The 72,089-nt window shown below is 37.4% G+C and overlaps 3 protein-coding genes across 4 annotated transcripts in view; 2 read left to right on the top strand and 1 right to left on the bottom strand.

The window, feature by feature from the left end:
- The window catches only part of LOC140149876 (clavesin-2-like), a 12,926-nt gene extending 8,546 nt beyond the window's left edge, over window positions 1–4,380 (top strand). Inside the window, exon 5 of the mRNA XM_072171900.1 lies at window positions 3,069–4,380. Coding sequence (XP_072028001.1) covers window positions 3,069–3,431 — 363 coding nt within the window. The 3' untranslated portion in view covers window positions 3,432–4,380. The remainder of the gene's footprint in view (window positions 1–3,068) is intronic.
- Window positions 4,381–18,891: 14,511 nt separating this feature from the next.
- On the bottom strand, window positions 18,892–27,134 carry LOC140150265 (uncharacterized). Its single transcript, XM_072172270.1, has 2 exons — window positions 26,809–27,134; window positions 18,892–26,381 (listed from the first exon to the last, which is right to left on the bottom strand). Exons 1-2 carry the CDS (start codon window positions 27,132–27,134, stop codon window positions 21,245–21,247), a joined length of 5,463 nt encoding a protein of 1,820 aa, XP_072028371.1. The 3' UTR covers window positions 18,892–21,244.
- An 11,538-nt stretch (window positions 27,135–38,672) lies between these two features.
- LOC140151073 (uncharacterized) lies at window positions 38,673–63,937 on the top strand. Of its 2 annotated transcripts, XM_072173273.1 has the most exons (15): window positions 38,673–38,856; window positions 47,760–48,544; window positions 48,867–48,983; window positions 50,631–50,700; window positions 51,188–51,310; window positions 52,433–52,486; window positions 53,531–53,595; window positions 54,030–54,126; window positions 54,561–54,662; window positions 55,642–55,790; window positions 56,533–56,645; window positions 56,679–56,736; window positions 58,492–58,654; window positions 61,558–61,688; window positions 62,689–63,937. In XM_072173273.1, the coding sequence occupies exons 1-15, from the start codon at window positions 38,781–38,783 to the stop codon at window positions 62,758–62,760; spliced, it is 2,175 nt and encodes a 724-aa protein (XP_072029374.1). In that variant the 5' UTR covers window positions 38,673–38,780; the 3' UTR covers window positions 62,761–63,937. The 2 variants fall into 2 exon arrangements, with proteins under 2 accessions (XP_072029374.1, XP_072029373.1); XM_072173272.1 differs by having other exon boundaries at window positions 56,533–56,736.
- The last annotated feature ends 8,152 nt before the right edge of the window (window positions 63,938–72,089 follow it).

Below are 72,089 nucleotides of genomic sequence, written 5' to 3'. Positions count from 1 at the left end.
GCACACTAGCACTCTAGGAAATGCATCATTTGATTTCCAGGGGGCATGAGATTTTTTTCGCCTGACCCCCCAAAAACCCAAAATTTCCGCCTGGCCCAAATGCCCTCCCCTGAGAATCAAATGGTGTATCCCTTATACCCTGTTTAAGAACGAAATAATTACGTGCATTTTAATATACGTGTAAAATATATTATGTACATGTAGATGTAATGTTTAAAACATGTTTTGGTGTTTAATTATATCCAGTGGGCGAAATGAGCTCGTCGGTTTAACGTCTTATGATACCGGTAGCTGCATATGAAAGTTTGTACAGGGTGTCCCAAAAAAAAGAGGCCCCTCATTGCGCCCTCTTTTTCTCCTATTTCAGAAAGGTTGATCAAGTATATGTTGGAATGTAAAGAAGCCTTTACCCGTTAGCTTTAATAAACCGAAACAATAATTTCAATCGGCTCATAACTTTTGAAGATATGCCCTTTTAAAGAAATGTATCCGTTTTTCACTCTGTCCACGGAGGAGGTTTGACTACTTCAAAGATTGAAAAGTGCATATACCATGCATGAATATAAAACATTCCTCGATGATAACTTTATGAAATAACTTTATTTTAGGGAATGGGCTTTACCGGTGGGCTTATGGGTTATGGATTTTGTTAAGTGTCATTAATTTGGGCGAAATTGATGTGGGATGGGACTTCTTTGGCTATACTTATGTTTTTCTCGGTTATTTTATGCCTTTTTGTTTTATTATGTTTCTTACTTTCTTGTTTCTTTTTATTGACAACATAAGTCATTTCTCTTTTTGGAATAAAAGGTAGCCCTGAAAAGGGCTGTTTAGTTTGTCTTTGGTTCTTTTGAAGTGAGTTTACTGTGCTGCTCTGCCCTCTACACTGTAAATTGGCCAGAACACATGGAACGCGTTCATTAATGTAACGGTTTTTTAACACATGACACGTGTTCAACTTATTTAGAGAACACTAGTGTTAATGTAGAGAACACAGGTGTTATTACCTCAGAACACTAGTGTAACGTGTTCTAATCCTTTAAACACTGGTGTTCAAAATTACTATCTATGAACACCTCGGACACATGAAAGAAATGTAACGGTTTTTTAACACATGACACGTGTTCAAACATTGATTTTCAGAATGCTGGTGTTCAACCTTTATTTATACATTTTCAAAATCTCATTACTCGACAATAAACAAATGCATGGTAGTATAAACAAAATATTGGCGGTGTTCAGAAGAATTCCGATGAAATCCGAGAGTTTTCACCTAAGGCAAGCCCAAGGTTCGAACCCTCGCCGATCGTATCTCCCGGCTGACAGCGCAACGCCTTAACTGCTCGGCCATCTCGCCTTTGTGTCTCTCCGATGCTTGTTCATCGCTGTCAACAGATATACGGACTCCCAATGTTGCCCTGAATTTCATTCTTCCCTAAATCCTTCGAATTTACTCTCACTATCATCCCATTTAGCTCCATTTGTCTTGAAAAAGACAGTTTGGATTAGCGTTTTCCCCGGCGTTTCCACGTTACATCGCCATTGTTGTTGTAGTCACTTATATCCCTCCTTCAAAGGAGCACCATGTATTTCTCGCTGACACGTCGCAGCTCTCCAACGCCTCTATCTGCTTATCCACATCGGTATCATTACCTCATGCGTTCCATTTTTGAACACCAGTATTCAATATAATCATTCAGAACACTTGTGACACGTCTGATCAATACTTTGTGTTCTACATTATACTAAAAGAACACTAATGTGCTAGGCTTATCATATTTTCAAAAACACTAGTGTTCTAAAGAGATAATTATGAACACCCCGGACGCGTCTGTGAAGCGTCATGTGTTCGGGAGAATTTACAGTGTACCTGGTTGCCTCCTTGACGAATGCAGGTTTCAGCCCTAGTCCTCATTGCACCAATTGCGTTGCGTACCAACCTTGTGCGCCGGATACTTGCGAATATTGCAGTAATACGTTTGCAAAGATCTTGGATTGAAGAAATCAAATGGTGTGAGGTATGGTGATCTTGCAGGCCACTCCACAGCATGACCCATCCCAACCACTCTGTTTGCTATCCGTGGACAGAGTGAAAAACGGGTACTTGTCTTTAAAAGGGCATATCTTCAAAGGTTGTGAGCCGATTGAAATAATTGTTTTGGTTTATTAAAGCTAACAATTAAAGGTGTCTTTACATACCAAAATATATTTGATGAACTTTTCAGAAATAGGCGAAAAGGAGGGCGCAATGAGGGGCCTCTTTTTTTGGGGACACCCTGTATAAAAGCCATAATGTACGATCTTATAATATGAAATTGGTTAATTTTTTTCAAACCTGATTTTTTTGCATATTTGTAATGTCTGCACATGTCCCAACTTGCACCTAAATGAAATCGGCCAAATTTGTTGTCTTTGTAGGTCAACAGAGCAAAGTTCGACATTATTATCAAAATTTAAAAATTATGATAATATGTCCTCCCATAGAACTGCATGTTAAATGGCCAAAATAACCAGTGGGGTTTCTTTCAATTTACCATGTCATTTCAACTTAAAATGGACAGCAACCCTTCCCGGTAGTTATTACTAATATTATTTCAACATTTTGAATAAAGAATAACAAAATTAAAATTTGACGGAAATCGTACATTAAGGCTATACATGTATGTTATAAATAACGTTATAACAACGTTGCTAATATCAGAAACGTTGTGGTAACATAATATTATGACGTTATAGACGTCAATTTAACGATTTAAAAACTTTGCGATACAACCATCAGACAACCAAAGTACTTCGTTGTTGTGATGTCAATCGCCAAATTACAACCAATTGCCCAATACAGTGTTAACCTTTAGGAGTATCGGGCACTTGCCCTAACTGGCCCAACCTGGCCTGCTTCAAAACTACCTTCCATCGATTATACCGGCATTATTCATTATAATGCAGCCAGATTCAAAATATTCAAAACTTAAATAATTAACTCAGTGCCCAAACTGTTTCGAAAGGAATTCCATCCCACAAGAACATGAACAAAGCTTATAAATCTGTGTCACATTTTATTTTAATAGATGCTAATGCACGGTTCAAACTTCGAGAGTCTAAAATGCTACATTCCTCTTTCCATCCTTCCCACTGAATGGGGCGGTGAAGCAGGTCCGTACGACATCGACAACACAGCCTGGAAGAAGGAATTTCTATCCATCGATCATGAATTCAGTCCTATCACAGATGATGCTATAGTCAAGAAAAAGAAGAAGAAGAAGCTCGGACTAAAGAGAGCAACAAAAGGAACAGTGAAGAGAATAGCGAAGATTGCGGGGAAGAAATCTGGAGCGAGGAAAGTTTACGAAGCGGATAAAGCCAAAGAAGAAGAGAAATCCCGCAAACAATCTAAAACTGGGATGAAAACCTCCAAATCAAGTTTCTTTTAGCGAATGAAATCTACCCAAGGCTAAAAAACATGTTTGTTTCTTTTTTTAGTTACTGAATACTCTATTTCCGGGGATTCACCAAAAAGAAGTGTGCAGTGGGGAAGGGTGTGCGACGGGTGAAGGGTGGATCCAGGTTTTTGAAAGGGGCAAATGTGACTCTATTGGCTATTCTAAGGGTCAAAATCACCTAAAAATGTCCAAATTTGTTTTCTGTTTTTTTAGAGGAGGGGCGCCCCTCCCCCTATGCATCTGGGCGGGGAGAGTTTCATGGTTTCATTAGTGTTCAGAAATACTGGGGCGGACGCATTTTATGCATGTAGGGCCTATAATTATAATTTTTTCTAGGCACGGTTTCCCAAACAACAAAAATGCCCGATAAACTACTCCGGGATCCGATACAAGGACAAAATGCGTGCGCCCTACTAAAAGCAAACTTTTTTCTACCTTTAAAGCTCTTTGATAGGATGAGGCAGAAAAGAATATCTACAATGGCCGACAATCGGCACTTTCTAGATGTCTTTCTATCATAGGTTTGGTTTGGTTTGACGTAAATCCTCCTTTTTGAGGAGCACGAATCTAATTCAGTTTGTCAAATGTAAGGCAGTTCAGTCAAGAGGGCATCTGTCTCCCCGTGAGATGTCCCCCTATGGGATGCTGACTACCCTGATGAAGTTTTTTGGCCTTTTTTAAAATACTTTTTAGCCCATTTTCGTAACATTTTATCCCTCCTGAAAGTTGCCTAGGCTTTGCCCTCCCTCGAAAAAAGTCCTGGCTATGCCGAGTCAAAGATGGCATAAAAATAGTAGTAAAAAGGCCACAATTAAATTAGATAATCACAAAGCAACTGATAAGCACAAAGCAACTGAGCATATTTCAGCTTATTTTTTTACACCAGTCAGACATTATACTAATGTCACTTTTATTATCTTTATTATAAACAGGGGTGTAATTTTAGGAAAAGGAGGAACGATTGGTCGAGAAAACAGTTCATTTTCAGGCGAAATCAGAAAATAAATATACTGAGACCCGTTTTACCAAATACATTCCAACTGGGACAATTTTAGTTGATTACATTACAGTGCGTATCAAAATAAAGTAAATAGTTTGAAAAGTGCCACTGATTAAAAAGTATGAGGTATTCGGTCAAAATGCTCCAGTAATCCATTTAACAGCTGAATCAACATCTTGTCCTCCCACAACTGTATATCACTGACGTGTGATCATCAAAAGACTCTGTGGCCAGTTTTGTGAACCGAGTCGAGTACAAATAGTAGTCCAGTTGCAAAATGTATGGCTTTCATAATTATGTCGTGCAGGTTTTGTGATTAAGACTTGGAACAAAGTTATAACTCTGCTGAAGGCCTTGAATTACCAGAAAAACTTTGGTGGCAAAAATGCACCTTGATCCAACAAGAGTTATGGCCCTTCAAGGTCATACAGGGTAAATGTTCAAAGTTGACCGGATTTTGTTCAAAACCACATCAAAATATTCATCTGGTCAAAGCGATTCAGAAAAAGTATAGTTAAGTCTATCTGCGATGTATGGTTCTCGAGCTATAAGCAATGTCAAAGGTTGCATTAAATGCTCCATAGGGGTCAAAACCTTTAAAAAAATGCGATTTTAACCAAATGGTCTCATTATACTAATGTCACTTTTATTATCTTTATTATAAACAGGGGTGTAATTTTAGGAAAAGGAGGAACGATTGGTCGAGAAAACAGTTCATTTTCAGGCGAAATCAGAAAATAAATATACTGAGACCCGTTTTTACCAAATACATTCCAACTGGGACAATTTTAGTTGATTACATTACAGTGCGTATCAAAATAAAGTAAATAGTTTGAAAAGTGCCACTGATTAAAAAGTATGAGGTATTCGGTCAAAATGCTCCAGTAATCCATTTAACAGCTGAATCAACATCTTGTCCTCCCACAACTGTATATCACTGACGTGTGATCATCAAAAGACTCTGTGGCCAGTTTTGTGAACCGAGTCGAGTACAAAATAGTAGTCCAGTTGCAAAATGTATGGCTTTCATAATTATGTCGTGCAGGTTTTGTGATTAAGACTTGGAACAAAGTTATAACTCTGCTGAAGGCCTTGAATTACCAGAAAAACTTTGGTGGCAAAAATGCACCTTGATCCAACAAGAGTTATGGCCCCTTCAAGGTCATACAGGGGTAAATGTTCAAAGTTGACCGGATTTTGTTCAAAACCACATCAAAATATTCATCTGGTCAAAGCGATTCAGAAAAAGTATAGTTAAGTCTATCTGCGATGTATGGTTCTCGAGCTATAAGCAATGTCAAAGGTTGCATTAAATGCTCCATAGGGGTCAAAACCTTTAAAAAAATGCGATTTTAACCAAATGGTCTCATATTGTTCGTCTTGCCAAAGCAATTCAATTTAAGAATAGTTTGAATCATCTAGGATGTATCGTTACAAAGGTAACATCGCCAAATAAGTCATGGTCAATACGATTCAATGGGTATTTTGGTCAAATATTGTTCAAACCATACAAGTATATTCCTCTGGTATTAATGATTCAGAAAGAGTATAGATTGGCCTATTTGCGATGTATAGTTCTCGAGTTATAATCAAAAAGGTCAAAGGTCATACTCCGGTTAGTTATGTAACGAGACATCCTAGATGGTGCAAAATATACTTTATTTTAATTTGTATCAAAAATCATACAATTAGAGATCATTTCTATGAAAATCGGTGCGTTTTTAAGGTTTTGACCCCCGTGGAGCCCAAAATGCGACCTTTGACCCTTTTGTTTATAACTCGAGAACCAGGCATCTCACAGATAGGTCAAACTATACATTTTGAATCGTTATGATCAGAGCAATATATTTGACCCCTGTATGACCTTAAACCTTTTCTGAGCAAGGTGCATTTAGTCTCTTCCTCTTCTTTGAGGTCAGATTGTGATATTAAAACTGATTTTGAACCTTAATCACAAAAATTGCACAGGATTTCGCTTGTTTCTTCACTAAAATGCAGTTGCAAGAACTAGGCCATTTAAGATTTCAGCATGCTTGGTGGGCACAAGATTGGTGCTCTTCCACACAGGAGAACTGTGATGGAACACCTAGCAGAATTGTTTGGCAATATGTTTGATTGCTTTGAATCGCCAAGTGGAATGCCCCTAATCTCAATCCTAATCCTAAATTAATTACTTCTTGTGGGGCAATTTGAAATCAAAGGTTTTCACAAGTCCTCCCGCAGAGTCGCAGACCTTGATGAACTCCAAGACGCTTACGTTCAAGTGGACATCCTCAGACGCTCCTGCAGGACATGCCTCTCATTACACGTGGTGTGAATGCCTTGTTGAGGAGAGCTGAAATCTGCATACAGAAGATATGTAGCCATGCACAGGTGGCCATGTGGAAGACTAAGACTGTCTGCTGGAAATAAACAAGTGAAACATGTTGTTTCGATTTTTTGACTTTGCGTAACTGCATTTTTACTCGGCTCACAAAAATGGTCACAGAGTCCTTATTATTGGTCACACGCCAGTGATTTTACAGTTGTGGGAGGACAAGATGTTGATTCAGCTATGAACTAGAGCAAGTTGCTGTCCTATCATCTCAGACCAACTGAAAATGCGCCTGAATATACACCAGGCACAAAAAGAAACTCGTCACTTATAGTCATCCTTGCTGTTCACCAACCTGATAATTTTGGATTATTCTGAAATATACATTTTGTTAATTGGACTTTGCTTTCTCATTTAACACCATGTCACCTGACGAGTTTCTTTTTGTGCCTGGTATATATACAGACGCTGATTTTTTTATTTTTTTTTTGTATTTGTTCAGGCATAGTGAAACATGCGACGACTTGGGCTGACAATATAATTATCTTTATATCCAAAGTACCAAATAAAGAACAGCAATACGTTTAACTATTTTTTCCGAGCCGCCGTGATTAATCGACGCTCTTGCACTTTCAATTCTCTCTATAGACGTAATATCATGCTAACTGTTTGTATTACAACTGTTGATCTTTGGACTGTTTTGACAGTAAGTACCCATGTATTTGTTTTAACCAGAGTTTACAATTCACAGCACAAATTGTATAATTTAAGGGCCATTGGGTACTTTGTCCATATGAAACTATTGTAAAGAAAGAAATAAAACAGCAGTGCTGAAAAGATGACTCGCCATTCAATTGCATAGTGTGTCGTCTTAAAGGGGATCCGAGAGATTGTGAAAAAACAATCAAATGAGAAAGCATTTGCCTTATTTTGATTGATTGAATTCGAGTCTACAAATGTAGTACTGAGCAAATTATGTAGTACTGAGCAGTAATTATAGACATCAAATATGTAATATTGTATAGCTTTGTATTAGGAAGGAGAACTGCTCAGGAAAAATTGTCAGGATATTCCCCGATTTGGGGACTTTTCACCCAAAAGTCAGGGTGAAAAATCCCCAAATTGGGGAAACCCTGACTATTTCAGATTTTTATCTAGGAAAATACTGAGAGTGCCTTGAACATGACTAAACCATGTCAGAACAACTTTGATGCAACCTGTCAGGTCATGCTATTTTTATATCAAGACCTCACAACAAGTAATGCACCTGTTATAAATACGCCTATAATTTCAGAATTATTAACCATATTCACAATATTTTTGTAGAAAGGAGGATGGTGTATTTACGCACATTTTGATACACCATTTGTCCAATGTCATTCAATATTAACAACACATTAGTGCCTTTAAAGAAAAAAAAAATACCAGAATTTAATACGGTGCAATTTACAGCGATCAAATGCGATGCAATATGCAACTCAAATCCAATCATTATACAAATCAGTGCAAATTCAGTTTTTTTCCTTTACAAACACCCGTGTTGTTAAAATTTAACAATATTGGACACATGAGGTTTCAAAATGTGCGTAAATAAACCATTCTGTCTGTATTAAAATATTGTGAATACAATTAATAATTTTGAACCTGCGTTACTTTTTGTGAAGTCTTAAAATAGTTCCCAAGTATAATCAGCCTATTACACACATCAATCAATACACATAATGTAATAATCATTCCACATTTGGTATCCAATCTGGAATACACAAGAAATTTATTTGATACATTGCTTAGAAAATACAGACACAAAATAAATGAAATTGCATGAATAAAGCCACATAATTCACATAGTATGGTGGAAATTGAAATTGTCTATAATATACACAATAGAGTCAATACACACATTAATTTCAAGGGATTTTGACTGTACAAAATTAATCAGTTGAAGGTTGAATAGAAATGAATACATAATACATTTGATACAATTAATTCCATAAAACATTTGATATTCAACATATTAGCATGATAATTATATTATACCTATACGCTGGCGAAGTTACGTAATAATCGGATTAACTACCATCGAAACAATTTTTGAATATACCGCGCTGCACTGATACGTTCACGCGGTACCTCTGCATTGAACCATATCATGCTGATCACTTGCACCTGTAAGATTAGTATCTATGAAAAGACCAGTATTGTATTCAATCTATGATTGCAGACATACACAGGTGATTAGTCCAACCTGCTTGTAGTGCAGCGCGATATGTTCAAAATTGTTTTGACCAATTGCTATGGTAGTTAATCCGATTAACTACGTTACTTCGCTAGCGTATAGGTTACTTGGTAATAAATGCGTTTCATACACTCCTAGATAGTGAGAACCAATCAGTGCAAACGTTAGTAAAATATGAAGCGTGCATAAATGTTGTACAATTGCACAGGCACGCACTCTGCGTAGTACGCGCAGTGCTTTAGGACACATTCATTTTTCTTGCGGGTTGATGCATTTATATTTGCTTACATTTTCCAACATTTTTAGTGATAATTTTGTTATAAAAATAGTTACATCACAGGATTTTTTCTCATGTATGAAATAGGTTAATAAATGCATATCACTTGTTGGGAGTGAAATTGCACAAAATAATGCATATGTTCAGGGCTCATGCATTAGACGAATCAACATAATTTCTTGAGAAAAATTAAATGAATTGATTTTTGATATTTTTATAACAAAATTGTCACTAAAAATGTTGGAAAATACAAGGAACTATAAAGGCATCAACCTGCAAGAAAAATTAACGCGTCTAAAAGCACTGTGCGTAGTGCGCACCCATGTATTATACAAAATCAATGCATGATTTATATAATTTTCCAATGTTCGCTCTGATTGGTTCTCATTATTTAACACCAGATGTTGTCCCATACAAAATATACTGAATGGTTCACATCATAATGGTAAGTCCTTTACTTTAATAATGGGGTATTTAAAAAAAAATGCACACACCCATATAAAGGGTTAAGCAGTGGCATATTGGGGTTAGTTGGGCTAAGAGAAAAAAATAATTCCATTTGGGCATTTTTTTCACCCAATAGGAAAATAAAGGTTATCTGTGTTCTGTAAGCTGCATATCCTATCAGCAACTGCTATACCTTGTTTAGGACTTTCAAAAGTACCTGCATGTGCAAACATAACTGTTTCAAAATAGCCTGCCAAAGTCATGCAGGTAACTCAAAAAGGTTGTGCATTGAATTGTTTTGAATGAGAAATACTACGGGAACCAGCGCCTTTTGTTAGAAGTCACACATGAGTCAAGTGGATAACCTCTATTGCATGCAGATATTTTCAATTCACAGGACAGTTCTGATCAGTCTACAATGTATGTTAGATGGAGCTGGCCAGTCTGATAAGAGCTATCTGGAGGGGCACTCTGCACCCATTCCCATCTGGTACACTACTGTGGTTAATTATTTGTGGAATGGGGTAACTAGAATTACAAGCTTACTTTCCTCCATGGGCTAGTACAGTTGAAATCCATTCACCCCTTATGGAAGATATGACCATCAAATCAAATGCAACAAAAATTAGCCTTGACGTAACTTCTATCATTGAAAACATTTTAACCTTTAGTACTTGTTACAGCAAGATTAGAAATGATACATATTATATATCGTCGTTGTGCAGGAAAAACTTCCTATGTGTTTGTGGCCCCTAACATGTTTAGAACAAAACTGCCAACCAGTTACATAGGAGGATTTGCTTTAAGCATGTTCACGGGCCAATGACACATATGAGGTTTTTCCTGCCCAACAACGATATGACGAATCAAAACCTTCATCCGTACTGACTTGACTCTAGTGGCGCCTTGCAAAGTTGCATAATGCGTGACTGACGCATGCTTAAAAGTGAAAATAAGGACTTTTTTAACGTGTGTCGTAACAAAAAAACAATTTTTGCCATTAAGTTTAACAAAGTATACAAACAACTTTTTCATCTAACTCACAACATTAAACTTTTCACTGAAATAATATTGATTTCCAGTCTTTGTTATCCATAATAATTACTGTTTCTTCCATACTGTTATGTGGAAACCAACACTATAAACTGATTCTTCAAAAAAAATAAAGTACAAAAAAATACAGATCTCGCATATCCCATGCATATCAATAAAGAATATATTATTAGTACCACATGAAAGTAAACTTTAAAGTCATAATTAGTACATGTACAAGGAAATATTGGTACTGACTATATGCAGTTTAAAATGTCTTACTAGTGTTTTGTGTATGCAAATCTTTTTACATGTTAAAGTAACAAAAATATTTTTCACTCTTTAAATGAAATTATTGGTCCCCCCCCCCCAAGTGAAAGATCCCAGATTATTACATGTACAGGAGGTATGGAAATGATTGGTACCAATCGGTTTCCAGTGATAGGGCTATTCCAGTTGATATCTACAGTATAAAACCCCTATGGAAGACATGACTTTAGACACAAGGAGTGTGAAACTCAAATGGGGTTTACCTGAATGGATGACTCCATTTGAAATCTACACCTGTGTGGGAGATTAAGATCATGTCTTCCATTGTGGGTGTATGGATTTCAACTGGAATAGCTCATGGACATGACTGTCACATCCAAATGCAGCATATGATCCACTTAAGGGCAGTGCAATGGGAGAGAACATGGACCTTTTCGGGCATCATTATTTCTTAATTATGTGTCCAAAGTATATAAAACTATACATTTTTGGAAAGGAAATGAGTCAAGGAATCCCATGGTGACGTCAGATTTTTGAAAAAATCTCGAGTTTTTGAAAAAATCACAAAAAATCACTTTTTTACCCCAATATTTTTGTGACAACTTAAAAAAAAATCCGTTCAAAGTATAAAAAAATCAGTTAGCTTTTCATGAAGAAGAGACATGAACTTAGGGAAGGTTTTTTTTATTTTTATGAAATTTGTCTCTTTTTTCGAAATATTGAGAAAAACATGTTAAAAAAGCAATTTTGTCACTCTATTAAGCTCAAAATTGCACATAATGGTGTATATTTTGTTTTAAACAAATGTTTTGAAAAAATAAGAAAACCTTCCCTAGACTTTGATGTACTCTAAACGATAGTGAAAAAAGTTTACCTTTTACTTGCATATTTTTCGAGTTATCTTGTCACAAAAATCGTGCAATATTGTCAAAAGTGAACTCTGAGAAATCGACGTTTTAGTAAAGAAATATCAAAATTATGCACAAAACGTTTTTATATTTTAAAACGGTAAGACTTTCGCGTTTGTAAAAGCTGTATCGGGTGCATGGTCTAAATATGTATCTTTTTGCACCAATGAATCTATAATGTCTGCTTTTAGTGCGCCAAAATTCAAAATAATTTAAAAAATCTAAGTGGCATTTTGACTGCAAATTTTTGTTTTGTTTACACCATATTTGCTGGCATTAACAACATACCGAATCGCCTTGCCTCGTTGGACATACGCAGCAGAGTTGCGCCACACACAAGAACGCGAATCGCTCAGCGTAATCACAATATTTCGCATTCACGCATTTCTGACTCATTATTTCCCGCCAATTTACTGAGCTGTCTTGAGCCATGTGACTTTTTAGGGTTGAAAAGAGTGAAATAAACTCCAAGCAAAAATACGACTAAATATTAGCAAGTTGTATGTTATCAGTTTCAAGTGAAAGAATACATCTTAGTGTTGATAAATATCGAAATCTCAAATTCGAGCGTGGATGAATGTGTCTTCCATTACTCTGGCCTTAATTCATTAGCTCTCTCCATGTGGGTGTCGACTGCAGACAACAAGTTTCAAATTTTCTTTAAATATTCAAATATTTCAGAATTGTACATTTTCATGAACATATTTGGAATCAGCATGCAAAATGCATTAAAATGAGTGCAAACAAGCCTAGTATTAGGTCAGTGGTTCCTGAGATAGCTCTTATCTCAAAACTTTTTATGTTGAAGAATATAGCTAGTACACAAAACATTAATTACAAATTCTGATTATTTCAAGAGGATCAATGTTGCATTTGGAAGAAGTCTTTTCAATAAACCTGTCAAACTATTGGGTATACCTCATTTGATACAACATTCTCAGATTTTATCAGTGCAATATCTGCTGTCTGCACTGATGAGCGTCTTCTGTAAGCCATTTCACTGGTTATATGAATGGCTTTTACATGTAGTAATGGGCTATTTCCAGTTGAACTCCATACATCCCCTAAGGAAGACATGACCTATCACACCAGGGTTGTATATTTCAAATGGAATCTCCCATTCAGGTAACCCCCATTTGAAATTCATACTAAGGGTATATGGATTTCAAACTAGCAGAGCCCAATCTCTGGTGTCCCAAATAAAACATGCCAAAATTTGCAAATTTGGTTTGGGAAAGAAAAGCGATCCATAACTTCCTTTATGTTAGACTGTAAAGGTCCGTTCATACTACGCCGCAATTGCGATGTGATGCGTTGCCGCACTGCATCGTACCACAGAATACTGCATTGTGGTATCGCAATAAAGTTACATACATTTTAACTTGCAAATGCAACAGGCTGCGTTGGGTTGCGGCAAAAAGTAATCGATATATCGGCAACATACTGCACCACAAAGCAATTGCGGCGTAGTATGAACGTACCTTAACACTTATTTTCTTTACACTGATTTTCTTTTGTCAATTGTTTCTACATCTACATATAAATCTCTTGGTAAAAATGTCAATTTCCACCTTGGAAAAAGACAAAATATATATTACTAGTGGATGGCATAGTAGATAAGGCATTAAAAAATTATGTTTGTTTGCCGTAACCAGATCACCCATCTTAAAACAGCTTGCTGATCCACATGGGTTTTGTGTGTCCAATTTTTGGGGATATTCAAATTTGGTGTTAATTGCACTCATTCTCTTCATAGAAATGTCAAATAACATCACTTACTATAATATTTTGCAGTAAACCTTTGATGAGAATGTATTTTAAGCGTACATCACGTATTTACTGTGCTGAAACACACTTTTCTGATTGGCTGCTGATGCAATCTGGTGCTGCCGAGAGGAAATTTATGAATGCACTTTGCGTCATAGGTGCTGTTTAATTAGCTCTGACTTTGTGATTTTGCAACATGATGGTAGTACGATCTCGTCAAAGGTTTACTGCAAAATATTAAAGTCCTGAGTAATTTCATGAGCCTTACAAAAAACCTAGCCGTCTAACCTTCACAATATTTTTCCAGTTCGACAAACAAACAATATTTTTTGTGCCTAAGCAAAATTTTCACAATCATGATTAATGAATTCCAATTAAAATGAGACTATCGCAATCAGTAGCATCAATTTGACAAAAACACTGTCATGTCAAACGGTCACACACACAAGTGATCAAAATTTAGATGTGTATTAAGGTTGAATGATTGATCCAGAGCTTAACAAATCATTAAAACATATCAAAGTGTTAGAAACGACAATACAGATAGGACTATTCCAAGCACTATGCACTTTGATCCACATCAATCTCCAGCATGGCAGATCTAGATTGTGTACACAGTGATGCATGCTTGTGTAAAAGGACACCAGCAAAGGTCAACAATAGACACTATTTTCTAAAGCAGCTATGAACAATATTCCATTTGGCAGCAATTGATTTCCTTGTGGATTTAACATATAAATGGAGAATGCGCAGCACACACCAAGGTAAATATGGTTCAAATATCATGCCTTGACAAAAGTTGTGTTCACACGGTCGGACATAAGTGACTTAATGTCCGATCGTGTGAACACGACTTATGTCTTGAGTACAGCTATTATTACAAAAGATTCCAATTGACTTAAGGACAAGTTTTGAGAGCATTGTTCCACCAGCACTGTCCAAAATAGAATCTCTTCCATCCTAATAGCATAATTAAAAACCTGTGAATATCCTGCAATGTGCAAGATCACTTGAATAATGATCTGTGATCCCATGTGTGGTGGTCAGCATACAGCCCACATTGCATCTGTTGTCAAAATAACAACAACATATGTGTGAAAGAACAAAGATCTCACTTTCTGTTCTTCTAGTGGCATAAGAAAAAACAGCGTTTTCTTTTCAAACTTGTGTATTTGTTAGTCAAAGCAATATTATTCTTAAACATGGTGTTTGCGGAAGTACACAGAAACCAAGAAATATGCACTGCAGCGTTGCACGATGAGGGTACCATAAATACTCATTATGGGTGCAGGGGCTGATTTCACCAACAGTTGTGATGCACCAGAGATCCCTCCGGGGGGGCACTTCAATATGAAATGGATATAGGTGTAGGGCTGGCACTTTCGCAGTAAGGGGCATTCGGTGAGAACAAAATTTAAAAAATATGGGGTCATTGGGTGAGAACATGTCCTTTTTTGCAAATGGATCCTTTGGGTGAGCGCCGAAACAGCGCCACAGAAACCTCGAAAATTGAATTTCTAGTTCTAAATGGCTTCAAATTTCTTTGTTTTTTCAAAAAAAGTAACAAAATCAGTGATAAATGAAATTTGCTGTACAAATTGAGAAATAAGGGTCTTCGGGTGACAGAGCATGTGTTAAAGTAAAAAAATATGGGGTCTTTGGGTGACAGCGGCGCTGAAAAGGGGTCTTAACAGCCCTACATACGCGTCACCTCCAAAGTGGGAGTACCCCGGAGATCCCTTAACTCATCGTAGCTTTTTTAGATTATGGAAGAATTATGATGGATTAAAGGACTTGTGACGTCTCATGACTATTGGTGAGATCATCCCCAGTACCGGTACCATATTCAACCTGATAACTCTTCTTAAAAGTGCTTTCTTTCAGCGCACTTATTGGGTCAAAAATCAAAAGTAACTAACAGGAAAATGATTTAAGCATTGAGCTGCAATGGGTTATAAATGTAACTTAAATCACAGGAATCCCATCTGGGCATAACTGAGTTGCAATGGCTGTAAGATTTACTGTTAAAGTTCATAGTTCTTTATCCTGAAATGCATGGTTCACATGGATATTCACAAAGACATTCATAATACAAAGGGAAAATAACACTAAGCACTCCTTAAAATGAAGCACCTGTATGATTAGGTTGAATATGGTACACTGCGAGCACCAGACTGGTAAACAGTGAGCAGCTTCACTTCATTAAATTATATTCAGTCATTTAATATCAGGGCATAATAAAGTCAGTATCAAATCTCATTTTGCTACACAATCTAGCCAAATTGACATGCAACTACGGACTAGAAATTCCAACACTACATTATGCCCTGTTGAATGGATCATCTAAGAATGGAAGTGCAAGCTGTACATTTACAATGGCATACAACTACATAACAAGATTCTTATTGCTGCTGCCCCAGAGGTATACTGCTGCCCAGCCTCCAGAGTATCTGTATGGGTACTGTACACATCGGAATCGTATGTAAAGTACACATACTGGTACTGATCGGTACTGTACTGGTACTCTACAGCAGCCACAAAGTAGCCCTAGAGGCAGCAGTGTGCCTCTGGGCCAGCATCAATAGGAATCTGGTAGTGTATAATACATAGGCCTAACTGATACATATGTCTTACTTGATCTCATTAATCAATTTCAAACAAGTCATATAGATGAGTTGACTTCTGACGTTAATGCCTGGCAGTATGCGCACGCATCATAACAATTTCCATTGTTTTTTGCCTGGCAGTATGCGCGCGCATGATATTTTGTTCAGGGCTCGTGTTTCTCCCGCCACATCACAATAAGACTATTGAACAGTGTAGTGGTTGCATGGGATTCACTCAAACATAAAGATATACCAGTCCCTTGCCTTTGTTGATAAACATTGAGGTCAACTCATCTTTATAAATGTAAACATATTGGGTCACACACACAAGGTAAGTTAGGTAACTAATGAAGAAGGTGGACTATACCGCACATTTCTACAATTAATATTCACTTAAATTAATTAGCTAATTGAACAATAATTGATAGTACAATAACAGGTGCATAGTACATATGATATCAACTGCAATTCAAGTCAACCCAGCACCACCTAAAATACAAATTAATCATTACAGAATTTATATCACACATTGCAAAATAACATAATTTATAAATCTTCCCTTCATGGGTACAGGAAAATCATAATCTTTTTACAGATTTGATTGAATTGTAATTTACAGTACTTTTCTATAATCAGAGCAATACGTTTGACAGCTGCATACTCTACACATGAAGTACTTTAAGGATATATATATCTAACCTTTGTTCACCCAGAGATGCCACTCAGTTTCACTCAAGAAACTGGTGAGAAAAAACTGAAAAAGAATGTAAATGTGGGCCAAAAAAACCCAAAACGGGCTGAAATAAAAGAAAATGCGGGAATTTGGATTCATAAAAAACCTGAATTCAGGCTAAAACCTGAAAAGTGACATCTCTGTTCACCTTTAGCTTGATCATGTGTATGCCCCCAAATTGTTTGTAACATGGCCCCATTTCATGAATGCCCCATCACTTGCAATCCATTTTAAAAGCTTTTGTTTTCAATCATTCCCCCATGCAGTTTCATGGCCCACAAATTAAGCTGGAACTCCATGATCTATCATTCTGAATAGCTATCAGGGCACAAATTTGACACTAGCCTGTTGGCAATTTGAGTTGATAATACCTCAGGCAAGTTGTAACTTGCCCGAATGTCTAGTTGTATAATTTAGTGAAGAACAGATCAAATCAGTAGTTTCTGAATCGGCCCGAATTTAAGCTTATCGGATCGGAATCTGTAAAAATATATCATTTGCCTATTAATTATTTTTATTCAACAGCCGTATTGATGCTTCAAAATGTACAACAAATATAAGCTGCTAAAAAATATTGCAATTCTAAAATTTGTAGGCCTATATTTTTGCCAAAATTAAACCATTCCAGAAGAAAACATACTTCATTTGGTGTACTAATTTTGACTTCTTGTTTGGACAGTTCCTACCACAGAATAGGTATGTGATTACAACATAGCAAATTGAGCAATAGGAACATTGAGTGAAGTTCTCAAGAACATTAGTGGTGTACACTTCTAGTCACCAGTTTGGTTGTGACATCTGTACTTTTACATGGGTTGTGCAGCAAGTGTGTCGACAAACCACCCTTGTACATGTTTATACAGGATTAGGTTAACGATCACAATTCAATTTTGTAACCACTGAAAATATGCACACATACATCATGATACATGTACCACTACCAAACTCATGGTGAAACCAAGTATAATTCAACACCAAATTAAAAAGACTAGTTTGCATCTGATGTCAGGGCAAAGGTGCAGAATGATTGGTTGCTGACCTGCGCAGTACGGCATTTTTATTTGATTGACAGGACGTCATACGCAAAGTAGTCTTTTTAATTTGGTCACAGATTATAGAGGTTTCAGGTCAAATCTGCACCAAACATATAATTCTGATCACTCCATGCCTTAAGTTTTCCATGAAATACCAATTTGTAAGAAGTAAACCATCATGATCTGATGCAATGTTGTGTGGCATCATGCCATCATCTGATCCACTCCGGCATAAGCCAGCAATTTTGAATTAGAAATATTGACAAAAATAATGACCTCATGACACATTTGATTTTCTCAGGAACCATGAAGCCAACAATATCAATATCATGTACCGGTCTGGTATGTAATAATTCAATATCCATAATTGCCCACATTGGTCCGAGTAGATCAGATAGTGTCACATGTAAATTACATGCATGGTTCCACAATCAGGTAAAGAGGAAACAAAAGCTACACCATTTAACATGCAAGTATATACCATAAAAATAATTCTTTACCCACACCCTTCACATATAATGGAAGGGACCCCCAAGCAGAATTTGTTGTTCATCAAATTCATTATGGTTGATTTCACTTTAAAGGAAGTCTCCGGCAATCACAACATTATGCCTTATAAGAAAAATATAAGCACAAATCACATGGTTTTATTTTTATACAAACTCATAGTGACCAAAACGAATAAAAACATCAGTGTCTCAACACGCGATATTCAAAACTCCCAGGCGCCGAAATTGTCGAGTGCAATGACGTCCCAGTAATACAATGAAGGCTGACGACAATTGAGCACAAATAACCATTACGTCATTGCACTTAGACAATATTCGTTTTTATGATCAATACAATTTTGTTTTAAATAAAACCATATGATTCGTGCTTGATAATTATTTTCCTAACATTTTTGGCATAATGTTATGATTGCCGGAGACTCCCTTTAAGTAAATGGGCGATTCCAGTTGAAATCCACATACCCCCAATGGAAGACATGAACTTAATCTCCCACACAGAGTGTAGATTTCAAATGGCGTCACCCATTCAGGTAACCCCATTTGAAATTCACACTCCTTGACTGTGTGAAAGATTAAAGAAGTGTCTTCAATAGGGGGTGTATGGATTTCAACTGGAATAGTACACTGTTATATAATCAGACATAACATAAAAATATTGGCAAATTCTTTAACCACACCTTTAACATATAATGGAAGGATCAATACTACCTCAAAGCTGTCCAGACACCATGAAACGAATGATCATTTAGAGAATAAAGGTATTGTTTTTAGCCGCTGGAGTCAAAGTGCATCTATCGTCTCATATAACACGGACGACATCATTGATTTACGCCAAAAATAATAATGTTGCGTGATATGAGACGATAGATGCACGACAGCGGCTAAAAACAATACCTTTACTCTCATTCTTAAACACTTCAATTCAAATAAATATATTAATCATAAGTATACCAAATTTTAATCAAATTAAATCCTACATTTTTCAAGGAATTACCCAGGGCTTAGAATCAATTCAGTCCTGTTGTTGCTACATGCACCTCCGATTGGTTCAAATAGCGCGTATGAGTATCGCGTTGACATGCACACGCTTAAGTGTGTGATATCGTGTCATATCATACGGTAAGAACCAATAAGATTGCAAGAACATTCTCAAGTGTTTAAGAATATAAAATATTAATATAATGAGACCTGTTCTCACAAAATGAGCGGAAAGTTGGCAGGGAAGAAAAGGACATGGTTTATTGAACATGCCAGAAAATAATACAAAATAAAATATTGCCTTTTGAACACCAAAACGAAAGAGCAACCCAGTTGTTATATATCACTTTCAACTTATGATCCAGAGATTATAAATCTGAACACAACTCAAAAATAAAAATGTGCAACCATCCTTTCATTTTGTGGAAACAGGTCTCATATGAACATTATTGGTAAATATGTACATAGCGTACGGTACCTATTGATATACTGTTTCATTGTCAATAACAATAATTGGACAGCTTTATTTCATTTACTATTTTTACACAAGTTGTACCAAAATGACTGGTACCCATCAGTTTCCTGTGATTATGGACAAGACTGTCGTATCAAAATGCAACAGAAGATCCACATAATTTGTACATTTACATGCAGATTGATAAAACAATACATTGATGTCATATGAAGAGGACCTGATGTTGCATTTGGAAGAGACATGCTTTTCAACAGGCTATATATTCCAGTAGAAATCCATACCCCTTTTAAGGAATCTTCTACACAGTTGGTATAGATTTCAAGTGGAGTCATACACATTCAGGTAATCCCAGTTGAAATGCACACTCCCTGTGTGGGAGATTAAGGCTATCTTCCATAAGGGGGTTATTAATTTCAACTGGAATAGCCAAAACAGTATAACTGATGGGTACTAATAATTGACTTGTGAATTTGGTGGGTTTTCTGTATAGTTTTGTATCCATAAATTCTCAAATAAAGAAGACTGTTGTTTCAAAAATTACTCACGCCTTTATCAGAAAGGATTTGCTGTACGGTGGACCATTTATATCAGATAGCATCAAATAGATTTAAACCAATGTGAACAAATCTGATTCACTAAGAGCATGCTGAAAGTGGTCAAAATATTGATACTTCCCAAACATGAACAGATTTTTGTCTTGAATGAATTATCATACCCGGATACTGAACAATTTCAATTTTATACACTAGTCTGGAATTGAGACTTGCTCCCACAAAACCCGGACAAAGTCGTAAAAGGTTTTATTTGAGATACAGTCCAGTAAACATATAACAAAGATCAATAGAAAACAAAGGAATTTTCAAGGACAAAAATATTGAGTAATCATAAATAAATTTGGACATATCTCTAAATCAGAATTTCTTGACTTTATCCAGGTTTCGTGGGTACAGGTCTTCATTGATGTTTTACAATAACCGTATCACACTCTTATTACACAGGAAGGTGAACCAGCCAGATCAGCCCACATTCACACAACTTAACCCCATGAGAACTACCTGCCGATTGGCCAAAAAGAAGTTTTCATTATCAATTGGACCAATCAGCAACATTGTTAGAATAATTTCACCACGCAAAAAAAATTGGGAGTCAATTATTTACAAAGCTCCATGTAACTGACCAATCAGAGGCATTGTTAGATTGGCAGGTAGTGCTCGGGGGTTAAAAGAATGATGCACCAAAATGATCCCTAAGTTGACGTGGAAGCTCTGAATAGTCTTTGAGAAACAAGCACTTCCTCTCATGCGTAATTAGCTTCTCAATATTATAGCAATACTCATTGCAGTACCTACATCTAAAGGAATGTCGCTTCATTTGCATTGACGCTTGTTGCTGATGGAGGGATTTCTTCTTCAACTGTAGACTCTTCAATTGTAAGGCACTTTTCTTTGGTGTGGAAGGTGACGTCTTCTTTGGAGAACTCGTAGGAGTGGACTTTGCCGATCCCCCTTGCTTGTGTTTTGATGACCGGCGCTTGAAATCAAGTGAACGCGGTTTGCGCTGTTCTTTTCTGCCCTTGCGCTTGGCAGCACCTTTCACAACTAAGGGAGATTTTGCTGGTGAAGAAGTGTTGCTTTTTGCCGGAGAGGAAGCAGCAGAGGTAGGTTTATGTTGGGTTGATCTGAGTGAAGGCGTTGGGGAATTTATATTCGCTGGTGTGAACTCAAACTCCAAATCCATGGCTAGTCTTTTCAATGTACGCGAGTTACTCTGACTCGGATTTGGAGATCCTGGGACAGATGATGGAGTGGACGGTGTTTTTGCACCTTGTGAAGATCTCTGCGCTTTTCTTGGCCTAACACATTTTGACTTATGCCGTTCCCACATAAACAACCTTTCAAAGACTTTACCACACTTTTTACATTCGTAAACAGGCTGTTTTGGTGTGGTGTGCATGATTTCTTCATATTTCTCTTCTAGAGAGCGACATTCCATTTCATGTTCCACCCATACATTTTCATCAAGAAAACTTTGACGACAGTACCGACAGTTGTAACCTGTATCCACCTCCTGGCCCCCTTTAACCTGTTCAATTCGTATCTTCCTCTGCTGGCATAAACGCCAGTGCTGTTCAAATCGCTGCCGTGATTTACAATCTTTGATGCAGAAGTGACAACGATACTTTTTGCCATCTTTTAAACTTTCCTTGACCACTTCAGGATGTTTGTCCAAATATTCAAACTGTTTTAGAATTTCAAGGCACTTTACTTCATGCGTTTTTAATCGATACGACTTTTGAACACGGAAGCGACAGTATTGACAAGTGGTGACAAGAGAGGACCTACTGCATCTCTTGCTAGATAGCCTAGGTGTAATGTGATCTTCTTCACCACTAGATTCACCATCTCTTGCACTGAGTTTTCTTTTTTGTGAATTACCTTTTTTCTGTTCGTCATTGTTTCCTTCTGAATTTTCTTGAAGAACGATAGCTTTCCTTTTTCGTCCTCTCTTTTTCAACTGTTCAGTATGCTTTGCAACAGAATTTGGAAGCTTTGCAACAGAATTTGGAAGACTTTGCACAAAATTCGATTGGTTTGCTGTTCCAGATTTAGTTCTGCTTTCTACGGAATCAACATCGCCATTTCCAATCATTGTATCCTTTCTCTTCTTTTTACTTGGCTTTTCAGCACATACCTTTTTATGGGATTTTAAATATTCGGCTTCAAAAGTAACATTGCAATAACGACATGCCTTCACCTTTACTACCTTCGGTCTACCTCTACCTCTCTTCATATTATTTCTTGATTTCAAACTTGACACCCCTGTACCCTTGGGTCTTCCTCTTTTCTTTACCACATTATCGGTGGATACCTCCGATTTGGCTCCATTATCCGTTTCACTCGCTGTCACATCCGATTTTTCTTCATTATCTATTCCATTTACTAATGCATTATTTAGTGATGAGCTCTCTGTTCTATTCTCATCCATTCCATCTCCCACGTCATAATCTACATTCTTCCGCATAATCACAACCTCGCTGTCAGTCGAATTATCAGTTCCTACAGAATCTTTATCAAAATTTTCTAGAAATTGAGTCTCTTTCTGAATTATACCCACAATATCATCCCTGGATTTTATGTTGCTTGTACTGCACATTTCTTCATCCTCGCTGCTCAATTCTTCATAATTCTCACAAAGTTCTTTCAGACTCTGCAGCACTTCGGTTTCTCTGAATTGCTCCATGTAGTTATCAGCATCTCCAGCAACCCCAACTGCATCTGTGTGCGAGTCTGCCTGAACATCTGTGGTCATATTGGAAGTTATTAAGCTGCTACTTTTATTGATGTCAGTTGGATGGTCTTTGGTATTATTGTTATTTTGAATCTTATTTAAAGTATCACTGCTATGATCATCAACATCTTTCTTAGAGGATGGTGTTTCATCTCCGTCATTTAAATCATTGCCGTCTTCATCCTCATCCTCCACCTCCTCGCCAGTTTCCTCATCATTGGTATCCTCACATTCATCTTTGTCATTATTATCATCATCTTCTTCATTATTGTTTCCACCACTCCCTTGGTTATCACAGTCGCCATTAGTTTCATTACAGTCTCCGCCGCTTCCTCCACCATTATTATCTCCATTCGAATCTTCATCGTTACCATTAGTCTCATCACAATCTCCATTCTCAGTGTTGTATACGGTAGTCTCGTCGCAGTCTGCACTAGCTTCATTATACTCTACTTTAACGACATCATTACTAGTCTCCCCGCAGTTTGTGCCACCTTCCTCACAATTCTCCTCTTCACCTTCACTATCTGCTTCATCATCATCGTCGTCATCATCATCATCGTCATCACTTTCGACTTCCGCCTTCACCACCGTCTTGATTCCACATGCACACTTGCAACTCTCATCTATTCTTGAAGCACATGTACTTGTACAGCAACTTTCCACCTGTGAAGAATCATCTTCTGCATCCAAATCATTATCAGTAGTCTGTTCGCTACTACTGAGCTGTAATTCATGCCGTAACTTGTCATCCATCGTCAACCCTTTTGCAATTGAGGTGATATACTGCATGACTTTCGATTCGACAATCGGTTGCATCTCGTTCTTGCATGCTAAACACTCTTCACACTCGTCATCGCTGTCATGTTTATCACTAACATGTTCAGCCCTACAGGCAAGGCATTCTTCCCCAAGACATTCGTCCCCGAGGCATTCTTCCCCTTCAATGTGAGATGACGGATCCTGATCACCATAATCTATAAGAACCTCTGTAGGTACATCAAAATTATCGTAACTTGCATTTGGAACGTTTACTATCTCATGTGGCATCATGTCTCTGGCTCCACGACTAGTTCTCTTATCCTTGGATTTTAGCAACACACCATCTCGTCTCATTCTCTCTAAACCTGACATGTCATCACTCCCACTAGTACTGGTCTCATCAATTGGTTCCTCTTTCTCGTCTTCTTCCGATGAGGCTTCTGCCACTGACATGTCAAATTCATCACATGTACCATCACTTCCTTTGTTTTCATTCTCCTCATCTGCACTTGCATCTTGATCAACAGTTTCATCAACAACATGATCTTGATCTACTAACTCATCAACATTATCTCGATCCGAATCATCAACAATACGATCTTGATCTAACGACTCATCAACAAGATTTCGATCTGACTCATCAAAAACATGATCTTGATCTACCGACTCATCAACATGATCTTGATCTGACTCATGATCTTGACCTGACTCATCAACATGATCTTGTTCTACTGAGTCATCAACATGATCTTGATCTTGCGACTCAACATGATCGCGATCTACTGACTCATCAACATGATCTTGATCTACTGACTCATCAACATGATCTTGATCTACTGACTCATCAACACGATCTTGGTCTACTGACTCATCAACACGATCTTGATCTATTGACTCATCAACACGATCTTGATCTATTGACTCATCAACACGATCTTGATCTACTGACTCATCAACACGATCTTGATCTACTGACTCATCAACACGATCTTGATCTACTGACTCATCAACATTATCACCTTCATCTACTGACACATCAACATTACCTTGATCTACAGACTCTTTGGCAACATTATCTTCATCCGTTTCCGTCTCTTCTTCCACAGGGGCAGTTACAACTGATGTATTACAATCTACACCAGTGACACCCTCATCCTGTTTTCCTTCACCTTCACTGGCATCTGCAGCTGACCTTTCCAACATGTGTAGTCCTTCAGACACAATGTTTGAATTTTGCATATTTTGGTCCCTATCTGTGGCACTCTCCTTTGCTTCTTCACAAGCAGTATTTGTGGCTGGCGACAACTGATCAGAAGTCTTTAGGTTATCACCTGCAACACTCTCTTTGTTATTTTCCTCTGCGACACCCTTGCCATTTTTAGTTGTAGCATCCTCAGTGGTTTTGGCAACATGCTCTTTGGCAACTCTGTCTTTGGCTATTGGACTATTACTGTTTTGAATACCACCACGTATCTGTTCTGCACCACCAGCACTCTCCTCAGTCTTATCATGTTCTTTCTGTACGTGTTTCTCAAGCCTATCTTCCCGGAAGAAACTCTCCTCACACTTGCTACATTTGAATTTCTTCAGGTTATGCACTTCCATGTGTTTCTTCAACTTCACTTTTGAAGTGAACGATTCCTTGCAATATTCGCAATTGAAAGGTGGTTCCCCATCATGCTTCTGCATGTGGAATTTCAAGGAACTCTGTTGCAAGAAGGACTTTTCACACTTATCGCATTTAAATGGTTTCGGTGGTGACGAATGCGTTTTTTCATGATTATTCCGTGCATCACCGCGTGCGAAATGCTTATCACAATGTTGACATTTGTAAGGTTTTTCGCCAGAGTGCGTTCTTTCGTGCTTCTTCAAATCATTACTTTTGTAGAACTTCCTGTCGCACGACTGGCACGCGAAAGGCTTATTCCCGGAATGCCTTGCTTGGTGAATTTTAAACAACGATTCGTCAGCGAAACTCTTGCCACATGTCTGACATGTATGCGTATACTCTTGTTTCCCACAAAATTCCACATGTCGTTGAAGAAAACCACTGGATGAGAATGTTTTGCTGCAATTTTTACATTTCTTTGGCCTGGCGGATTTATCCGTATTTTTGGAACATCGGCGTTCATGTGCTTGCACCCTGTCGGCCCTGTGGCAGTTTTTGCCGCAGTAGGAGCATGGGTAGGGTTTTCGTTCTCTTGGTAGCTCTTTCAGAAAAACTTTGCTTTCTATACGAACATCCTCTTCATAATAAGCATCGCCGTGTACCTTTTCGATTTGTGTCTTCGTAGATGTGAAGCATTAACAAAAGCTTGTTGACAGGCAAAGCACACACGTGCTGGTATTTTGAGCTTTTTATCTTGGAGTTGATCGACTATCTCATGAAATAGTTTGGTCTGTTTCTGACATCGCTGCTGGTGCTGTTCTAGACGAATTTTACGATCAAATTTCCTAAATAGAAATAATGAAAAAGAAAACAATAAAATTAGTAACCGTCATGCAGATATCTTAATATTCTGTTGGAAGCTTCACTTGTTAATAATAACAAAAGTATCAAATCTGTTCAATAATTACAAGAACTTACATACAGGTACATTAAAAACTGGATGTTTAAACAGTTGTGAGTTGACAAAGTCTGTAAGAGGTGCTTAAGATTGTTTGCTTGTCCTCCACCAACCGACCCTAATCTACATGTATTTAACTGACATGGACATTTTAGTCCAACTTACTTTCTCTTACAAAACTGGCACAGTAACCATTTGCTGCTCAAACCACTAATATCAAGCTCCTTCTTAATTGTCACTCCTGGCGGCAATTTGCTCCGAAAAATATCTCTAGAGACGGCTTTTTTCCCTGGAGTTGGACTGCTTTTAGTTCTCTTTGCAGCATTTTTCTTTTTGGTGCTAGAATCTGTATTAGGACTTATGCTACTTCTTCTCTTCTTTGGCGTTGGTGATGATCCACTACTGGAGTCCTTGGATGGCGACCAATCTGAATCCGATTCAGAGTCACAGTGGAATCTTTTTGAGCCATGGCTTTGATGGCGTAACAACATATCTGTAAAACAAGAAAGTTCTAATTAACATCAATTTAGACCTTGAATTAAGGTGTACTTTATAGCTGCTACGAATACACAATTGTGTTATTTGCAGCGCAATTTGCGTATTTTGGCTCCAGATGTGTTTTTTGAAAAAAAAAAAAAAAAATTGTTGTTTTTATGTTTTTTGAGATTTTTCAATTTTCTCAGATTTGGAGAATCCCTTGACCTAGAGCAAAGTACTGCAATCATTTGTTGTGGCTGATTAAAAAAAACAATTTGGAAAAAAATTACCAACAAATTACAATTTTGTATTTGTAACATGTGTGTTCACTTCCAAATTCTATTTAGGATATGGACTTGTGTACAAAATAAATGCATCTTCAATAAAATATACAGTGAACAATACTGAACACAAGTTACAAATCTACCCTTTTCCGATACAAAATTGTAGTTTTTTTAAAACCTTTTTCCCAAATTTTTTGATGATTGCAGCACTTGGCGTTACGTCCATGGGCTGTTCAAATCCGCAAAAAATAATAATACTAATAATATCCCAAAAAAAGATTTTGTTTTTTTTGGCCAGATATCACAGACTTTTGCATTTTTGGAAAATCCAAAATCGAGGTGTGTTTTTTGACCTCCAAAATCGTGTATTCCTAGCAGCCTTACTGTACTTGTATAGGGATGCGCCAATCGAAACTGATCTGGCCGATTTAAAGCAGCCAATTTCAGTCAGATCGGTTCTGAATTGGGATCAGGGAAAATCCTTTCATTTGCTGATCTAAAGAACCGATTAATTACATTTTGTATCTTCATGCAAAATCCGTATCTAGGCTTGAAATTTCAAGACAGCAATTGGGTAGCACTTTATATTTAACCTGAAATGCTGAATACTTCGAGGTGTTTCACCACAGCATTATTGTTTCATATTTTACCACAAAAGTTTATTACTTCAAGGTGTTTGTCAGAGACAAGTGGTTTGTTTTAACTATTTGCCATCAGTCGCAGTTGATGATCGCCGATTATACAGAGTGCCCTTAGTAATTTATCGAGGAGTTATCTTTGGTTTAGAACTGATCAGGATCGGTATCCGATTGGGCGATTTAGAAAACAAACTGACTGGTGATCGGCCGATTCAGATAAAGGGGGATCTGTGCATCCCTACTGACATATTGCAACTTTCAAAGTGGGGATCAAATTTTTAAAAGATAAGCATTCTATTGCAAAGTTTCAAATGACATTGTACCTGAACTTCAAAAGGGTGACATTTTGTGACACATACGTATGAAAAATTATTTCAAGACCTGCATCACTTGATAAATAATAAAATTGCTATTTCATGAAAATGTACTTAATCCGTCAAAACCATTTTGCAGTTCAACAGGAAAGAATGTTGTTTACATCCACTGAACTTGATGAAGCTTATTTTTGCTCACCTGAGAGCTTTGGAATGTATCACTATTCCTTGTTTACTCAGTTGATGGACTGGTGAATAAACTTTTTTAAATTTAAAATTCTATATCTTTGGGATGATTTAATGACAAAACTCTAAATAAATAACAACAACAGTTCAAAAATCAGGCAATTGTGAAGGGTGCCATTTTTGTCCCCAAAACTGGTTCATTTTGTCATCTTAGAGATTGTCCAACCCAAGGGATTACATGTATAATTGTATACATGTAGACCTACTTGGTAGAAATCTGGACTACATTTTCACTTTTCACAGAGGGCCAATGGGCCATGTAGTCAAATCATGCAACTAAACTATAGTCTGTATTAGGCCTGCACAAATAAGTCGCCAATAGTCGAGGTCACAACTATTTGATGATAGACGCGACTACGACTAATGATTGCCAATTGGCGACTATTCCCGAAAGTTCAACAAGCAACAAAATTGAAGTAAAGACAGGTTCTAAGTGCTAAAAATTCTAAATTGTCTAAGAACTTCTACCGCCTTGAAAATCTTTGTTAAAGTTAGTTATAACTAGGCCCCGGCAAAAAACACAATTTTTAAAGGCAAAAAACGAGATCAATAACAATACAAATCATTGATTTTCCACAAATTTGCTTCAAAAACTGAGATTTCCCAGGAAAATCGCCGTCCCCCCTCCCCCAAAGAAATTTTTTTGGACATAGAGGGCAGCATTTTATTTTTTTTTATGTACACAAACATGGCCGCACGATCAACTATCGAAAAGGCGGGAAAATGTAAACAGGAATTCAATTATTTCCACCTCCAGGTGTTGTTTACATCATAAATCCTTTCTCAGTTTAATAAATTTGACAATAAACTACCACAAGTACAATTTAGAATTTGATTACCTTGTAATGACATTTTAGAGACCAATTTAGCACTGAAACTACACACTGGTGAGTGCATTTAAGCTTACTTGATGACATGAATTGTGAACACGACATGGAACTCAATGATTTTCGGAAGTTTTTACCACATTAAACAGCTTGTTTTGTTGCTTGTAAAAGCAAGATAATGATTAAATAGTGAGAATTGCGGCGAGAAAAGCGGGATTGCGTTTTTTGCAGGGGCTTAAATAACTTTACCTACACGTATTACTCCATCCTGTGTATAGTGTATACATGTATGTCATGTAGTGCTTTTGCTTAATACAAACAGCTTCATTGTGGTGAATCAATTGTTCCAATGGGGGGGGGGGGCGAGTTGGCGCAGCGGTAGTTCCCTCGCCTTGCACCACTGAGGTCCCGGGTTCAAGCCCCGGCGAGGCCCAATGACTCATGTGCACTTGGTTTATCCCGATTCCATGCTCGCTCTCGCAGGTTTTCTCCGGGATCTCCGGTTTCCTCCTGTATCGCAAAAACCGGTGATTAGTTGTGTGGTTATCAAAAACTTCCTTCACCCAGTGGAATTTGGGGAGCTGCACAGATAATTGGTGGATGTTACAATCTAAATGCGGATAGGTGTGCGCCGTTCGGCAGCAACTGGCCTAGTTGATGCGATCTGATTGTGATGATTCACCACTGCAGCGAAATTACAGCGCTTTGAGTCCTCTAAGATCTGGAGAAAGGCGCTTTATAAATCCAAAATTTATTTATTTTTATTATAATGTGCTGATTGTACCAGTGATGTTGCCATTTGCATTCATATGTTTTTGGTTAATGAAGAACCCTCATTTGTTATTTTAGTGGGACATTGTATTCAAGTAGTTTTAAAGTATGAAGCTTTGAAAGAGGAAATGGGGGGGGGTAATCTCGCTTTCAGTCTTTTGTATCTAAAATTGTCAAATGCACGCTTATTGATTGCATTTGGTTGTGTGACCTATTTTGATCACTTGATCAGATCATAAAGAAAACTTGACTTGCAATACATTTTACCATTCTTAAAATCAGTATCTGCATTTTGGTGTCCCTATTATATAGTGAGCCTTGATTTTCCACTATTCTGGGAGCAAATAGCATATTTTGAACCCGTTGCAGCTTGGAAATATTTGGATTATCACCAGTGTTTTAAGTGGTAATTCAGGCGTCCTGACGGCCAAAACTGCTATCCGATGACCAGAAATTCACTGCAGGTTATCCGTCAGACGCCCATACTTTTTTCACCATATAAGTATCTGAAACGATGTCCTCTGATTCCTCATCAAAATGTGTTGAAAATGCAATATATCCCAATTTTCCCCAATCAGTTTTTCATAAAATCGCCAACTAATTGAAATAGTAATTGTTCGATATAAACCAATTTAATAAGCTTTCACACCGCCGCATCCCCACAGACCTACATGTACAATGTAGTTTTATTATATTAGTGTGCTGATTCCGTACTTGTACTGAGACTGTGTCTTCATGATTGTGTTATTATTTGTTGACCTTTGGCCTGTGAGAAGGGAAGTTCCCTGGAACTGCCAATGATCCACATCCACCAATTCCAATGAACATTGCTTTCATGCAAAATATGCTTGTTTGGAATTTGGAACTTCGCCTTTGAGATTGTGACAGGCTGACAACAAAAAACTTTGGGGTCGTGACATGCTGACATCAAAAACGCCTTAAAAGGTGACGCACGTCGTGCCTAAGATAGCAATTCCGCAACTTTGCACATCAAGTTACACACTTTAAACTTGGATTTTTGAAAAATCGCACTAACTGGACAATGCTGGATGAATAAAAAGCGAAATATGAATTAGCCTATGTCGGATCATGTCGCTCTGTTCAGCAATCTCCGAATTCAGCGCTTATCCCCGACTGGAAGCGAGCGGGAGGGGACCTGAAACATGTTTATTTTATAATTTTACTTGGCCTTTTGCACTTTGTAAGCATGAGAGGCAAACCTCAGTTACACATAATTTGCTAGTCAGCCAAAATGGCCTAAACCGGGGCCCAAACACAATATATTTACATAGAAATTTAAAAGAATAGCTTGCTCAAGGAAACTCAACATAAATATGTTGTCTTTTGTAACGAAATTTCCTGTGCTAAATTAACCGTGCACACAATGCACCGCCTGGCATTGCCGTCAATCGGCAGACCGTCATAGCGCCCTCATTTTGGCTGTGAGATTGCATGAGTTTGTTGACACTTCTAAGAAATCTGACCTCAGATAGCATCGTGCATCAGCAAAGCTCTGGCGGGCCTGTGGCCCTTGTGTTCTTGTATACCGCTGAACTTAGTACCTGGAGGATTGTGCGGTTAAAACATGTGATATTTTTGCTGCGTGATCACAATTCCACTCACAATCGAGGGAATCATAAACAATCATGGGGGTGACGTGATTTTGGGATGATTATTTCACTGATTTTGACTGATCTGTACATATTACGGAGGATGATTGGTATTGGTAGGCCCCGGCAAAAAACGCAATCTTTTGAAGTAAAAACAAAATCCAAAATAGTGAAAAGCGAAAAATGGCACGAGAAGCTTTCAAAACGCCCGAAAATGCAAAAAAAATTTTTAAAAATTTAAAAAAAACCCACAAATTTGCTGCCCTCTATTGATCTGAACAATGTTTAGATGTAAATAAACCTGCCGACTGCATGCCGGCCGGTATCGAAGAAAAAAGTGACAAAAAGTTGACCTTGAATTATGTTTTATAGTCAAAATAGTCCAGTAATTCAATAAATATAATGATATTTGGCCTAAACTTGAACTCATTTGAAATGAAATGTCAGTTTTTATTGAGTAATGCATAGCTTTTTCACTCAACCATGTGCTTGCAATGCTGTTGAATTCTGCAGTTTGGCGAAGTTGGAACTGCATTTTAATGGAATTCGGTGAACATTTATGGCATAAAGCAACATTTTTATAGTAAGTGCACTGCTTGGAAACTTTTTTTAAAAGCGAGATAGTTGGTTAATAGCGAGAATCACGGAATGAAAAGCGAGATCTTGTTTTTTGCCGGGCCTTAATGATTGGTAATATAACCTGCAGCTATGATTAATACAAGGACTGCTGCTGCAAATGTGATTCGACGATAATTGAATACCTGGTGATTTACGGAGATTTTCTATGCAGAACATGCAGTGCCTGTTGAGTTGTTTTAACATTGGAAACCTGATGGAGCTTTATGCAAGGAGATTTATACCGAGGAGCTGTGTCTTCATTTTCATTTGCACAGTGAGGATCTCCGCTTGGAACTCATCAATGCAGGTATCCCGGAACTGGTTAATTTCCAAGTAGCGCTGGCATCTACTATATAAAGAGAGGCCTTTCTGCATTAATTTGTACGTGAATAGACATAGTCAAATCACTAGATCTAGTGTCAATAGAAAGTAATCAACAATTCAACATGATCAAGGTGCACCTTCGTATGAACATTTACATGATAAATAGAGTGACCAACATACGCCGGGTTTACACACACGCTTTTACTTGTTATTGCATTATGTGTATTGTATGGTTTAATGTTTTATGTGTCCTAGTGATTTCATTTTATTGATTATTATTTAGGCTGGAACCAATCAGTGTCATGTATTTTATTCATGTGTTCCAAATTAACATGATGATTTCCAAGGTGTAAGCAAAATGAGTCTTGTGTGATTTTCTGTAAGAGTCCCTTTAGTTGTGTTTGCTTTCAGTGCATCCCATGTTTTATGTGTCAAATTAAGCACCTTGTTGTGTTTTGCGCATGAGATTTCACACTCCGAATCCGGCCAGGTTTCTGTGCCTGACCCTGACCCCGCCTGATCTGACTGAACCGGCCTTATTTTCGCTACATTGGTGTCAGGAGTGGGATTGTTGTTTGTGCTCTGTAATTCCGCTACACTATACTTCACTTGACCCAAATATATGATTTTTTTTGGTGATGAGACAATCGCACATGGAATTTTATAGGGATTGCTCAGTTCTTTTTTTGGTGTTTTTTAGCATTTTTTTTGGTGATGAGACAATCGCACATGGAATTTTATAGGGATTTTGATAGCAGTTCCACATAGAAAAGCTGCTATCATCATGAGACTAAGATCTAGAAACACCACCGAAATGCTGTTTTGTTAGCTGAATCTTTTTGATGAAAGTCAGTCTTTGACAAGATGTAACTTTGCTACAGAAAGTGCTATGACAAAATCTGACTGAACCGCCTTATTTTCGCTACATTGGTGTCAGGAGTGGGATTGTTGTTTGTGCTCTGTAATTCCGCTACACTATACTTCACTTGACCCAAATTATATATGATTTTTTTAGGTGATGAGACAATCACACATGGAATTTTAGAGGATTTTGATAGCAGTTCCACATAGAAAAGCTGCTATCATCATGAGACTAAGATCTAGAAACACCACCGAAATGCTGTTTTGTTAGCTGAATCTTTTTGATGAAAGTCAGTCTTTGACAAGATGTAACTTTGCTACAGAAAGTGCTATAGTATGACAAAACAGTTTTTGCTTTCTTTACTCAAGGGCTGTAATTTGATATATAAAATGATGTGGTTTGATGGCAAATATGAATTCACCTTTCTTTCATACCTACTCTACATGCAACTGATTCGTCTCAGCTCTACTTTGGAAAACAGATCGGATGTTGAAAATCTAGTATTAGACTATTACGGTACTTGTGTACTAAATTAATCAAATCAGTGGAATACGATGAAACGCTAGCAATCATAGCATGCACTCATGATGGGAATCTCTCATGATGTACTGCATGCACAAACAACTACACAGCCATTCATCCATAATGCATCATTGACATGGTCATGGATGATCATCATGTGCGGTTTTGCGGAAATTAGGGCCTCAATTTCATCCACATGTTTAACTTATAACGATAATGCCAATGCTAATTTTACAAGTCAAATGGCTACTAGCTTACTATTTTTACAAATTATATACACAAAGAATTCAAAATATGGACAAATAAGGAAAAAACATACACAAAAACAAACAGTATTCTACTCACTCTTCACAGGTTTTCGGAAAGCGGGATTGTGTGCATGACCTTTGACACGTTCCGTGTGTAGTGTTGCCATCCTATTTTTCCTAGAAATGAGTTGCCTTGTAAATTATTCTTCAGTGTTCTAGCTTTAGTGATTTTACGCCGCTGTTTTCAAAAGTACAAATTTTATGCCAAATTATTGAAACTTGATATTTTTGATATTTAGACAGTCCTCGAAGTGAACTTTATAAATCTAAATGATATGTACCGTACTTAATTCTGCAGTGTATATAGCTGGGAGGAAGAGCTGAAAATTTGACATTTCGTATTGAAAACCATTGAAAAGCTTTGAAAGACCTACAAATTTCGCGGCGGGTCTTTTGGGGGGAAAATGTACCGGTAGGCCCGTCTTCAAGGTCAAGTAAAATCATATATTACATGTAGGCCTACTAATATGTCGTCCGGACTTTCTCAAAATTTGGTGAGAGAGGCCTTTATTATTTGTTCAATTTTTACAAATTTTCTACTTAGTTCCGATCTGTGTAAAATTGCAATTGCAAAGGTCAATATCATAAACGGGGATGTAATGTTTTTATGAACCAAGAACTTAACGTGTCTTTTCATCACAACAATTTTAAAAACAAAGTAAGAAAGCACATAACAAACATAAATTTGAAAATAATTCGGTGAGCGGGCAGGCCGGGACCAATTACACATTGATATGAAGCGAATGAACCCGATTTTCTATGCAATTAGGCCTACATGTAAAGTTAATATTTTAGTTAGCTCTAAAAGCTTCTGAATGCGAAAGGTCAACATTTTCGAATGATGAACGGCTTTTCCTCCCAGCTACATAGGCCTACACTTTAAGTAGGCTACCGCTACATATCATTAGATTTATAAAGTTTACTTCGAGGACTGCTAAATCATGGATACCTCCATGGTTGGTATTAAAAATATTTGTTAAAAAAATATCAGTTTTTAATAATTTGCCTTGAAATTTGTATAATATCACGGTAAACAAAAAATAGGACGTCGGACATTCCACGTATTCAAAATAGACAATTTGGTGTGTCTGATGTGCTCCGTCAGGTCCCACAAAAATAGGCCTAACTGTTCAAACGTTGCTATCAGATTCCTTAACCATGTTAACAAGGATTTTTCTGTAACCTCCGGGTTTAAAATAATATTTTCTTGTACAAAAGTTCTTTTGTTTCCCAATAGGGGACCTATCCTTCTCATAGCCTGTATTCAACAAGCAAAAACGAAATAAAAAGTTGAAAATAAATGTGTAGTTCTAGGCCTATAATAGGTCACACACCCTCTCAGACCCATCCACACAATAAATAAATAAATAAATAAATAAATAAATAAATAAATAAATAAATAAATAAATAAATAAATAAATAAATAAATAAATAAACAAATAAATAAATAAATAAATAAATAAATAAATAAATAAATAACTTAAATAAATAAATAGAAAGATAAATAAATAAATAAATAAATACGACAGGAATGTATTTATATAAGGTAGGCCTATGTTCTGAAAAAATCTTTACATTTTAATAATAAAGTAATGTTTCAACAGTGGGGTTTCAACACGTAGGCCTATTACTGGTATATATGTTGCTATTGTTTGCCGGACAACATTTCCTGATACGGATGGTCGAATAAAATATCCCAGCGTAGGCCTACCTTATTATAGCATTACTGAAACATTCGTCCCCATTGAACTTAAAGGGCATTTCGTGATCCACAGCCTCATCCCCCACTTTTCTCAAAAAAAAGTTGAGATTTTTATATCACTGGAAACCTCTGACTACATAATGTTTATGTACAAAATATTTCTTGCAGATTAATTCGTTTAGCAAAGATATCGTGAAATTTGAATTTCGTTCTGGTGCACCAGAACGAAATTACAACGCATTGTCTATGGAGCAGTGTAATACACATAATCATGCATAACTCGCGAACGCAAAATCGGAATTAACCGAAATTTTGGGAATAGGTTTTTTTCGTGGATATCTAATGAAAAATGACATAAATAGAGGATGCTAGGATCACGAAATACTCCTTTAATGGAATAATTCAAAACAGTTTATGGTACCCGGCATTTTACAGCTTTTTTATATAAAAATATTGCAGGAAAAGATCAAAATGTTTAATGAATAAAATTAAGTGTTTATCATCAGGGTTGTCGTTGTCAAGTGGAACTTGAAAACTTGTTGGGTCTGATAATATTTAGCAACATTAATTTGATTCATGATTTTTCACATTTATCGCTACTTTTGTCAAATATTGAATAAAAAAAACAAAGTTAATGTGGACAGTAGTGAAAATGACCAGTTCTGGAAAATACGGCACGGTTTTGACATTCTTAAAAATTACGGGTCACCAGTCTTTACAGTTTTGGTGTGCCTTGTGAAGTCAACCAAATCGAGCCTCATGCAATGATTTTGTTAAACTATTATTTGCACGATTGACTGCAAACAAAGCATTTACTAAGTAACTCAATTTAATTATGATCGTCATCAAAAGAAATATTCGATTTTATAGAAGTATAATTATATGGAGCTATCAAAAATTGGTAGAGTCAATGTCAAAATCAACAATAAGTTGAATAAAACATATGAAGACAAAATTCAACAATAACGATAAATGATAATGAAAATGTGCCCAATAATTTGTGATTTCCACATTTGTGATAATTTGTTGTGGTAATGTCACAAACATGGTATATATTTATGCAGTTCCATTTTGCCTTTTAGTTGTCATCAAGGCCCATCAGGAGCAAAAATGACAGTTCTCCATCCGTTCTTTGGTGTTAAAGCCTGTCTTTTCTATTGGATCCACTCGAAACACCAGACTTTATAGGTAGATGTCTCATTTATAAGAAGACAGTCCATCACCATTATGCTAATTATGGGTTTAGGGGTTAGGGTTAGGTAGGGTTACAGTTAGGGTTAGGGTTAGGGTAAAGGTTGGTAACCTCTGACCTTAATTGCATATGGTGATTGTTTGTCTTGAGACATTTGCCACATAGGCCTACGCCATCCCTGCATACTTTTTATTGGACGTATTCGATATACAACATGTCTTCGTTAAATTATTATATTCCATTCCAATTCCAGAAATATTAAACTTCTAACGAATGTTTGATGACGTAAAATCGATAATATTTCCACCAGACATTCGGCATCACACATTGTTCTGTCAACAAACATTCGTTAGAAGATAAAAATAAATTGAAATAGAATAAGGAATACTTGTTGAACGATAAGCGAAGAGCTGAAACTGCAGATAACGTGGATAATGGGAGAATAACGTAAACATGGTAAATGGGAGCCACGGACCTGTCTAATTATGGCAGAACACTAAGCAAATTAAAAGAAAACATTTTTTATTACACCAAACATTCCCGGGCAAACATTACAATTCGTGCCAACCTTGTGATGGATGATTTTGTCGGTGCGCTGGTATATCTGTCATTTTGCTTTAGTCTGGTCTAGAACTTGTGAAAATGTTCATCACTGGAACGCAGTTTTAATCAGTTCCACGTTCATAGGCGTAGATCCCGGGGGATGGGGGATTTATCCCCCCCACCAATATTTTGCCAGAGGGGATGCTCCATACAATCATCCCCCCAATGTTGTCGCCTGAATATAAGTTTCTGACCAAATTAACCTCATATTTGCCTATTTTAGCCCCAAAAGTACAAATTTTCGCGCGCTTCTCGCGCATTTATTCCACTTTTGGACCATATTTCATCAGTTTAGCTTAAAAATAGCAAAATTTTTCGCGCGCTTCGCGCGCAGTTCTACAATTAACTTATTCTGTCGCCAAAAGGTGCTGATTTCACTATACTTCAAGAATTTTTTCCAAACTCAACCCCCCCAATGTCAAAAAGAAATCTACGCCACTGTCCACGTTATAATTTCAAGGTCGCTCAAGTCCCATAATACGCAGTAAATATTGCCGGCACAGAAAAGGTGAACTCTTTTATTGAATAATTATTCCAAATGACTAAAGTCCAAACAATAACTCGCAATTTTGAAACTCGGTGAAAGCGCAAAATGCAGTTCTACCATTAAAAAACGCATGGCTGATTGATCACCAGGGCAACTGGATCGTCGTCTTGCAATGTCAAAGTCACTGGCAATACAAATGCAATTAAGACAATACCAACCCTGCTGTATACGCACTGCGAATGCTATAATAACAACATGTTATCTTTTGCGTTGTGCAAAATTTTAACCTGTTCGTGTATTTTGGATAATTTAAGGAATAGTATTTTAAGGATGATTGGAACTTAAATATAAAATGTTCCTGGTGATATTTTGGACGTTTTGGTGCATTTGTGCTGGTCAGGCTGTTCAAAGACAAATAATCGGAATTGGTAAGTTATTGGTGTTGCACATGCATATAAAACAATGCGTCACATTTTTATAAGTACTTATGTTTTGGCATGAATGGCGTAAGAGCTCGAGTAATACCATGAATACGTTCAAAAACATAAAATGACAAACCAATAATGCTAATACATAGCTCATATACGCTAGTAAAATAGTGAATGCAGTACAGCTATGTCATATGTGTTTCGTTTTAGTGCCAATTGACTAAAACAGTCAGCTACCTGCACAACCGATTCTTTTGTTCTGCAAGGCTCACTCAGTCATTTAATAAGGCAATACAAACGATCGAAATTGGTGTTGAAATGAGCAAAATTTTGAGTTACACCTTTTCAGTGTAAAATTTTTTTCTCAGCCAAATGAAAAGCAATAATTTTCATTTTTTCAGTAAATGGCTGGAAAAACTATAATGCTTGATACTGATTTTTTTTAAAAATCCTGGTGTTAAACTTAGGCCTGAAATTCAGTCATTTAGTGTAAGATATTCGATTTTTATAGGCTTCAGCTCGGCCCGCGAGCTTTTTCTTGGATCAACCTTATAGCTTTTTAAAGTAATATAGTTCGCTAATGAAGGATGTTCCCCAACTTTCTAAAGCACATCACCGTGAGCTATATATCATAGTTTTGTCAGAATTTCCGTTTTGATTTCACCATCTTTCACTGTCGGCTGAAAAAATTTCTAAATCAACACGTGAAATCTAAAGGCTAAATACTAGCATTGTGGATCGATATCCCTGGGTTTAATAGGAATACCGGCATGGCTATAGTGTTGCCAGAACTTCAATATAGCAAAGAAATTCCCAGACCTATAGCGCTCCTACTGATCATGTTTAACCAGAACACCCAATTGGGGATTTAATCGCTGGTCGGGCAATTTGCTTTCAATGAAAAATTGACCTGGATAACAACAAAGGAAATATCGACTATTTCAGCTGGTTGCTCTCGAGATAAAAGTACTCACCATTGCCTACTTTTACTTAGTTTGACATTTTCGGACCATGAATGGAAAAAGGGTAAAACAAAAACGGAAATTCTGACAAAACTATAACATATAGACCCACACGATGTGCTTTACAGAGGTGGGAAATATCTTTCTTTAGCAAACTATGTTAGTTTGAGACGCTAAAACATGAATTCCGTAAAAAGCTCGCAGGCGAATTCAAGGCCTATAAAAATCAAAAATATCACACTAAAAGACACAATTTGATGCTTAATTTTAACACCAGGATTTTTAAAAAAATGTATATTCAAGCACCAAGTTTTTAACTGACATTACTGAAGAAAAAAAAATATTGCTTTATATTTGACCGAGAAAATTAATTTCATAGCAAAAAGGTGTATCTCTGAATTGTGCTGATTTTTACATGTATCGATCGACTTTTAGCGCGACTAAGCATTTCTAAAGAATTGGTTGTCCAGGCGGCAGACTGAAAAATGCATAATTTCAGGTGGTGAGTTTGTTATCGTTTTAATATACACAACAATTCTTTAGATTTATTGTCTATACGTTAGGAGGGATATCAGTGAAGAATTGGTGAAATTACTCGGATAACAGGAATCTTCAAAGATCCGTCACTCCCAAAATATACTATTCCCATGCACAGTTGCACACGTGCCATTGTTTTTGCACTTTTCTTTAAAGAATATGCCAATGTATATAGTAAACCAGTGCATTTCCGTGCATTCAAGAATCGTAAATCGTTATGCCCGAGCACAAGAAATTCTGTGCGAAAGACTATCGTAACCCAGCAAACACAAACGTTTTACAGCAAATGTTATTAAAGGTGTACATGGTATAAAACGTTTTGATAACATTTTGAAAAACTTGTAAATGTTATTTAAACATTTTGCGTTACATTTATAACACGTGTATAACGTTTTATAAACATTTTTTGTGTTTGATGTATGAAGCTTTCAGTTTTCTTCATTTTTTTAAATTCTATTTCTGAAAATAAATGGTTCAAGGATAAACACACCATTTCAATTAAATATTGGGCTAAAATAGTGTACAATTGGAAAAAAAAAATCGCGGTTCGCGCGCAATTATTTTTTACAAAACAAGCCGGTCCCTACATATTTTTAGAGCCGAGGCATCAGGGATGAGTCAGATAGACAGGCACACAGTGAGCAAATGGGAAACGAGAACAAAACACCGAGAATGGGAAATAAAAACAGATAACTGTATAATTGCCAGGGAAATACGGACCAATATAATGTCATAGAATCAATAATTTATACAGACAATCGACATTGGTTTTCATCTTTATATTGTGAAAAGAAGCGGATGGTATACGTTACCATAGATACGTGATGTTATTGAATAGAATGCCTATTTATAGCAGTAAGAAATTGCATGTCACGGTGGCATTACGCATTATGTGCGTATGGATGGCTGTCTAAGAGGCTAAAAACACGTTTATACCACACTATTTTCATACGTTATAAACCATGGGCGTCAATCGCGGGAGGACAGGGGGACGTGTCACCCCACTTTCGGCAAAATGACCAATTTTTTGTTCTTTTCAGCAACTTTTTAACAATTTTGGCCGGCACCATTTCAAGCCGGATTGGCGCCCACCATTTCAAGCCGGATTGGCGCCCATGGTTATACCAGTAGAGAGATGACCGTATTTGCCAGAACGGTTTAGGGTTAGGGTTAGGGCTTCCGGCAAATACGGTCATCGTCACTCTCATACGCATAACCTTGGTGTCCAACTGTAGATGCAATCTTCAATGTTCAAGATGGAATCTTGGACGTCCAGGAATTTCGCAATCGACTAAAAATCCGGTACTTGGACGAATCACAGGACCAGAAAGCACAAACAGACAACATCTTTTAGAAGAAGTACGGGCGTTCCGCGCGGTACTGTGAGAAAAAAATATTCAGCTCATTTTAAGAACATAGGCATAACAAATATGAATTGTAAGTTTAGATTTCACACAATTTTCACCGAAAATCAAGAGTTGGCATTGTATTTTTGATCAGTTTAATTTTACTTGCATTTTAACAAAGGCATAATGATGCCATTGCCATCTGAAAGTTAGCAATGATATCACTGCATAAAGCTAGATTCTTTGCAGATTTATATCATAAATATATGGGAGTCGGGTTGGGCGTGTCCGTGTAACCATGGTAACCTGCCTAACGAGACTGATTGTACAATTGTTTGTACCGTGCTTCAACCCGTCCTTTATATTGATTTGAGAGGGTACTTTTATACCCAAGTTGTCCCAGCCAAGCTTCAGTACCGTACGCGTTGGAGACGAAAATGTTGTTGCGTCAAAATATCGTACTTCAGTTTGTTTTGAGCCTCTACAAGACTATTAGCCTTTGTATACAATAATTCGTCTCTACTGCGCCCAGCTTCCATCAACTTGAACCAAAAACTCGAACCGGGCGGTTCCATCGCCGGTTTTTGTTGTTCGAAACAATGGAACGCGTTTCAGCTTCCTATCCAATTTAGGAGTTTGCCATCTATACCATGGGCCTCAACTTTCCTCAGTAAGCGTTGGTGTGGGACCGAATCGAAGGCCTTTCTGAAATCCAGGTAGACCACATCAATGCCATCACCCTCTTCAAGCATCCTGGTCCAGATATCCATGATTTCTATTAGCTGTGTAACGCAAGATCTTCCTTGCCTAAATCCATGCTGTTCATTGCAAATTATTTCATTTTCTTTCATGAAATCCATCAGTTGGTCTCTGATAATTGACTCAAGCATCTTGCATACAACTGATGTCAAACTGACAGGTCGATAGTTACCAGCATCAGAAGGGCTTCCTTTTTTGTATATAGCTGTTACCTCTGCTATCTTCCATCTATCGAGGTCGACACCTTCCTCCATGGATTTATTGAAAATAACAGCCAGGGGCTCTGAAATTTCCTCACATGCTTCTCTCAAGACCCTTGGATGCAGGCCATCAGGGCCTGGTGACTTTGACGGTTTTAACTTCAGTATCTCCTTCCTGACATCTTCACACTTTATGTTGATATTCTCTAACTTTACATCTTGGTGCATCTTATCTGGTTTAGGAATGTGCCTTGTGTCCTCTTCTGTAAAAACACTAGCAAAGAAGGAGTTGAGTACTTCTGCTTTATCACCATCAGCTTGTGCATAAGATCCCTCTTTTTTTAGATCCTTAATTCCAGCTTTCACCTTGGTTTTAGATCTTACATACTTCCAGAACGCCTTGGGATTAACCTTCACATCTTCCGCTACATTTTTCTCAAAACTTTTCTTTGCTCTCCTCACTTCTTTTGTTGCCTCGTTTCTTATTTTGACATATTCCTCATAGTCTTGATAGTGCTTTGTTCTTGTATAGCGTTTCCAAGAATTGTATTTCTTTTTAACTTTCCTCATTGCCTCACTGCTCATCCACAGCGGCTTAAACTTCTTCGGTGCACCACCACATGTCTTTGGCTTGGTTTTGGGTATATTTCTCTCCATTGTATCTCTAAATTTGGTCTCAAAGAAGTTCCATGCTTCATTGGTTTTCCGCGTTCTCAATTTTCCTCCTTCCCAATCAACTGAATTCAAATCTTTTCTCAAGCTTGCGTAATCACCTTTGTCATACATGAATCTTCCATTTGTGTCTGCTTTTAAGGTTCAGTGTAGCAATCTAGTGTGAATCTAATCACCACATGATCGCTCTTACCCAATGGACTGCCACCATCCATATCTCTTATCAATGATTCATCATTTGTAATAATCAAGTCAAGCAGGTTACTTTTTTGTCCAATTCGGTGTCTAGTGTCAAAATCGACATGCTGGAAAAGGTAGTTGTCTTGTAGACAGTCAATGAGCGAGTTACTTCCATGAGAATCACCAGCTCTTGTAGTCCACGAGTCCCAATCTATTTCCGGATAGTTGAAGTCTCCAACCAGTAGCAAGTGAGAGTACTGTCTGCTGCAGGAGTTGCTTATTAGGTCATTTAACTTGCTATCATTCAAGCTGGTTGAGTTGTTGGGACTTCTATATATACATCCCAACAACAGTTTATCTTCACCTCTAAGCCTGACCTCGCACCATACACTCTCTTCATAATCATCGCTGGTTAGATCCTCCACCATCTTAGCATTTAAATACTTCTTTATGTATATACAGGTTCCTCTACCTGTTGAACCTGATATAAAACAGTCATAATCATCAATCTCCAATTCTACTTTTTGTGTTTCGGAATGTGTCTTAGGATAGATTTCTGTGACTGCAATAACATCTGGGTTCATGTCGCCAATGATGACATTTAATTCATTTCTCTTATTTAGAAGACTATCAGCATTAGTGTAGATACACCTGAGACCGTTCGCTGAAGGCTTCTTCTCGTCATGTGCTGTGCGGTGATTTAAACTGGCGTTGGGAGTGCTTAAATTAGGTGCAACATCAAAAACTGTATTTACAAAGTGAATCCCTTCGCCGTCGTTTATTATCTGTGACTTAGATCCGAAATGGACCCTCCTGACGAGTAGAGGCGTCCATCTTGTTTTCCTTCTTCTCTTCTTCACTCATCATAAAAGGTTCATCACCATCCGAGTCGCTACCAGATTCTTCCGACTCCTTAGTAACTACTGGGTTCTCCTTATACTCTTCTATACTTAATTGTAAGATTTCTCCGGCACGTATATGTATGCTGTAGGCTGGTTTACACTCTAAACTCTTAACCTTGCTGACAACTGAGGCTGGTAACTTCTGTGGCACCTATCTGCACTGCGATGGAGGCTGGCGTACACTATCAAACTCTTAATCTTGCTGCCAACTGAGGCTGCTAATATCTCAGGCACCTATCTGCACTACGATGGAGGCTGGCTTACACTTTCAAACTCTTGACCTCGCTGGCCACTGAGGCTGTTACTTTCTCTGATACTTATCTATACTACGCTGTAGGCTGGCTTCACTCTCAACTCTTAACCTTGCTGACAACTGAGGCTATTAAGTTCTCTGACACCTATCTGCACTACGATGGAGGCTGGCTTACACTATCAACACTACGATGGAGGCTGGCTTACACTTTCGAACTCTTATCCTCGCTGACAATTAAGGCTTTACGTTCTCTGACACCTATCTGTACTACGATGGAGGCTGGCTTATACTCTCAACTCTTAACCTGGCTGACAACTGAGGCTGCTAAATTCTCTGGTACCTATCTGCACTACGATGGAGGCTGGCTTACACTATCAACACTACGATGGAGGCTGGCTTACACTATCAACACTTAACCGATGTAGGCTAGCTTACACTCCCTTAACCTGGCTGACAACTGAGGCTGCTAAATTCTCTGACACCTATCTGTACTACGATGGAGGTTGGCTTACGCTATCAATACTACGATGGAGGCTGGCTTACACTATCAACACTTAACCGACGTAGGCTAGCTTACACTCAACTCTTAACCTGGCTGACAACTGATGCTGCTAAATTCTCTGGCACCTATCTGTACTACGATGGAGGCTGGCTTACACTATCAACACTACGATGGAGGCTGGCTTACACTATCAACACTTAACCGATGTAGGCTAGCTTACACTCCCTTAACCTGGCTGACAACTGAGGCTGCTAAATTCACTGGCACCTATCTGTACTACGGTGGAGGCTGACTTACACTATCAACACTTTACACTATCAACACTTAACCGATGTAGGCCAGCTTACACTCTCAACTCTTAACCTGGCTGACAACTGAGGCTGCTAAATTCTCTGGCACCTCTGTACTACGATGGAGGCTGGCTTTCACTATCAACACTACGATGGAGGCTGGCTTACACTATCAACACTTAACCGATGTAGGCTAGCTTACACTCTCAACTCTTCCTGGCTGACAACTGAGGCTGCTAAATTCTCTGACACCTATCTGTACTACGATGGAGGCTGGCTTACACTATCAACACTACTATGGAGGCTGGCTTACACTATCAACACTTAACCGATGTAGGCTAGCTTACACTCAACTCTTAACCTGGCTGACAACTGAGGCTGCTAAATTCTCTGGCACCTATCTGTACTACGATGGAGGCTGGCTTACACTATCAACACTACGATTAAGGCTGGCTTACACTATCAACACTACGATGGAGGCTGGCTTACACTATCAACACTTAACCGATGTAGATTAGCTTACACTCCCTTAACCTGGCTGACAACTGAGGCTGCTAAATTCTCTGACACCTATCTGTACTACGATGGAGGCTGGCTTACGCTATCAACACTACGATGGAGGCTGGCTTACACTATCAACACTTAACCGATGTAGGCTAGCTTACACTCAACTCTTAACCTGGCTGACAACTGATGCTGCTAAATTCTCTGGCACCTATCTGTACTACGATGGAGGCTGGCTTACACTATCAACACTACGATGGAGGCTGGCTTACACTATCAACACTTAACCGATGTAGGCTAGCTTACACTCCCTTAACCTGGCTGACAACTGAGGCTGCTAAATTCACTGGCACCTATCTGTACTACGGTGGAGGCTGACTTACACTATCAACACTTTACACTATCAACACTTAACCGATGTAGGCCAGCTTACACTCTCAACTCTTAACCTGGCTGACAACTGAGGCTGCTAAATTCTCTGGCACCTATCTGTACTACGATGGAGGCTGGCTTTCACTATCAACACTACGATGGAGGCTGGCTTACACTATCAACACTTAACCGATGTAGGCTAGCTTACACTCTCAACTCTTAACCTGGCTGACAACTGAGGCTGCTAAATTCTCTGACACCTATCTGTACTACGATGGAGGCTGGCTTACACTATCAACACTACTATGGAGGCTGGCTTACACTATCAACACTTAACCGATGTAGGCTAGCTTACACTCAACTCTTACCCTGGCTGACAACTGAGGCTGCTAAATTCTCTGGCACCTATCTGTACTACGATGGAGGCTGGCTTACACTATCAACACTACGATTAAGGCTGGCTTACACTATCAACACTTAACCGGTGTAGGCTAGCTTACACTCTTAACTCTTAACCTGGCTGGCAACTGAGGCTGCTAAATTACCGTATGATGCCTAAAACTGTAGAATTCCATCTACAAGCGTATACCTCTAAATGAAAGTTGTTTTGACGAAAGAGATGAAAGGTAGACACATGTGCAGTTATGCTGCACAGCAAACATGATTCGACCTTTGCCGTTCTTAAACTTGGTTAACAGGAAATTACTCTAGCAAAATCAATCGATAAAGTCTAGCACATACTCCACATTGAATGGTGGACTGTACTTATGCCCAAATATGGCACTTGCCAATCAATAATCACCCACTTGAAATCCCCTGACTCACTCCACTGACCAAAGTTATGGACAGATATGGGAGTTGTTTTTGCTGTTATTTGTCATTTACATATCAGGGAGGTACGAACATTTGCAGATGCCCCACCTACTCAGTTTTTAGCCTACATGTAATGTATACATTATTCTTGATTGACAGCAATGCTCTATACCTGTTTGTAGAGGTCACAGCTCAATGGTGAGAGCACTGTGTATGTGTATTTTGTATAGGAAAATGAACAATAACTGCAGTATGTCATAAAAACAATAATATTAGGAGTTTGAGCAACTATTACTGATAGGCGGCTGTACAAACATGTATTTTTGTAAGGCAAATCTATTGTAATGTTTTTGTGGAGGTTGTCTTCCTTTCGTCTCTTTCGTCAAAAGATCCATCATTTATAGAGCATAATATGCTTGCCGACGGAATTCTACAGCAATTTGGAAATATGAAATTTAACATCAGGTGGTTCTTTCTTAAACATTAATATTGCGGGAAAACTTGATGTAAATGTAATAACATCTGACTTGAACACCCGGGCTTGCATGGCCTGCAAAAACATTTAGTATCCATGGTAACACAAATAATAACTACATTATTCAAATTTACAGATGCCGATGACGTAACCTACCAGCTTTTACCAAACAAAATCGATACTTCAAGCAACAAACTTGTGTACCGTGTAAACATAGCACCATACGCCCACAGAACTAAGCGAGACACAGTTGATCCTGATGGCGCGCCTGGAGCTCCCGCGCCTCCTCCGTCTAGCGCCACAAATCCACCCAAAAGTGGGACTGTGTCTGTTTTACCTATGCAAACTACCTCGACATCGATGGTAAATACCGTAGCGCCAATGCTGCAAGATGCAACGCAAAGAACTCGCGAATCTGGGAGCACAGTGCCAACCGATCAAACTAGTACCACATCAACATCGCATAGGCAGAACATCACAACTCATTCCATACCAGTTGTAACAACAAGACAACCTGCTTCTACCATAGAGGCTTCTACACAAGATGCCTCTAGTAGAACCACAAATGTGTCAGAAGTAACTGCAACCCGGACTAATTCCACTATGCTAGAATCTACTACACCAAGTTTGTCAACACTAAAATCGACATCTACCATGTCTACAGCATCTACCATGTCTGCGGCTTCTACCATGTCTACGGCTTCTACCATGTCTACGGCTTCTACAAAGTCTACGGCATCTACCATTTCTACGGCATCCACGGTATCTCAACGAGAGACCGATATTACCACAACATCAACAGATATTTTCATTATGACACAAAACGTCACAGAGGTGATAACGGCATTTGAAACAATAGAGTTGACAACAAAGGCAATGGATGAAGCAACAGTAACCATAGTAACGCAGACGATGGAAACGGTATAATAGACCAATAGGTTTTCCAAGGACCTTGATTGTCTTTCCTCTCTGCCACATACATCCAAATTTCCCAAGTTTTAAAATGTATAAAATACATTTAAATTAATTAATCAATTACTTCATTAATTAGCGGACTTCAGGAATTTGAATTTGGAGATAAGCGAAACTATAAAAGAATTTCACTAATTAATTACTAGTAGTTAATTAAGCATTATGTTTGCTCTAAACGAAAATAAATCGTGAAAGGTGTGGCGAGTATTGTTAAGTCTAAAAAATCATTCTTCATATTCCTCTTATATTTATAATTTGTCATCAATTGCAGGATGCAGATCACGACTATTACACATCATCGTTTTTCAGTGGTGACGACGCATCTAGTTTGTACAACCAAGGATTGGTAACAAGACTGAGTTTATCAGATAATCATCTCAGTGCAATGGTAATACCATAACACAGATGGATAACTTTAAGGTGGTACTACACCCTCTGATAAATGTTGTGACTAATTTTGCATTTTTCTCAAAAAATAACTACACACAGGTAACAAAAGTTATGTATATTATAGGGACAAGACAAGGAATCCAATTACTGCAGTGAAATTTCAGTGATTCAAGACAAGTGGTTCATTATATGAGGTTAAGAAATGATGTACATTCTAGCGGTACCTCTTTTGTTATCATTAAATAAGGTACCGCTTGTCTTGAGTCACTGAAATTCCAGTGTAGTAACTGGATTCCTTGCCCCTATAATATACATAACTTTTGTTACCAGTGTGTTATTATTTTTTGAGAAAATGTGCAAAAATAGTCACAAATTTATCAAGGGGTGTAGTACCACCTCAAGTTTTAACAAAACTAATATTAGGCACAACAAAAATTGACAAATTAGCATGAGATCCATGTGATGTTGTTTATTCTGTCTTATGGCGTATAGCATCCTTAGTGACTGTGGATAATACAGGAAATACAGTATTTGTACATTATAAACATAATAATGCTGTTACCTGGATTGGCCGTAATGATGCCATGTGATACATGTAGGGTTTTGATTTTTCGCCAACCGAAATCGGGGCATTGGGCTATTCCTTTTCAAATCCATGCACCATTTGTGGAATACATGACCTTGATCTTGGTGTCAAAATATCACAAGTGATTTAAACTTACTTTCGTTAAAACAAAAGTTAGAAATTCAACTAACTTTCACATCAGAAAGAGTCATAACTCATATAAAAGATGGTTGATGGACTTACCCTATTGGTGACCTTGCATATTTGTTTGGATGGCAAAATCGGACATGTAGTGTAAAGCCAAGAATTTTCCGCGTTGCGGAAATTCCGCGAAAATCGCGGAATTCGGAGGTAAAGCGGAAAACGTATTTCAGAGAAAAAAATAAAAAAATAAGCAAAAATGACATAGAAATAGGAAAAAAAAATTGAAAAGAAATAAATAAAATACTAAATGAAATGGGTCTTCAAAATTCATCAAAATCAAGTAAAATCCGTCATAGATTTGCCGTACAACGCCTGTCCTACCTCCCATTGCAGCCATGATACCCAATCACCCATCCCAACTTTGCAAATCGCAATGATCGTCACAAGATTCTTGTGAAATTTTATTATGTCAGAAATGTGCTAAAATTACAAAGCGGAGAAAAGCGGAATTTAGCATTTGTAAAGCAGAAAATTCTTGGCTTTAATGTAGTCCCTGATGTAAATGCGGATGTATATAGATGTGGATGATCTCCATAATTTTTCTTAATTAAAGACACATTCAGTGATTTGCTCATCGGGGGATCATAAAAATCATCAAAATTCATGGTTTGGCACCTTTGTTAGTGTCATAGATGTGCTAACATAGCTGATGGTTAAGCTGAAACCGTGTATTAAAGACAATAGAAGACATTTTACACGAATCTGTAATATTTCTTCGTTTTTTGCCAAATTTTTTCATTTCAAAAATACCTTGAATGACTTATCCTTCTCTTTTAGGCAATTTAGAAACAATTTTATTTATTGTACCTTTACGCTGAGATTACTGAATGGGCCTGTTCTGTTTTCTGTTCATTGTCTAATTTTCTTTTGTTTCAGAACATTACTTTACCATTTACCTTTCCATTTTACGGTCACGATATAAATTCGTTATATATTGCCACTGGAGGTAAGAAATATTGCATATTTCCCAGAAAAATATATACAAATAATGATTAAAAAAAAGCAAGGGATGAAATTAAAACTCGACAGGGCGGTTCCATCCGGTTGGAGTCGGTTTCTGTTGTTCTAAACAATGGAACCGCGCGGTTCCGCCGGTCAACATGCGGTCGAGTTTTGATAGCTGGGAGGAAAAGCAGACCATGATGTGAAAAACAGTATACACGCCAACAACTGCAGTAATAGTTCAACGTCATTTAAACAGGTCTGAATATTCTGTCGGGCGGGTATCATTTCAAAAGTATCTCCGCCCGACTTGTGGTTAATACAGTTTAGTCACATGGTGTGACAAAATCCAAATGCATGTGTTTCTATGTTTCAGTCGGGCCGGTAACTATTTAAAATTAGAGTAATGGCAAGTATGTTTCACCCACTTTCATCGGCTACTGCATGAAGTTATAGTTTATGATACGAATAAAACATTTATTTGATTACAGGATTTCTTTACCTCAATACTTTCTTTCATCAATACATTTCCGCCACTCAATATATTGCTCCACTGATGGGAAATTTCAATCCGGGTCTCAATGATGATGCGAAGATATCGTATGCCGTAAATGGTAAGCGCTTAATCGAAAAAAAAACACCCTAATTTATTCACATAAATACACACGCGATAGAAGTAACAGACTGAGTAAAAATATAGGTTCGACATGATTGTACAAGTCTGTGGCAGAGCAATAGACAAATGCTCAAATTTTGAAAATGGTCCTAAAATGTTATTTCTGTCATACCAACTCTAATAAAGAGTAGCCAAATCTCTCTAATAACACGGTTTTGCCGGTACCACTCATAGGACAATAAGCACTTTATAAAGGCAAAACTGTGTTATTAGAGAGATTGCGATTTCCAAACATACGTACCGAACGCCCGTGCAATCTATTTAAAATCCCGTCACAGGAGAGTGATTATGAATAGATTGCACGGGCGTTCGATACGTACGTTTGAAATCGCAATTCTCTAGTTTGTGGCCAGACAACGAATACCGTAGTTAATGATTTGGTGATGTGTATACGTAGTTTATCAATCACTATATCACTCAGGGGTAGATGACTGGCTGATATGTCCGCAGTGTGTCAATCACTGCATCAAGTGTAGATGCATGGCTTGGTGATGTGTACGTAGTCTATCAATCGCTGGATCAGTGGTAAATGACTTAGTAAGGTGTACGTAATTATCAATCACAGCATCAGGGACTTTGTGATGTGTGTACGTAGTTTATCAATCACTGTATCAGGGGTGGGTGACTGGGTGATATGTACGCAGGGTGTCAATTACTGCATCAGGTGTAGATGCATGGCTGGGTGATGTGTACGTAGTTTATCAATCACTGCATCAGGGGTAGATGACTAGATGATATGTACGTAGTTTATCAATCACTGCACAGGGGTAGATGACTTGGTGATGTGTACGTAACTAATTATCAGTCACTGCATCATGAGTATAGTAGATGACAGGTGATGTGTACAAATTATATCGGTTACTGCATCAGGGATAGATGACCAAGTGATTTGTAATTAGTTTTTATCAATCTGAAACTATCCAGTGTAGATGGCTGGGTGATGTATACGCATAGTGCATCAACCACTAAAGCAACCGTTACCTTATGTGCGTACTAAAATCGTCATTTTATCAAGAAATTTCTTATGACTTCACATTTTATTATTTTTTCTAATTTACAGCAACTACTTTTACAGTGGAGTGGACGAATGTACCAATTGACCACTTGGAGCCAGGTATATTATATACACTAAGACGTTTCCAAGATAATTTAATACGAATACTTTCAAGTCCAATAGTAAACATTTACTGCTCTATAAATTATCGTAACTATGAAAGTAGTCAGACTAGGTAACATAATAATGAGATTGCAATGTTCCATACGTAGCACGTGGACCGTACGTTCAACGTACGTTTTTACGTACGTTAATACGGTGTTCAATATTGCTAGTCTCGGTTCCAAACTGGATTGTGCTCATTCGTCACGAAGGAGAACAAGGCGGCTGGAACAAAGCCTATAATATCTGATCTAGGTCGATAGAGGGCATGGTGATTGAAAATTTGATGGTTACCGCAGGTTACGGGCTCTCTGCCAAATTTAATACAACATGCTTTTGATTTCGACTAAAAACCAAGGTTAACATGCTGCTTAAACTTAATTGTATTTTTGTGCTCCCCAAATATTATAGTTGCCCAAAAACATATATTTTGGTAGATTAAGGATCACTACATCCAAATATCATGTCTTTACTTTCAAAATGAGACTTTTTCGTCCTGAAAATTAGGCGCGTTGCATGAACTTGTCGTAAAATCAGCATATTTTTACGTAACACCTGCGTTTTATACGACGTTGGAATCCAAAATGTGAAATCGCAATGTCATTTTTTATACGCAAAGTATCACACACATTTCAATGGGCACTCTCTGCGTATGGACATCGCGTATAAATTTAGTTTAAATTTTTAACACATCGCTGTACCTTTATTATAATGATTTGTTACAAACAAAAAGGGTCATAATAATAATTAGACTTTCCTTCGTATGTTCTTTATCCTTGACTGTCTTTAAATTATTGTGAAATGGACAAATTTTGTGCATTTTCAACGATGTATCTGCGTTGATTTCGCACGTGGAAAGTCTTCAAAACTGGCTAAATACGTGACCTCGCTTCGATACAGGAGAGTGGTTTTGAATTGATCGACGTACGTCCCATACCTATGTTTGAAAATCGCAATCTCTCTAATGTGTTTGGTTTGTTTGTTTTTCAACCTTTTTTTCAGCTGAGGGATTTACTTTTCAAACTACCTTAAGAGATGATGGACTGATCATTTTTGCATATAAAAAGGTATCGTCTCAACATGCTGAACCCACCAAATCACTTACTATTCGAATTGTTATTTTATATTCGATTGCAATATAACTTTGATCAAAAAAGTATGTTTCGCTTAATATGAAGTATCAACACCTGGCATCTTACTAGAAAGAACTAAAAGCTGAAGGAAATTACAGTTTAATCACTTATTAGGACCCTGAAGAAGGAAAAACAGAGAAAATAATCCAAGATCTTTTCTTCTTCCACCAATTCAAGCGTTCCTATAATCCGTTCCACCAACATTCATTCTGAATTAAAACGAACTCCACATAAACACATCCACTCACACCCACATCGCAGGTGCACCCCCCCCCATATCCCACATTCACACCATCCCTCATCCCACCCCATGAAGATATTTTGTATGCAACAGACAGATGTTTAAAGTGTTCCTTACTCTTTTTCAGATTCCACACCCAGTATCCACAATAAGTGGTGGCAATAACCATAAAGTCACCGTTGGGCTATCTGATGGCTTCTTTATAGACACTCCAAACCCCTATAGTAAGCACCAGACATTGTTATTTGTCTTATACATTGTTTATTCAAACAAAACCAAAAAGTGACTTAAAATTCCTGGATTTAGCTCTTTTCATACTTTTTGTTCGTGCTTTTGGGTTTGGAAAAAAATTGTTCCTTGTTCTTTGATGACAATTTTTAATATAGATCAGTATTTGCAATTTCTATATTCAACGTACTCTGAATACACAGGTTTTTAAATTACTGAATGCTATTATTGTTAGATTGGAGAAACAAGTGTTTGTGCTCCTCATTTTCAAGGTTGCGGGTTCGTACCCATAATATTCTTTTTATCCACATTTTTTGTTTATTTATGGTAAGATACTCACAAGTTACGATTTCTACTGTTATTGTAAACTATATTTCTTGAACATTTTTACTGTCACTATCCAATGTTCAACAAAATTTTATACACACAGATCCTGGTTTAATTACACGAAATATTTACAGATACCATACTGTTGAATTAGAAGACAGCGGAATAGCCGATAATACAGCGTTTGTACTGACACCATTGAAAAGTAGGTAGATGTATCCCAAGAGAAAGTAGATAAGAATTATATTGTGTTATCCATGACTGTTTGTTTTACTTGAAGGTTGTCAGTCCTTGTTATAATAGGGTTGCTGCTATAAATATATACATGACTGGATAATATGTAGGGAGTTCATCAATCACTGCATCAGAGATAGATGACTGGGTAATGCGTACGTAGTTTATAAATCACTACATCGGGGGTAGATGATTGGGCGGTGTGTACAAGTGTATGTAGTGTATCAATCACTACATCAGGGGTAGATGACTGAGTGATGTGTATGTAGTTTATCAATCGCTGCACATGGGTAGATGACTGGGTGATGTGCATGTAGTTTATCAATCACTGTATCAGGGGTAGATGACTGGGCGATATGTATGTAGTTTATTAATCACTGCATCAGGGGTAGATGACTGAGTGATGTGTATGTAGTTTATCAATCACTGCATCAAGGGTAGGTGACTGGATGATGCGTATGTAGTTTATCAATCACTGCATCAGGGGTAGATGACTGGATGATGTTTACGTAGTTCATCAATATCGGCATCGGGACTGGATTACTGGGTGATGTATATGTACTTTATCGATTACTGTATCAGAGATAGATGACTGAGTGATGTACGTAGTTTATCAATCACTGCATCAGGAGAGGATGGCTGGACGATATGTACGTAGTTTATCAATCACTGCATCAGGTGTAGATGACTGGTGATTTGTATGTAGTTTATCAATCACTGCATCAGGGGTAGATGACTGGGTGATATGCAGGTAGTTTATCAATCACTGCATAAGGGGTAGACGACTGGACGATATGTACGTAGTTTATCAATCACTGCACCAGGGGTAGATAACTGGTGATTTGTATGTAGTTTATCAATCACTGCATCAGGGGTAGATAACTGGTGATGTGTATGTAGTTTCTCAATCACTGCTGTTTCTAATCAACCCACCTTATCAATTTCCACAGCATGTAATATTGCCAATACGTGTGGGACATGCTTAGAGACAGCCAATACTACCGCGTTTGATTGTTCCTGGTGTCCAGAGCTTCAGAGATGCTCGAGTGGATTGGATAGACACCACCAAGACTGGGTGGAGGCTAACTGTCATGAAGTGGTAAGTAAACTGGTAATTATATTAACGACACAATAAATCTGATTCTTGACGTAATTATTGGAGTGATACATATGGGATGTATGATCCTATTATGGAAGATCACTAAGCAAGCCGAGGTTTACAGCCACAGCTAGAAACAACAGATGTGGAACATTATGAAAAGGTTTGGCTACAAAACGATTCTCTTATTAATGCATCTACACACAGTTTCCACCTCAATAAACGTTGCTATCCGATCCCTTAACTTTGTAATTGTATGAAACAATCCGTCTACAACGATTGAAGCACGTACAAGGGCGGTTCTCGATCCAACAAGCTGCGGCTTCTAGATGTGTTCAAAATATTCATCTGTTGTTTCATGTGACCATTGCCAGTGCCATAACTGGGTTAAGATGTTGGAATTGGTAACCCTGGCCTTAGATCAATACGTGACGGAATGGTGAGCAAAAATGTAACGTTCGCTTTGTAGGCTAGAACTCATATCATGGTCCAACAATAATTCCCAAATGTTCTGTTAATGAAAAAAATAACAATACTGTGTGGTTATTATAATAAGCGACAGAGATAAAAAAAAAAAAGACTAGTTCGCGCCGGAAATTCTGACAACTAGACAGAAAATACCGTACTGCGCAGCTTGGCAACCAACGGCCCTGACGTCAGACGCAATTTAGTCTATTTATCTCTGTCTTAATTATTATTACAATATCTTGATTATTATACTTTACATTTTTATTGGTTACAGGGAATTCAGGACTCTTGTATGACAGCCACCATGGTACCTCCAAAAACCACACAATTAAGGACAACCTCTACTTTAATAACAAATAGTAAATCATCTTCAAAAACATCTCGACTAAATTCGCCATCTACATCAACAACATCTCGACTGAATTCGCCATCTACATCAACAACATCTCGACCGAATCTGACAACTAAGCTGAGATCTGTAAGTACAGACTTGACATTTAGTATGGAATATTTTTTCGAAAAATATCAAGACTGGTCTGGAAGGAGTCTGCATAACCCGATTGGGCTAAATATTAATTGGGGTGTGTCGGGATATGGTGTAAAATAATTGTTTGAAACAAAATGTGCTTTCCATGAGTTTACATTATGGTTCTCATAATGTAGCGAATCTGGCTAAAATGGCGGATTTAGGGAGGCTGAATTTGAGCTTTGTGGGGGACACAATTTCGGACTTTATGCAACACTGTTCTGTTATTATCAAATTTATAGGGGTTTGAGGTGATATTTTTTTAACTTCGTCACCAACTGGCGTTCATCACAGCTGAATTACACTAACAATGTACCGATTTTTTGAACATGGGAGGAGCTTAATGTATGGCTTTTAAAAGTGGTACGTACTCTTGAAACTTTGATGGCCTTCCTGAGGGCAAATGTTATAAACTTAAGGTACAAAACAACTGCGCGGATTCTTAGTTGTCCAATGAACTCACGCTGTTTCTTTGTGTACAGTAAGTTTATAACATTTGGCCCCAGGGGGCCATTAAAAATTTCTGAGTGCGTACCACTTTTCAGAGCCATATTTTTAAAGCTCCTCCCACTTTCAAAACTGGTAGGTTACAAGTGTATTTCAGGTCTGACGAACACTTATTGGTTTTTAGGTTCAGTAAATATCACCTCAAACCTCAATAAATTAGATAATATCAGAATAATGTTGCTCAAATTCAGAAATTTTAACCCCCACAAAAATCAAATTCAGTCTCCCTAAATCCGCCATTTAGGCTAATTCACTAAATTATGAGAACCATAATTTAAACTAATGGAAAGCACATTTTCTGTCAAAAAATACTTTACACCATCTCCCGACACACTCCAATTAATATTTATCCCGTGCGGTTTATGCAGACCCCTTCCAGACCAGTCTTGGAATTTTTCGAAAAAATATTCCATACTAAATGTCAAGTCTGTATATTCTGAGAGTGCGTTTTGAAATATGAGAGTAGCCACAATGCTTATATATAAGGACAGAGAAGCCTGCCCTCAATGTGAATGTCGCTTGACACCAAGAATTGGTCATGTCAGTGATTTTTTTTTTCAGTTTTTTAATGTTGGTCTTAAGTGGTCCTTTAATATGTTTACTTTTTAAAGTGTACAAGAAGATCCTAAATTGCTACAAAAATAATCTCAATAGATATATTGTTATATCTTATTTTTATTATTACATTTATTATTGTTACGTTTAGAGCCATTTTTCTCATTTTGCCATTTTTAAACGGAATAGCCCAATTTGCCATACTCCCCCTGTGGAAGATATTTCCAAAATCTTCCACAGGGGTAGTGTGGATTTTAAATGTAATAGTCCAATTTGCTATGATATTTCCGATATCAGAACAATTTTTGCTTTGTTTCCTTTCGTAGTTCATTGTTTTGTTTTCTGTAATTAGTAAGAACTTCTTACCCAACTGTCTCTCCTTCATTTTCCAGTTGAAAAGTTTACAGAAACATGTGCAAAGTTGATAGACTTATAAAATCCTTCTGTAAAACTCCATAACCTACCGAAGAGCATAAAGCATTGTCCATATTAATTCCAACAAAAAATATTAGTATTTATTACAATAACAACAAAAAATACGGTACAGATCCGACAACTTTGCTACTGCTAAAATTGTCATATTTTTCGTTTCCTCTTAGCTTTATTTTGTGGGAAAATTTACATGTTTTGTTTGTTTTTTCTCAGAGCCAAACCACTGATTTCACAACTATCCATGGGAAGCCGCCAAATGTGAAACCAGGATTCAACCCAAAGAAAGATGGCAATGCCAAAACCATTACTGAGTCAAGTTTTACATCGTCAAACCCATTCATATCTAAACGATCACAAGCAGAGGCAAACACTGACAGTGAGTGTTGTAGATTGAAATCGTGTTTTCTTTCTGAATTTAGTATATAGGCCTAACTGTTCACTTTTATACGGCAAAAGATTTTATAGTTAGTAAACAATCTGATCTTTGAGATTTAAATTTAAATCTTTTTCGATTAAAATTATATCCCAAATCAGATTGTGCATTAAAATACAGTTGTTTGGAGTTGAATTATAGGTTAATAAATGTGTATCACTTCTTGAGAGTGAAAATGTACAAAATAGAGACCTTGCGAAATGAAGTTACTTTAACTTTAACTTTAACGTCTAGAGGATTAGAGGATTATGTATTCAAAACAAGGTGGTTTTGAATACATAATCCTCTATAATCCTCTAGACGTTAAAGTTAAAGTTAAAGTAACTTCATTTCGCAAGGTCTCTAATAATGCATGCGTACTGAGATGTTGATGCGTCTAATACACAAGCCCCGAAAGAGGGAGTGGATATAAAATATAAAATCAACCCGTAAGAAAAATGAACGCTTCCGAAAGCTCTGCGCGGAGTACAATATTTATGCACACCTCGTATATCATTAACGTTTGCTCTGATTGGTTCTCACTATTTAGGAGTGTATGAAGGTTAATAAGTGCGTATCACTTGTTGGGAGTGAAATTGTACAAAATAATGCACGGAGCTCGTGCATTAGACGCATGAACATCTCAGTACAAGTGCATTTGTACAATTTCTCGAGCAACAAGTGATATGCATTTATTAACTTATTTTCACTTTTTATAACAAAATTGTCACTAAAATGTTGGGAAATGCAAGTAAATATAAATGCATCCACCCGCAAGAAAAATGAACGCGTCCGAAAGCACTGTGTGTACCGTGCAAATTCCCCAATTCTCGCTATTCGCAATAAGGGCGCCGCCAGCGGTTTGCGATGTAATCGTGATGTATCATGATGTATCATGGGAAAAGGTCGACATCCAAGTCCGCGCAATACGAATATTACCATGCTAGTAGGCCTACATAGGAACACGTGACAATATTTTTTAGTTTGTCAAAATAAAGGTGTTACACGCGAATCGATACTCAATAATACTTAATAATGTGATTTGAAATGTGCACAATTAATTTTTTCTCTATCGATTTGCGTGTAATACCGTTATATTGACAAACTAAAAATATTGTCACGTGTTCCTATGTAATAGCATGGTAATATTCGTATTGCGCGGACTTGATGTCGACCTTTTCCCATGATACATCATGATACATCACGATTACATCGCAAACCGCTGGCGGCGCCCTTATTGCGAATAGCGAGAATTATACAACATTTACGCACGGCTTACTAACGTTTGCTCTGATTGGTTTTCACTATCTACGAGTGTACGAAACGCTATTAAATAACGTGACATGTTAGGAATGATTACTTTTTCAGAATATACCTTTATTTATTTTCAAAACCGATTTTTGGCATATTTGTAATACTTACACATGTTCCTACTTACATCTATGAGCAAACTGTCATATTCGCCCTATTTGTAGTAAAACGCGATGATTTTCTGTTGGTCTGACATATCCTACTATAATTCACCAGAATCTGTACGTCTGTTTGTTTGTCTGTCTGTCCGCCTCTTTTCTCGGAGACCGGGGGTCGCACGTTCCTCAAACTTGGTAGGTGGGTGCAGCTTGATATGAGGAAGAACCAGTTTATATTTTTTAAGGTCAAAGGTCAACGACCGGGTCAAGTCCAATTGAAGTCTAATTTCAAATTGCTCCTATGGAGCTCAAACTTGGTGGGCGTGTTGACCTTAGACTAACAAACAAAAGTTTCCACGGTGACCTTTTCGTCAGACCTACGGTTAAGAGGTCATAGGTCAAAAAGGTAGAAATTTCAAATTGCCCCTATGGAGCTCAAACTTGGTGGGTGGGTACGGTGGATCTTGGACTTACAAACAAAAGTGTCCACTGTGACCTTTTCGTCAGTCCTACGGTTAAGAGGTCATAGGTCAAAAAAGGTAGAAATTTCAAAGTGCCCCTATGGAGCTCAAACTTGGTGGGTGGGTGGGTGGATCTTGGACTTACAAACAAAAGTTTCCACTGTGACCTTTTCGTCAGTCCTACGGTTAAGAGGTCATAGGTCAAAAAAGGTAGAAATTTCAAAGTGCCCCCATGGAGCTCAAACTTGGTGTGTGAGTGGACATTGGACTAACAAAAGTTTCCACGGTGACCTTTTTGTCAGACCTACGATTAAGAGGTCATAGGTTAAAAGACGTACAAATTTCAAATTGCTCATATAATGGAGCTCAAACTTTGTGGGTGGGTGTAACTTTGGCCAAGGAAACTCAGGTTTGCGTTTGTTAGGTCATCAAATTTCAAACTGAGGGCGAAAGTCAGGTCAAATTGATCTCAGCTGTGAGGAAAGATCCCAGCCAAAGGACACACCCTGATTTTGAGATCGGCAAAAGCCAATAACCATGATAGCCGAAAACCGCGAAATACGGGTAACCGCCTAGTTATCATAATTGTTCAGATTATGATAATATTTCGGAACGATCGCAAATCTTAATCTCCTACTAATTTAGTTTGTTACGCTCCTCCACACATGTGGAGGGAGCATAACCAAGCTGGCTGCGTAGGAGACTAACTCTGAGGCCGCACTCGGCGCCCTAATCCAAAAAGTGCGAGATATTTCGAGTGGTAGAGGTGAAGTTTATGATGTTGTTTCTTTGAAAATTTCCAATGTTTTTCGCGTCCAAATGTATTGGGAACTTTCATAATGATTGCATATTATCATTTTGGAATAAAAAAAGAAAACCTTTATTACAGTATAAACCCTTCGGAGAAGTGAACTATTCGAATTAAAGTATTGGAATATCTGACTGTACCAATACTATGACTTGAGTTTACTGTTCGCTTGTGTTTTATCGTATCTAGGATCGACAAGAAGACTTTCTGTGGCTGCTATTATCGTACTTGTGGTGTTATTTATAGTTGTAATTATATCTGTAATCGTCGCATGGATGATTTACGTTTACAGGAAACCTGTATCCAAACGAAACATGCAGGTAATACTACATCTACATTTATGATAAAAAGAAACCTCATTTTAATTAAACGTAGCTTTTCGATACAATCTTAACTGTTCTATTGTTTTAAACATTCTATTATGCTGACGCATGTCTCGTTTCAGATTTATAGGCAACAAGTTTTTTACTAACCTTAAAGGAAGGAGTATGAACGTTTGGACAGTATTTATTGTGGGACATTAGACTTAGAGCACATCAGACATATCGAATTGCATTCTGAATACGAAGAATGGCCTTCTGATATCAAATAATTTTGTTTTTTTTAAATTCGCAATTGAATACAAATTTTATGGCAAATCATTAAAATGGATATTTTTGATATTTAACAGTACTCGAAGTAAACTTTATAAATCTGATGATTTATACCTAAAGTGTATGTAGGTGGGATGAAAAGCCGACGATCAATTGAAAATTTTGACCTTTCGTATTGGAGATATGGATTTTTTTCCCAAAACACCAAAAAAAATTAGGTCTTTTTGGGAAAAAAATTCATATCTTCAATATGAAAGGTCAAAATTTTCAGTTGATCGTCGGCTTTTCCTTCCAGCTACATACACTTTAAGACTGTATCATTAAATGTATAAAATTAACTTCGAGGACTGTTATATCTCCAAAATGAAAAAATATCAAATTTTAATAATTTGTCATAAAATTTGTATTATATCGTGAATTTCATAAAATGAAAATTATTTGATATCAGAAAGACATTCTTCGTATTCAGAATGCAATTCGATAGGTCTGATGTGCTCTCATGTCCCACAAAAATGCTGTCGAAACGCTCAAAACGCTCATTCCAGTTCCCTTAATTGTCATAATAAGTCATGATATAAAGTAGCAGGCACTGTCACTGATATTGACATACATTAGGACTTGTTTTACAGGCTAATAATGGTTAGTTAAAATAGGCAACGTAATTCAGATGTAGATTTCTGGCAACAAAATCATAACATGTTTTATTAATTTTTGTTCATCCTTACAGATCAGAGGAATTCTTATTGGTAATACAAAATCAGTAGATGATTTGGAGGCAATCTGTGAAACCGACTGCTGATTGACAATCATAATCAATACAACTTGGTTGGGAGAATAAACCTACTATGTACATTTGATATCAAAACCTTCTATGCAAATTACGGTCTAATGTTCTTTGAACAAGTTCATTTAGAATGTTGGTTTTAACTGGTAATATTTTTAACAATTCCAAGTAAAATGAAGGTTTGGCCTGAAAAACTCACATTTTTAGTGACGTTTCACCAATACACTAGTGGTTTCATCAGACTGTCAACCCATCATCACACCTGACTGCTTCGTTTATAGGCAACAGGACCTGCAGTGGAGGGCGTGATGAGTTGGTCAAAGATGTTTATCGAGGCTGCCCCCTCGTCCTTGTTTAGAGTGTATTTTCCTTTTCGGCGGATCCAGTCGGCTTCCTTTAGCCACCTGGTGGTCTTGTCAGCTTCTCTGTCGATAACTTTCGAGAAAAGGAAAAGGCATTCTAAAGGACGAAATTACTTCACCTATGTACAACCAAAAACGCGACATTTTACCTGAAATTTAGGGTTTTGTAGAATAACCCCATAGCGATAAAGATATGTCAGAAAGATAGCAGAAACCATACATTTCTTTAATCCTTATACCGGGTGTCCCAAAAGTCCCTTAACATTGTGAATTTGCCATAACTTGCATTGGGTTAATAGTGTTGTTACAAAAATTGCACAGTATATAGATAATTCTTTTAGAAATGTTATGATACCAAACATGCCTATGTGGTCATGACTCTTTGGCATGAAATTAATGGATATCTATCGTACCGTCAAACCCACTTTTATAAACGCAAAATAAGTCTCGTCATTTGAGACGTGAACACGATATAACGTGTTATCATTTTAAAAGCTGTTTTGTTTAATTTGGCTGTGTTTGTTTGATTGTTTGTTTGTTTGTTTTCAATACGTAATCTTCACTTTCTGTTTTACCTGGGTTTTATATGGAAACTACTAAAGATCTTTTCTGAGGATTCGATGAACAGTTGTACGCGGTACGTTGTTCTCCATTGAAAGTCGACGTACTGATCGCCTTGGGCTTTTCGCCACCGCTCTTCGTATGACATCAATGTTTGTAGCCGATCTTTCTGTTCTTACACGTCCTGCCCGAAGTAGATCATGAACAGATCGTTGATAGGAATTTCAGCACTAGTTGCTGGATTGTATTTCGGGTGGGTAGTGCATAATTTACATTCACCTGTTCCTTAAACATTGCTTCAGTGAGTTTGTCCGACTTTGTCTCGGCAAAGAACCATACGACCTGAATCCGTTGATCTATAGGAAATTCATCTTCACTTCAACTGTTTTAAAGTAAAGTTTAATATTGTCAATATATCCTAATTATAATCTAAAACAGCAGCCACGCTTACGCTAAGCCATGTAATCCATGAATGTTCATACATAAATGTAGCGTGCGCAGTGAGTGAACCAACTCTATTGTTCAGGGAAGCACATCATTCATGTTCTTGAACAAAGAACACATGAGCTTGCTTTTGTGGGTTTGACACACACATATGTACAGTCGCACAGTAAAGTCAAAGGTCATCAATAATGCTGTTTTTGGTATCAGAATAATTCTAAAAGATCAATTTATATGAATATGTTCTCCATTTTGGTATGAAGTAGAAAATATTTGAGATATGGCCAATTCACAATGTTAAGTTACTTTTGGGACACGCTGTACATGTATAATTTGGTATATCATTCAACAAGATTAGAACATTTTTAATATTTTTTACCTCTGAAATGACCTTTCGTGACCTCTAGCGGTCACCAGGAGTCAAATACAAAATGTACCGGTTATTGTACCCACGTCATAAATTAAACTTTGGACCTTGAACTTCATGTGTGAAAACCTGCTTTTATCACAAATTATACAATGCTCCAGCTTAGCAGCTGTACTAATAGCAGATAAATGTGAAAGTTCTTTTCAAATTATTTGCTTTTTTGAAACTGACATTAACAGCCTGCTTCCCGTATTGAATCCATAATTGTGATAAGGAAGTATGAATAGTGAATTTGAAACAATGATATAATTATGTCAATCAATAGAAGATGAATTGTGTATTTTGAAAGGATATTTTCAATGCCAGATCGTATTTATCAAAATTAGTGCAATACACAGTATAGATCACAAAAGCTGCTCACTTTTTAATGCAATAATTTTTCTCATCTTTCTCAAAATTTTTATATGGAAACATGTGCTGAAGAAGGCTATAGTAAAATCCTTCTGGCTTCTGCTTTTGAACAAAATGTTTGCACTACTTGGATTCACAGCTATTATCAAATTGATTGTTACTAATGCAGTTTCTAGTGATTATGGACCAGACTCACGTGACACAAATGTGAACTTTAAACTAAGGCTTTCAAACATCAAAACTGACGGATAACAATCATTTTGATACAACCTCAGTGTACAACAAAGTTACATAGGTTTGGTACTTCTAAAATTCAATTAAATATATAACCATTAAAACTACATCATGTACTATTATAGGACATGCGTTTGCACCTGCTGTTACGCACATGTACAGTCAGATATATTATGTATACATACCAAAGCAATTCATGTCGTAGTGCAACATTGTTCTTACACGGAAGTAAAATAATAATATAATGGCAGTAAAGCAGGTGTTGTTTCCACTCTTACGTGTGCACACCAGCAAATAGCCCCCATTGACTTTCTGTACAAACAGGGTCCGGGAAAACGTCTATTTCTTGACTCCAGAGCGACCCAGTTCTTCAAAACTTACCCTTTCTGCAAGTCGAAGGTCAGATGAAGACATCCATTGTAGAAATTATATACGGAGTCCGGCATTTTTCCCCAGCGATATGCCGACTAGATCACCCTATAGCCTATACAGCTTACGCCACCTCGCAAATAGCTTGGTGTTTCTAAATTTAACACATTTTGAAAGTTTAGCCAAATCGTCCTAAAAAGTGGGAACCTGCTTATTTTTCACAGACAATCTCTTTCCCAGACCTAAATGAGGATTAAATATGAGTCAGGGCCTAATAGTTGGGTTTTAAGCCTTTTCTAATGTTTAAATTAAGTCGTGTTGAACGTTTCCTCGTTTGAAACACTGATTTGGTTTTCCTCCCAGGGTGTAGGAGTCTTGTATTTACTGGTGTGCACTCTTACTACTTCGAATACACCGAAACTATGTATGTAATGTACATGTATAATTTGCACACTGCAAACAGTAATGCAAAACTAAACTTGAACGATACTGCAATTATTATACATCATGTTCAAATCATTTTTTAGAAATAATGTGCCTTTTTTAAGGTTAGCAACTATTTTAAATTGTTGTGATTCGGTAGTTCACAGCATCTTGCGAATGACACTGAGCTTTCGCAAAACTTGCATTGTTCAATTCATAGCGAGCGTGTAGAAGAATTCAAATATCACAGATATTTTGTAGCTCCTGTTGTTCTTGAGTTATAAAGGGGCTGAAATAACATCACTTTTGTAAAACGTACATAACTCATTAAAGCAATATTATAACATTATCATACAAAATAGATTAGCAATTCTTTGACATAAAATGTTAGTTTTTACTGTCAGATATATCCCCTTTTAATTTTGAGCCGAACAACTACGGCAAAGCAAAGAAGATTGGAATTTACTACCAGCGCGTATGTCGCCAATACGTACCACTCCTTCGGTCATGTTGTGGTACGACCCTTTGTTGTGTAGATCACCGTCCGATACGCCGTGTGCGTACTGTGTGTTATGAACATCGTGTATGCGTTCGACTAATAATTCCATCGTAATAATAAGACGCCGGTTCCGGCGCTTTATTCAAAATCTCGGATTTTGACAAAACTACAGCACCTAGAGTCTTGATTTTTGCAGGGTATATTGGTTTAATAAAGTACAATATAATCGTGTAAAAAATGAATTTTAAAAAATCAGTGAGGGCGTCCTCAACAGCAAATGTTATAATATGGCTTTAACAACAATAAATCAAACAAGTTTTCAAAGTATAGGATGAACTCTTGTAAAATATCAAAGTGTTATTTTTCAATATTATAGTGATTAAGATAATGAAAATCTGCTAATGACATTGACGCGTGGTGTGACGGCTAAATTCAGAATGGCAGTAAATTTCTTTTGTAAACATTACACAAGCACTACACAATAATTATATTCTAACCTTACACAAACATCGTGATGAGAAAGTATATTACTTTCTCTTTTACTTAGAACAGTGGACACACTTCGTAAAATAAATCTCCGACAATTAAAAAAAAACCCTTTTTACATTCAAATAACAATATTTTCGAAATGCAACAACTTACTTAAATTAAATTAACAGATCAAGTAATACGCAAATACCACTTAAAATTGGTATTCCAAATTTATTTATATTCCAAATGGAATGGATTTAATATTTTCCAAGGTAGCAACTTATTATATATCGGTACATGTACTAATTATTTTAATGCAGCCTGTGTAGGAACATGTATCGGTACATGTACTAATTATTTTAATGCAGCCTGTGTAAGAACACCGATATAAATCTATATTTTTCAATATGCTTACATGTTTGGACTAAATTTGCAAAATAAATAATTTGATACTATTAAATATAACTTTTTTTTTCGTGTCTTTTGTCAGAAATAATATGGGGTTCAATAGGCGTCACACTCAGTGTTTAAAATGTGTTTTCGTACAATCAGACTTACGATTCATCATAGCAAAGTACAGTTTAGTGAAACAGTTTTACAGTATGTGGCTATGATTAGTAACGAACCGTTCGTAAGTATATAGTAAACTGGTTCAAAGTTTGTGTTAAAGTTGGCAACCAGCTTATTTTGTTAATTTGGGTATGCTGAACTCTAATCTGCTGTCTGCTGAACTCCAATCTGCTGTCTGCCAAGCAATATTTTGAGACCGTGACCCTCAAAAGACCCCATAGGATCGTATAGGGGGCACAAATTAATTTTATTCCAAAAACACTTTCAAACATGTCAAATTGTGCGTCTGGCCCCGCAGATCCACGAAATATAATGTTTGTGTGTATACGACCTATAGTTGAGAAGTTATGGGGCACAGATCACAGGTCGATTTGTTTGTTGTGTATGGGTCAAAAGTCAAAGTTGCTCCAATTTTCGTAAAAGTTGCCGCAAATTGTTCGTCTAGCTTAGAGGATTCAGAAAAAGAATAGTTTGCACTATCTGCGATGTCAAGTTAGCATGTTACACAGCAAAGAGTCAAAATATATGTAGGATTGCATATGATTCAATAGAATTTCCATTTATTTATCAACTATATTTTTCTGAATCCCTTGAACTTGAGGAAGAGTTTGCATCAATTTTTACGAAAAATCGGAGCAACTTCTAATTCTTCACCCCTGCATAACATGCAAATTGACCTTGGACCTATTGAGCCTCATAACTTGGTAATTATATGTCCTACGCGCAAATATGTCACATTTTTGTGTTCCTTAGGCCCATTCGAATAATTTGACATGTTTTTTAGTGGAGCATGTTTAATTTTTACCCCTATGAGTATGTGGGGGATCTTTTTTAAGGGTCAAGGGGTTCTAATACAGCAAAATTGGTTTGGTTGCCAGCTTTTACACGAACTTGCCGCTAGATGCTTAAATAAGCATATATTTCCAAACTAGAACCAGTCTATAGTGCCAAGTATCGTACGTAGGAACCCTAATTACGTAGGCTATATCTTAGTGAAACACCGCCAGTTCGCGTGATTGGTTAGTGTTGCGTAACTTTCCACTACGAACCCCTCCTGAGCTGTGTTGAATTATTATTTATACCACTTGATTCCGAACCATGCTCCGGACTGGATTCGGTAGATCTTGACAGTTTTCTCATTTGCTACTGCTAGTTTACCACTATGGGTAATAGTCATAGAGTAGGGAGCCCATAAGCAACTTTGTAATCGAGCTATTAGCCGTCCAGATGTGCTGCAATATTGCCCTATAGAGACATTGGCGTGAATTGTTGCTGAACCTCCTGCTACCAATAAGGTGTTTGTATTCTGATGATAACAAATACCAAGCGGAAAGGTAATGTCCAACGACCACAGCTCCTTACCCGATTCAAAATCCAAAACGTATAATTTGTTTTCGCTACCTGTCGTGAGTGCAATCTGTTTACCGTTACTGACAATGCTCTGAATTTTTCTAGCTTTTATTCGATGTGTTTTCAGAAGTTCACCATTAGACTGGTACACAGTGATTGCTCCACTTCGCGCGCTTCCAATCACAATCATGTCATCGGGTGTAGTGGTAATTCTACCGCCACTGACGGGTAACGAATTTTCGTATTTACCCTCAGAAGAGAATACCTTCAATCGTCCGTTGTCGATGACGAGAAATTTATCGTTAGATGTTACAGCAACATCGAGTGGATTGGTAAGCTTTCCATTCAGATCATCTTCTAGATCCCCTAAACGCAAGTGATGTTTTGTTTCACCATCGCGATACACGAGGACTTCTTTGGATTCGTTGTCGACAACTGCGAGTAAACCAGTCTTTATAGTTGTCGTCACAATATGTTGGGCTTGTTTAAATTCACCAAATTCGATCAATTTGGTTAATTTTTGTTCTACGTGTACATGTTCTACATTACCGAACTGTTCCTGACTCAGTGAGCCAGATCCGGGCTGGAAATGAAAACAAGCTGGATTGGACACCGGTGTTTCATGTTTTGTGACACATAGCGTCTCCATATTGTTAACAAGTGATTCGTGTTGTTTCTTGTAGACATGATCGGCTGTATTGTCAACCACATATTGCGAAATAGAATAAATGCTAAGAAGTCTTTTCTTCAGATCATTATTGAACTTTTCTGTTCTTGAATGGTTTTCAGATGATTTTGACCAATCTTCTTGACTCTCATTTTCATCGCGTTACGAATTGCCTCTATCCGTGCGATTATTGTATCAGCGCGTTTATCGATATTGTTGTGTGCAATTCCTACTGCACATTCAACTTGTTTCTCTACTTCGGCTAGTTTCTTTTGATTGGTTTCAATGCCCTCCAATTTTCTTCTAATTGGCGCAACTGTGCGTTCATTTGCATTCTTTGTTCTGCAACTACGTCTATGGAGTCCAGTTCTTGTTCCTGTTGTTGTCTGTCATCCTCCATCGTCATTTTATGCATCCCGCTTATCATACTTATCGACACATTCTGTGGAATTTCTTCAACAGCCATGATTTAATGATATCGTATGGTTTAGCATATATATCTCTCGAAGCCTCTCGACCTCTATTCCTGTGGCTCTAGCAATAGGTTTCCGGTTTAGGTCTTAATATGGTCTAGTCTAGATCATGCCCAGAGATCACGTGGATTTATGTGGATAATAAACGATAAAACGAAACAAAAAATGTATCTATTGGTGGAATAAATACAATCTTCGCTTACTATCACCGTGGGATAATGACAGACCATTAGATAAGTCAGAAGAAGCATTGCAACATGTTCACTGCATATAATATTTATTTCCGCTACGTGCATGGCAAATTGGCAATATACATAATGAATGTCAACTGGTGACAAAAGCATGGACAAAAGACTCGGTTTGCATGATAGCGACACAATGATTGTAGGTTAAAGGTCATCAATAGCTCGAAACAGGCAAAACCAACGGACTGCAGCGTCTATTCCTATATTGTGTCCGATTTGAGCGCTGACATGATTATTGGAAAATGTTGCCAATCAATATTCATGAGAATATACATTCAACGTCCCTTTTTATTAATGTGTTCAATATGTGTATAGCCAGTTTAATTATTCATTTCGGAAAAGCATTTTAAATGACACATCAAAAGTCCCCGAAAATCCAAGTAGTGGAATTTGCATACATCCAAAATACTCGCTTATGCAGGAGGTGAAATTCAAAAGTTGGTCAAATCAATGTATTCCTCACATCATAAGGATTCACAAAGAAATGCAGTTTGCCAATTATATTATTTAACTTTCTGAACGCAAGTGGCACAAATGTTTTTGAATTTTTTGTTTATTTATAAAACACTATTGACAAAAGCTTCCAAAGGCACCATTTCGACAAAGAGACATAATAATTATTGGTAAAAAGAAAGACAAACTTTGCACACTGTGACCAATATATTGTATTTGTTGGTAGAAAGAAAAAGGCAAACTGTACACACTGTAATTGTTGGTAAAAAGAAAAACCAAGTATTTGAAGCCTTTACACATTACCTAAACATCACCCAGTCATGTACCCTGTTATGACCCAGTTAATGATTTAAAGAAAACCTAGATAAATGGTTGCCATTTGTGTTGTTGAGCTGGCTGACGGGCAATTGCATAATTTATGCAAAGTAACCATATTGGGAAAATGACGATCAATTTTACACGATATAACCAACTGTACCAAAATGGAATAATTAACGGTTTAAATCCGGCAAGCTTGTTTATTTCTGATCAGGCTAGCTTATATTTTGGAAAAAAAAAGGTTTGCGTAAAAGTTGGCAACCAACTCGAATCTTTTGTCTGCCAAGCAGTATTGAAAGGATTAATGATCTTCCCGTCTAGATTGCCTTCGGAATCACCTAGACACATATGGCGTTTGTATTCTCCGTTGTCATTGCGATAAATAAAGACTTCGTTTGCTTCACCGTCTACAACGGCGAGCAAACCGGACTTCGTTGCTGCTACACCTTGGGTTCTCTTAAATGAGCCAAACTCTGCCATTAGCGTTGCCTTCTGCTTACTGTGCATATTTTCAACAATTTTACCAAACCCTTCTGGGCTCATTGAATCTGACCCAGGGTCGAAGTGAAGACAAGCTAAGTCCGACACGGGTGTTTTATGTTTGGTGATACAGAGCTTCTCCATACTCTCAACCAGCGAGGCGTGTTGTTCCATATAGACATGATCAGCTGCAGTGTCGGCTACATTTTGTGAAGCAGAGTGAACATTGTTCAGTCTTTTCTTCAGATCGTCATTGGAAGTTCTCTGATCGCGTATTTTCTTCAAATGGTTTTGACCGACATATTTGACTCTTTTCGTCAACTCGTTTCGCATTGCATCTACCTGTGCGATTATTGTATCAGCGCGTCTATTGATATTACTTTGTGCAATTCCTACTGCACATTCAACTTGTTTCTCTACTTCGTCTAATTTGATTTGGCTTGCGTCAATTTCCGTCACTTTTTCTTGTACTGAATGTAATTTGTCGTTCATTTTCTGTTTCCGCTCTTCTGTGATCTCTTTCAGTTCTTGTATTTCGTGTTGTGGTCTCTGATGCTTCAGCACTAAACAGCTATTACAAACCGTAACGCCACATGTCATGCAGTAAAAGTGTTGTCGCTCACCCTCGTGGCTAGGACAGAACGGGACAC

The sequence above is a fragment of the Amphiura filiformis genome, chromosome 4 (assembly GCF_039555335.1).
Source record: "Amphiura filiformis chromosome 4, Afil_fr2py, whole genome shotgun sequence".
Lineage (NCBI taxonomy): Eukaryota > Metazoa > Echinodermata > Ophiuroidea > Amphilepidida > Amphiuridae > Amphiura > Amphiura filiformis.
This window is presented reverse-complemented; position numbering and strand designations above follow the sequence as displayed.

Coding starts and splice junctions, on each gene's coding strand:
- LOC140150265 (XM_072172270.1), bottom strand. CDS start 27,134: ATGTTGTTACGCCATCAAAGCCATGGCTCAAAAAGATTCCACTGTGAC. Junction 26,382..26,808: donor TGCCAGTTTTGTAAGAGAAA/GTAAGTTGGACT, acceptor AAGCTTTTGTTA/ATGCTTCACATCTACGAAGA.
- LOC140151073 (XM_072173272.1), top strand. CDS start 38,781: ATGTTCCTGGTGATATTTTGGACGTTTTGGTGCATTTGTGCTGGTCAG. Junction 48,984..50,630: donor ATAATCATCTCAGTGCAATG/GTAATACCATAA, acceptor CTTTTGTTTCAG/AACATTACTTTACCATTTAC. Junction 52,487..53,530: donor AATTGACCACTTGGAGCCAG/GTATATTATATA, acceptor CCTTTTTTTCAG/CTGAGGGATTTACTTTTCAA.